Consider the following 53,426-nt stretch of genomic DNA (forward strand, 5'->3'; position numbering starts at 1 on the left):
GCTACAGAGCGAGACTCCGTCTCAAAAAAAAAAAAAAAAAAAAAAGGTAGAAAGAATGAATAAGACCTACTATTTGATAACACAACAGGGTGACTACACTCAATAATAATGTAATTGTACATTTAAAAATACCTAAAAGAGTATAATTGGATTATTTGTAACACAAAAGATCATTTGCCTGAGAGGATGGATACCCTATTCTCCATGATGTCATTATTATACATTGCATTCCTGTATCAAAACATCTCATGTACCCTATAAATATATACACCTACTACTATACACTGTTACTGTGTCTATTTAGAAAGAAGTAGACATAAGAGACTGCATTTTGTTTCCAGTTGCATGGGGTATCTTTTTCCATGTCTTCACTTTCAATCTGTGTGTATTTTAGTAGGTGAAGTGGGTTTCTTGTCAGCAGCATATAGTTTTGTTTTATCTTTATTCATTCAGCCACTCTATGCCTTTAACTGGGGAATTGAGTTCATTTACATTCAGTATTATTTTTGATAAGTAAGTACTTACAACAGCCATTTTGTTGCTTGTTTTACTCCTCTCCTCCTTTCTTCTTTCCTGTCTCCCTTTGTGATTAAGTGATTTTTCTCTGGTAAGGTGTTTTAATTCATTGCTTTTTATTTTTAGTGACTTTTTCATAGGTTTTTGCATTGTGGTTACTATGAGGCTTACAAAAAACATATTATAGATACAGTAAATTATTTTAAAAAGATGACAACCTATCTTAGATCACAAATAAAAGAATAAAATGAAAAAAATTTTCCACACTTTAACCCCTTCCCCCCATATTTTTACTTTTAGTTCTCCAAATTTGCATGTTTATATTACCACTCTCTTAACAGGTTGCTGTGGCTATTATTGTTTTTGATAGATATGTCTTTTTGGCCTCATGCTAGAGTTATAAGTGAATTACACCCATTTATAGTAGTAGAGTATCCTGGGTTTGTCTGTTTCCTTAATTTTACTGGTAGGTTTCATACCTTCATTGAAAAAAACTTTTTGCACATTAATGTTCTTTCTTTCAGATTGAAAAACTCCTAGGCTGTGTGCAGTGGCTCATACCTGTAATCTTAGCACTTTGGGAGGCCAAGGCAGGCAGATACTTGAGCTCAGGAGTTTAAGACCAACCTGTGCAACATGGCAAAACCCCATCTCTACAAAAAAAATACCAAAATTAGCTGGGCATGGTGGTACACACCTGTAGTCCCAGCTGCTCAAGAATCTGAGGTGGGAGGATTGCTTGAACCTGGAAGGTTGAGGCTGCAGTGACACAAGATCGTACCACTACACTCCAGCCTGGGTGACAAAGTGAGACCCTGTCTCAAAAAACAAAAGAAAGGACAAAAAGAAAAAGAAACCTCCTTTGTGCATTGCTTGTAACATGGGTATGGTGGGTGGTGAATCTCTTAAATGACCAAGCAAAAACGCTGTCTTCATAGCTGAAAGCTGTAACGCTGGATATGGCATTCTGATGGCAATGTTTTTTTTTCTTTTTTTTCAGGGGAGTCTGGCTCTTGCCCCAGGCTGGAGTGCAGTGGCCGGGATCTCAGCTCACTGCAGCTCCGGGCCTCCTGGGTTCACGCCATTCCTGCCTCAGCCTCCCGAGTAGCTGGGACTACAGGGAGCCCGGCCACCTCGCCTCCTGCTAGTTTTGTATTTTTAGTAGAGATGGGGTTTCACTGTGTTAGCTAGATGGTCTCGATCTCCTGACCCTCGTGATCCACCCGCCCTCGGCCTCCCAAAGTGCTGGGATTACAGGTTTGAGTTTCACCGCTACCGATCTGCAATGTTTTCTTTTGGCACTTCTAAAATGTCATTTGACTCCCTTCTGTCCTGTATGGTTTCCATTGATAAGTCTGTTGCCAGATGAATTAGAGCTCCTTTAAATGCTATTTGTTTATTTTCTCTTACTGCTTTCAGGATCCTCTCTTTTTCCTTGACCTTTGAGAGTTTATTATATGACTTGGGGTAGTTACATTTGGGTCAACTCTGTTTGGTGTTCTCTGACCTTCCTATACCTGGATATGTATATCTTTCTCAAGTTTTGGAAAGTTTTCTTTCCAAAGAATGGAAAGTTATTAATATTTTTAAAAATAATCTTTGTATCCCTTTCTCTTGCTTAAATCTTTCTTGAACACCAATGATTTTTTTTTTTTTTTTTTTTTGAGACGGAGTCTCACTCTGTGGCCCAGGCTGGGGTGCAGTGGCCGGATCTCAACTCACTGCAAGCTCCGCCTCCCGGGTTTACGCCATTCTCCTGCCTCAGCCTCCCGAGTAGCTGGGACTACAGGCGCCCGCCACCTCGCCTGGCTAGTTTTTTGTTATTTTTTAGTAGAGATGGGGTTTCACCGTGTTAGCCAGGATGGTCTCGATCTCCTGACCTCGTGATCTGCCCATCTCGGCCTCCCAAAGTGCTGGGATTACAAGCTTGAGCCACCGCACCTGGCCAAACACCAATGATCCTTAAATTTGGTCTTTTGAGGTAATTTTTTACATCTTATAGATGATCTTTGTTCCTTTTCATTCTGTGTTTTTTTTTCCCCCTCTGACTTTCTGTTTTCAAATAGCTTATTTTGGAGCTCATGGATTCTTTCTTCTGTTGCACCCATTCTGCCATTGAGAGCCTATAATGAATTGTTTAGAAAATTCATTTTTTAGTTGCAAGATTTCTGGTTTTTTCTATTTTTTTCAATTTCTTTGTTAAATTTCTTTGATACATTTCTGAATTGCTTTTCAGTCTTATCTTGGAAATCACTAAGTTTCTTTAGAACTGCTATTTTCAATTTTTGTCAGAGAGCTCACATATTGCCATCTTGTTAGGGTGAGTTACTGGTTTCTTGCTTTGTTCTTTTGGTAAGATCATGGTTCCCTCTTTAGGTGTGTTTCTTATAGATGTACACTGATGTCTTTGCATTGAAGTATTATTTATTTATTCCAATGTTCTCTGGCTTGTTACAATTTTTACTGGACATATTTGCTTAGAGGTTCTTTATCATGAGGTTACTGCCTCCTTTTCAGCTCTAGGTGGTGCCTTAAAACCTGGTTTGCCTTAGCTTTAGTAACAGTTGGAGCAATTCACTTCCTTAATGGGGTAGGTCCTAAAGAGGGTATTCTGGCTCGCTAGGGGTTTGTGCCCAAGAGATCTGTGGAGTGAACCTCCTACAGCATGGTGCTGTTGACTAACCACACTGAGTTTAAACAAGATCTACATGTTGGGCTTAGAGGATAAAGCTCTTATATATCTTTTTTATTTATTTATTTTGAGACGAAGTCTCACTCTGTCACCCAGGCTGGAGTACAGTGGCATGATCTTGGCTAACTGCAAGCTCCGCCTCCCTGGTTCATGCCATTCTCCTGCCTCAGCCTCCTGAGTAGCTGGGACTATAGGCGCCGCCACCATGCCTGGCTAATTTTTTGTATTTTTAGTAGAGACTGGGTTTCACCGTGTTAGCCAGATGGTCTCGATCTCCTGACCTCGTGATCCACCCGCCTCGGCCTCCCAAAGTGCTGGGATTACAGGCGAGAGCCACCGCACCTGGCCTAACCACACTGATTTGGCATCTCCTCTGGCCAAGTTACAAACCAGAGTTTCCCATGGGTTAAGACAAGGCCAAGATGGTGGGGAGGCTGGTGGTGTGCCTCAATCTCACTTTTTCCACTACAGAAACCATGCGTTGAGGGGAAATTTTCTACATGTTTGGTGCCAGGCAGAATGGGGGAAGAGGTGTCATGGGTGTGGAAGTCTGATTCTGCTACCACTCCTCAGAGATTTTTCACTTCTCTGTAGCTCCAGAACTGACTGATCTTCATATCTGAGTTCTAGGATATTGTTGGTGATAATCTTGGTGATGCACATTTGTTTTTGGTTTTCTGTTGGTGGGCAGTGAAGCCAGTTTTCTTCTGCTCCGTCATTTGGAATGAGTAGTCTTCAAACACTTAAATTTTAGAGCCAATGACAACCTATTTGCTTTATCACCAACCTCACCACATACTCTTTCATTACTCTCTAAACTCTTTGCCTCCTTCAAGTTGTGTAAAAACATTATTGAAATATATTTCTAATGTACATTATTTTCAATTCATCACTTATCTCCACGGTTTTGGGTTTTTTTCCCCTGGTACAGGAAAACATCTGTTTTCTTGCTTTTTTCAGGTTTGGAGACCAGGTATGACATAACTACATTATTTCCAGAAGAAAAATATTTGAAATACATTAGCTGGAACACTTTACAAAGAGAAGCTGCCCACTGATGCTACTTGGATACCCCCACTGGTATTGTTCACATAGGATAACCAAGATATATTTTTTTCCTTTTAGATACCAGTTTTTAAGATAATAACTTTGCTCCTTATTGTTCTGTGATCACTGATTCTTTAATATTGCTATAAATTTGGGAATTTAAATGTATTTGGTGTGTTTCAAATACAAACTATTTTTATAAATATAAATGTAATTTATATTTATTCAAATGTAAATGTATTTGGCATGTTTCAAATATAAATTATTTTTATATTTAAGCTTGATTTGTCCTATCCTTGGTCATTGGGAGCCTTTCCAAGTTGGCAGTGCTTTGTCATTAATCTACTGATTTTTTAAATTAGCTTTGTTATTATCTGGTATGACAAAATACTGCAGGCTGATTAAAAATTTTCTGCCCATACTTGGAATCAGCCACTTCTCCGAAGAAATCCTGGTTTCTTTTAGCAGGAAATGGTCCATAAATACCATAATGTATGTGCTAGTGATATGTATTACTGCCGGACTGGTCAAAGTGATACTCCCACCAATTAAAATTCAGGAATAGAGAGTATTTACTTACTTTTCCTCTATTTCATGCAATTTAATTAGAATCATTGTTCTTAATAACCTCAATTCAGATTTGTCTGACGTTTCCTCATTTTAGATACAGGTTATACATTTTAAGCAGAAATACCATTACAGCAATGATGTTGTATCCTTCTCAGTGCATCTCATTAGGAGGCACATGGCATTGTTTTATCTATTATTGGCCTAAAGAAAAAAACAAATGAACAAACAAATAACAGGCCAGGAGCGGTGGCTCATGCCTGTAATACCAGTACTTCAGGAGGCCAAGGAGGGCAGATCACGAAGTTGGGAGTTCAAGACCAGCCTGACCTACATGGAGAAACCCCATCTCTACTAAAAATACAAAATTAGCCGGGTGTGGTGGCACATGCCTGTAATCCCATACCCGGGAGGCTGAGGCGGGAGAATTGCTTGAACCCAGGAGGTGGAGGTTGCGGTGAGCCGAGATTGTGCCACTGCACTCCAGCTTGGTGACAGAGCGAGACTCCGTCTCAAAAAGGAAAAAAAGTCCTAACAAAAGGCTGCTCTGTGTAGAAAAAGACCAAGAAAATGGCACCTAAGTGAGACAAAACTTCTAGATAAGAATTGCTCTACTCAGCCAAGCGCAGTGGCTCGAGCCTATAATCCCAGCACTTTGGGAGGCCGAGGCAGGCCGATCACTTGAGGTCAGGAGTTTGAGACCAGCCTGACCAACATGGGAAAACCCTTCTCTACTAAAAATACAAAATTAGCCAGGTGTGGTGGCACGTACCTGTAATTCCAGCTACTCGGGAGGCTGAGGCAGGAGAATTTCTTGAACCTGGGAGGCAGAAGTTGCAGTGGACTGAGATCGCACCATTGCACTCCAGCCTGGGTGAAGAAGTGAGACTCTGTCTCAAAAAAAAAAAAAAAAAAAAGATCTACTCTAACCAAAAAGTACAGGAAAAAAAAAAAAGAAAGAACTCAAAACACCTGACGCCACACATGCACCTAGGAAAGGCTGAGTAGGGAACCTAGACTTCTACTCTCACTAGGCTGTAACAAGATACTCTCACCTCCCTGCCAGGATGGTTTCAGGAAGACTGAAGGGAGCCAGGACTATCACACTACAGATGGAATTACGTAGGGCCCCTGGACTCATGTGGGGAATCTGGATTTCCATCCCCATATGCAGCAGTAAAAAGGTACTTGTTTAACTACCTGCTGGGCCAGTGTCGGAGCAGGCATTGTAAAGTCAGGATCTTCACCACTATCCCGCCTAACAGGGCCAGCCCTGCCTCTGTGGTGTATGTGGAAGGCAAATGGAAACCATTAACGAGGCACCCCTGGCTCTTATTGGGGTATAAGAGAGGTATAAAAAGGTGACTAATAGGGAGCCAGAACTCCTCATTCACACCTAACTGTGAGGAGGAGCACTTCCGCCCAGGTGTCAGTGGAGGGTGAGTGGGAAATCTGGATTCTCACCCCCTATGTGGCACAGCAAAATGGCACACTTGCCAGGGACCATGCCAGGGTGGTATCAGAAAGCCAGCTAAAACAGGTTTAAATAAGATCTACAATCTCAAAATAGATAAAATTGCACATTTCAATGGAAATTCAATAATCGTAACCAGGAAAATCTCAAAAAGATAAGAGCATGAAGATGACAATGATGTCAGAATTATTTGATAAATACACAAAGCAGACATCATAAAAATGCCTGAACAATCACACACTTGAAACAAATGAGATACAATATCTCAACAAAGAATTAGTCCAGACAAGAAATCAGAAGACATGCAAAATAACCAAACAGAGAATATGGAATTGAAAATATAACTAAAATAAGCTCAAATGGAGGGACAAAGAGTGGAAACAGGTGACAGAGGAATCGGTGAACTGCAATACAGAACAATACGAGTTACCCAATCTGAACAACAGAGAGATAGTACACTGAAAAAAATAACATGAAAAGAATGAGGAACTGTGAGAATGTAACACAAGATTAACATTCATGCCCTTGAAATCCTGGAAGGAGAGGAAAAAGAAGACAGAGCTGAAAAAGTACTTAAGGAAGCCTGGATAACATGGTGATACCCTGTCTCTATAAAACATACAGAAGTTAGCCAGGCCTGGTGGTGCGTTCCTGTAGTCCCAGCTACTCAGGAAGCTGAGGTGGGAGGATCGCTTAAACCCAGGAGGTCGAGGCTGCAGTGAGCTGTGATCATGCCACTGCACTCCAGACTGGGTGACAGGGCAAGACAACCCCTCTCCCCTACCACAAAGGACTTAAAGTAGTAATTGCTGGAAACTCACCAAATTTGGCAAAAGACAGATTCAAGAAGCTGAGTGAATTTAAACAAGATAACTCTTCCCATCCCCAAAATGTAACACCACAACACATCATCCCCAACTTGCGAAAATTAAAGACAAGGTCAGGTGCAGTGGCTCACACCCGTAATCTCAGCACTTTGGGAGGTCGAGGCAGGCAGATCACCTGAGGTCAGTAGTTCGAGACCAGCTTGGCCAATAGGGTGAAACCCTGTCTCTACTAAAAATACCAAAATTAGCCAGGTGTAGTGGCATGCACCTGTAATCCCAGCTACCTGGGAGGCTGAGACAGGAGAATCGCTTGAAACTGGGAGGCAGAGGTTGTAGTGAGCAGAGATCACATCATTGCACTCCAGCCTGGGCAACAACAGTGAAACTCCATCTCAAAAATAAAAATAAAAAAATAAATCAAAGAAAATTAAAGACAAAAAAGAAAAATGTTGAAAGTAGCAAGAGAGGCCGGGCGCGGTGGCTCAAGCCTGTAATCCCAGCACTTTGGGAGGCCGAGGCGGGTGGATCACGAGGTCAGGAGATCGAGACTATCCTGGCTAACATGGTGAAACCCCGTCTCTACTAAAAATACAAAAAACTAGCCGGGCGTGGTGGTGGGTGCCTGTAGTCTCAGCTACTTGGGAGGCTGAGGCGGGAGAATGGCGTGAACCCGGGAGGCGGAGCTTGCAGTGAGCCGAGATCACCCCACTGCACTCCAGCCTGGGAGCACAGCGAGACTCCGTCTCAAAAAAAAACAAAAAACAAAAAACAAAAAAACAAGAAAGTAGCAAGAGAGAAATACCATATTTTTAGAGGAAAAAAATTTTAAATAGCAGATTTCTTATGAGAAACTATGAAGACTGGCCGGGCGCAGTGGCTCAAGCCTGTAATCCCAGCACTTTGGGAGGCCGAGATGGGCGGATCGCGAGGTCAGGAGATCGAGACCATCGTGGCTAACACGGTGAAACTCCTCTCTACTAAAAAATACAAAAAAGTAGCCGGGTGAGGTGGCGGGCGCCTGTAGTCCCAGCTACTCGGGAGGCTGAGGCAGGAGAATGGCATAAACCCGGGAGGCGGAGCTTGCAGTGAGCTGAGATCCGGCCACTGCACCCCAGCCTGGGCGACAGAGCAAGACTCCATCTTATAAAAAAAAAAAAAAAGAGAAACTATGAAGACCAAAAATAAGTTATATTTTTCAAGTGCTAAAAGGAAGAACTCTCAATCCCAAATCCTATTTTCAGCAAATATATTCAAGAATGAAAGAAACCTATATTATTAATCATTAGGGAAATGTAAATCAAAATATCAATGAGATACTTGACACCCACAAAAAAGGCTATAATTCAAAAAAATTTTTATTTTTTTAATTTAATTTTATTTTTTTGAAACGGAGTCTGGCTCTGTCACCCGGGCTGGAGTGCAGTGGACGGATCTCAGCTCACTGCAAGCTCCGCCTCCCGGGTTTACGCCATTCTCCTGTCTCAGCCTCCCGAGTAGCTGGGACTACAGGCGCCCGCCACCTCGCCCGGCTAGTTTTTTGTATTTTTTTTAGTAGAGACGGGCTTTCACCGTGTTAGCCAGGATGGTCTCGATCTCCTGACCTCGTGATCTGCCCGCCTCGGCCTCCCAAAGTGCTGGGATTACAGGCTTGAGCCACCGCGCCCGGCCCAAAAAAATTTTTAAAGGAAAATAAGTGATGGGAAGAATATGCAGAAATTTGAACTTTTGGCCGGGCATGGTGGCTCAAGCCTGTAATCCCAGCACTTTGGGAGGCCGAGACGGGCAGATCACGAGGTCAGGAGATCGAGACCATCCTGGCTAACGCGGTGAAACCCCGTCTCTACTAAAAAATACAAAAAAACTAGCTGGGCGAGGTGGCGGGCGCCTGTAGTCCCAGCTACTCGGGAGGCTGAGGCAGGAGAATGACGTAAACCCGGGAGGCGGAGCTTGTAGTGAGCTGAGATCCGACCACTGCACTCCAGCCTGGGCGATAGAGCGGGACTCCGTCTCGGAAAAAAAAAAAAAGAAAAAAGAAAAAGAAAAAAAAAAAGATATTTGAACTTTTTTTGTTTGTTTGGAGATGGAGTCTCACTCTGTCACTCAGACTGGAGTGCAGTGGCACAATCACGGCTCACTGCAACCTCTGCCTCCCAGGTTCAAGCTATTCCCCTTCCTCAGACTCCCAAGTAGCTGGGATTACAGGACCCCAGCACCATGCCCAGCTAATTTTTTTTGTTGAGATGAAGTCTTGCTTTTTCTCCCAGGCTGGAGTGCAGTGGCACGATCTCTGCTCACTGCAATCTCCGCCTGCCTGGTTCAAACAATTGTCCCGCTTCAGCCTCCTGAGTAGCTGGGATTACAGGCACGCACCACTAAGCCTGCTAATTACTGTATTTTTAGTAGATACGGGGTTTCGCCATGTTGGCCAGGCTGGTCTTGAACTTCTGCCCTCAATTGATCGGACCGCCTCAGCCTCCGAAAGCACTGGGATTACAGGCATGAGCCACCACACCTGGCCTGAGAAATCTGAACTTTTTTGCATTGCCATTGTGAATATAAAATGGTGAAGCCACTGTGGAAAACAGAATGATGATTGTTAAAAAAAAATTAAATACAGCAGGGCGCGGTGGCTTACACCTGTAATCTCAGCACTATGGGAGGCCGAGGTGGGTGGATCACCTGAGGTCAGGTGTTCGAGACCAGCCTGACCAACATGGAGAAACCCTGTCTCTACTAAAAATACAAAATTAGCTAGGCATAGTGGTGCATGCCTGTAATCCCAGCTACTCACGAGACTGAGGTGGGAGAATCGCTTGAACCCAGGAGGCAGAGGTTGTGGTGAGCCAAGATCATCCCATTGTACTCCAGCCTGGGCAACAAGAGTGAAACTATCTCAAAAAACAAAAAAACTGAAATACAGACAGTTTCATAAGAAACTATTTAGTCAGTTTTTCATGCAAAGAATGTTAAAACTGAAAGTTATGAGCATGATTATGGAAAGATGCTCAATGATTATTATACAAATACTTTTGTGAATTGTTTATGTATCCTACAATGGAAGTTTTCTTAGATAACAAAACATCTTTAAATAATCTCTGGGTTCATGATTGTATTTTCTTTTTGAGACGGAGTCTCACTCTCTTGCCCAGGCAGGAGTGTAATGGCATCATCTTGGCCCACTGCAACCTCCACCTACTGGGTTCAAGTGATTCTCCTGCCTCAAGCCCCCGAGTAGCTGGGATTACAGGCATGCGCCACACACCTGGCTAACTTTTGTATTTTTAGTAGAGAGGGGGTTTCACCATGTTGGCCAGGCTGGTCTCAAACTCCTGGTCTTAGGTGATCCGCCGACCTCAGCCTCCCAAAGTGCTGGGATTACAGGTGTGAGCCACCATGCCCGGACTCAAAGTTTCGAAGTTTGGCCATTTATAAAACTGCCCATTAATACATCATACTTTCTAGTTCTTCATATCCAAGAGCTATAAAACATGAATATATGTAGTATGTTTGAAAATAAAGTGGACATTGGATACAATGTTCTACTGAAACAGTACATGGCTATTTCATGACAATCAGTAAATCAGGAGACAGGGCAGCACACGTAGTGATACTACAGATACTTTTTATTTTTTGTGGTAGCCACTTAAATGTCTGGAAACGCAAAATCAAAGGGGAGTACAATGTTCCAGAGAATGTGACTCACATGTTCCCCAAATCTTTGGTGGGTTGATGCTAGGACAAACATCCAGTTAGGCCATCTTCTCCACCTAGAAAAACAAGGTAGGCTTGCATCTTTGGTCATGAGTACAATTCTTCCATTAGTCACCACTGTTAGCATATACTACTATATAACTCCCCTATAAATTCACAATGACAACATCCTTTGGTTCTCACAGTTCTGATTATAAGTCCTATAATTACCTGTTTTAGTTACCTTAATAGGTTTATCCCATGTATAGTCTTTAAAAAATCTTTATGCATATATAAATTAAGGCTAAATTTAATGACGTCTGTCTAGTCATTATAGACAAGGCATTTTATATATATACACACATACACACAACGTGTGTTTTCTGTATGCTACTATCAAGTCTAAATTTTTATGCTTTTGTCTCATCACCCTGTTCATTTTTTGCTATGAAATTATCAGAAAAATAAGGATTGACAACAATGGTTCAATTTACTACTGATTGGCAATGGCTGTCCCTTTCTAACAGGCTAGAGGGTCTGTTTAATATATTTAAAGTCAAATATTTGAACCATGAACCATCTTCTTGCTTATGCAGATATGGTTTACAGTTCGAAATCTTTTAAAAAATAATTGTCAGGCTGGGCACAGTGGCTCACGCCTGTAATCCCAACACTTTGGGAGGCCAAGGCAGATGGATCACAAGGTCAGGAGTTCGAGACCAGCCTGGCACACATAGTGAAACCCGGTCTTTACTAAAAATACAAAAATTAGCTGGGTGTGGTGGCACGCACCTGTAGTACCAGCTACTCGGGAGGCTGAGGCAGGAGAATCATCTGAACCCAGGAGGCGGAGGTTGCACTGAGTTGAGACCACGCCATTGCACTCCAGCCTGGGCGATAGAGACTCCGTTTCAAAATAATAAATAAATAAATATCAATTTCTACTGAATTTTATTACAATGACTTCATGAATGTAGTAAATATTGGTTGTAAGTAATCCTTCCCAGGAAGGACCTGCAATAATGCTTTTCAAGTTGCCACTGAGCTTACTCTTCTCGCCAAAAGGATACTGTGGAAGTCACTGTCTTAGCAGATTTCCAATTCTCAAACATAAAAATCTCTAGTCACTTATTTGGGATTTTCAGAGACTTACATTTCCTATGACATAGATTAAGGTATAAAAGGCTTGTGTTGTAGCCAGGCGCGGTGGGTCATCCTGTAATCCCAGCACTTTGGGAGGCCGAGGCAGGAGGATCATGAGGTCAGGAGTTCCAGACCAGCCTGACCAACATGGTGAAACCCCGTCTCTACTAAAAATATAAAAATTAGCTGGGCATAGTGGCATACGCCTGTAATCCCAGCTACTCAGGAGGCTGAGGCAGGAGAAGTGCTTGAACCCAGGAGGCAGAGGTTGCAGTGAGCCAAGATTGCGCCACTGCACTCCAGCCTGGGCAACAGAGCGAGAATCTGTTTCAAAAAAAAAAAAAAAAAAAAAGAAAGAAAAAGAAAAAGAAAAAGAAAGAAAAAGAAAAAGAAAAAAAAAAAAAAAAAGAAAGAAAGAAAGAAAGAAAGACTCTGATACTCTCAAATCCTCCTCACCTATTTCCCTTCTCAATGTCCCTTTCTTTTGTATGAATTCTAATTCCTTGATATTAAATAAGGTGTAATAAGCTATGGCTAAAGTACCCCTAAAATCATGACAACTAGAGGATTTCCCTCCCATATGAATTGCTTGTTTTGCATTTAAGCATTGAGAGACAGCTAAAGGCTGTCTACATTTACTGCATTCACATGTCCATGATCTATTAATAGCCTTTCCACAATTATAAAATCGCAAGGTTTCTTTTTAGTAGAAATTCTCCAGTCTGAATGACCAAAAAAAAAAAAAAAACCTCGTATACACCCTTGGAATGAATAATTCCAGTCCCAGGTATAAATTCAACAGAAATACATACACACAAACACACATGACATAAACAAGAATATTTACAGCAGCAATTTTATTATTACACAAAAGTATAAAAATACAAATATCCATCAATAGGATAAATACGAATATATTCTTAAAATGGAATAGTATGCAAAATGAAAATACACTACTGCCACATGCAATAATGTACAGATCTTAAAAACACTGAGTGAAATAAGCAAGACATAAAAGAATTCATGATGTCTGATAAAATATATATATATATATAAAATTGTAAACATGCAAAAACTACGTTTTGATGTTATAGGGTATGGAAGTGGTAACTCTTAGGTAAGTAACAACTAACTGCTTTTTATTACAGAGTGCAACGAGGAATATAGTTCATAAATATTTTCTCTTATGGAGATTAATGCTTATAATCATTCCGTATCTTGTCTCTGCATGTGTTATATAAGTATTTTTTAAAAATAAACTATTTGAGTCAGTAGGAAGAGCAGTTGCTTCATAGCTGATAGAGTTCAATAATAATGATCACACCCATTTTATATTCTAGTAAACAGTAGACAGTTATTCAGTATGGTACTTTAATAATTATTAGACTTGTGATTTAAAATTACATTAACATGTTTCAGCATGCTTTTCTTTTTAAAACTAAAGGTTTACAATAGCTTGTAAAGAATTCATATAAGAAACCACATCATTTATTGCATTTCAATGTTTTCTCCCTTGTGAGTTCTTTGATGGACAATGAGGTTTCTCTTATAACTGAAAGACTTACCACATTCATTACAAACATAGGGTTTCTCACCTGTGTGAGTTCTCTGATGTACAATAAGATTTGTCTTCTGGCGGAAGCACTTTCCACATTCACTACATTTATATGGTTTCTCTCCCGTATGAGTTCTTTGATGATGAATGAGATATGACTTCCTGCTAAAGGCTTTCCCACACTGAGGACATTCATAGGATTTCTGGCCTGTATGTATTTTCTGATGTACAGTGAGGGTTGCTTTCTGGCGAAAGGACTTCCCACATTCATTACAAATATAGGGTTTCTCTCCCGTATGAATTCTCTGATGTAGATTGAGATTTGTCTTTTGACTGAATGATTTACCACATTCATTACATTCATATGGTTTCTCTCCTGTGTGAGTTCGGTGATGATCAATGAGGTATGACTTCATTCTAAAGGCCTTCCCACAGTGAGGACATTCGTAAGATTTCTCCCCTGTATGTGTTCTCTGATGTGCCACAAGGGTTGTCTTCTGGCGGAAGGACTTTCCACATTCACTACAAATATAGGGTTTCTCCTCATTATGGGTTTTCTCATGAAGAGCAAGGGTTGTCTTCTGGGAGAAGGATTTCCCACATTCATTACAAATGTAGGGCTTTTCCCCTGTATGAGTTCTCTGGTGTACAGTAAGATTTGCCTTCTGGTGAAAGGACTTCCCACATTCTTTACAAATATAGGGTTTCTCACCTGTATGAATTCTCTGATGTAGAGAGAGTGTGGTCTTCTGGCGGAAGGACTTCCCACAGTCATTACACTCATATGGTTTCTCTCCCGTGTGAGTTCTCTGATGACGAATGAGGTGTGACTTCAATCTGAAGGCATTCCTACATTGCAGACATTCATATGATTTCTCCCCTGTGTGTGTTCTCTGATGATCAGTGAGGGCTGTCTTTAGGCGGAAGGACTTACCACATTCATTGCAAACAAAGGGTTTCTCACCTGTGTGAGTCCTCTGATGATCAATGAGATATGATTTCCTTCTAAATGCATTTCCACATTGATGACATTGATAGGGTTTTTCTTCTGAGTGAATTCCCTGATGCAGAATCAATACTGATTTCCTGCAGAAGGATTTACCACATTCACTGCATGTATGTTTTTTTTCAATATTGGTTGCTCTTCTCTTTTTATTATATACAGATGGGTTTTCTCCTCTGTAAGGTCTATTATGTGTCATCAGGCCTCCCCTTTTAAGGAATGATTTTTCACAGTCATTATATCCAAATGACTGTGCTGGAGTTTCTGTTTTCTGATACTGCATAAGAACTTCATTATGACTGAAAGCCCTGTCACTTTGATTATGGGATTTGACTTCAGGATGAGTAGTCTCTTGTTTAGTACTCAGGAGTGATTTCCCATATCCATTATACTCACTAAGTCTCTTTCTTGCAGGATTTAGATTACTGATGATTAATTCTGAAACATTTTTCAAAATCCTTCCATGAGTATCATATTCAGGAGGTAGATTTTTTGAATTAACAGGGCTTTTGCCTAGAGTAAATGTCTTTTCATATATTTTACTTTTCTCCTTCACGAGTTTTTTGTGGTTGATGCTTACAACTGATCTAGAATACTTCTCTTGGTGTTCCTTGAATTTTACTAAAAAGTCTTCAGCTTTCCAGTTTTCTTCTAGAAAAAAATATAATTTGTGAATCTTCACACATTTGCTATGCAAAGGAATTTTACTAGGGTCTAGCATATGGCACAAAAAGAGACCCAGGACAAATGACCACTGGCCTGGCGGGGGTGCGGGGAGGGGAACCTAAACAAAAACTGCTTCAGAGTGGAAAAGGATGAAGATGTAAAGAATAAGCATTAATACCTTCTGCATTTTGCACTAGAACCTAGAGAAAGTGAAACCAACCAAGAAGTCAAAGAATGGTAGAAGGGGGTTGATGGTTAGGTAAGCGTTCAGAAAAAATGAAGTGAACCTATCAAAAGCATTAAAATGTAAGTAGGGTGGACAAGAAAAATTAGTAAAAATCTTTGTTTAGTGATAATACTAGAAGAAAGGTTACTTCTGGAGGACACAGATCACCTATAATTTTTTTTTTTTTTTTGAGACAGAGTCTCACTTTGTCGCCCAGGCTGGAGTGCAGTGGCATGATCTCAGCTCACCGCAACCTCTGCCTCCCGGGTTCAAGTGATTCTCCTGCCTCAGCCTCCTGAGTAGCTGGGATTACAGGCACGTGCCACCACGCCTAGCTAATTTTTTGTATTTTTAGTAGAGACGGGGGTTTCACCAGGCCAGCCAGGCTGGTCTTGAACTCCTGACCTCTTGATCTGCCCGCCTCGGCCTCCCAAAGTGCTGGGATTACAGGTATGAGCCACTGTGCCTGGCCAATCACCAATACTTTTATACACACATCCCTAGATGACTGTGGTAAAACACATACAGCTGTTGAACCCACCTCCTCTATGCAGTTGTCATTGATTAATTTAGTTTTTAAATTATCAATTCATTTTCTAGTATTTAGCAAAACAATCCTATAGTCTATGCTCTATCCTCTACGTAGGTAGGAATTATTTTCTCTTATGAAGGGAAAATTAGTAAAATACTTCCAATAGCAACTTTAAAACAGATCAGAATATATTCAATTGCTGTATTCAGACAGCTGCTAAATCACTTTCAGAATTGTTCAATAACAAAGCTCTCATGATTAGTCCTCTTTTCAGTTACTGACTCACTTTTTCAGGTTTAAGGAAAGACTGGCTTACATCCTTCCCCAATGCAGTAACATTCCTTTATTCCAGCTTTTCAGATGGTAGATTAGAATACTAATTTCATATGGTAGATTAAACAATCTGGTCCTAGATCATACATTAACTTTAACCTTCATTTCTCTTATAAAAGTATAGCTATTTCTAACTTTACTTACCTTGCAATCATCTAACATCTAATGAAGCAATGTTAAAGCTATGCTCAAAAACCTATTTCTTCATTGAGTCCAAAAACTCCAATACTAACATATACAAGGAATTTCTCCTATAAACAAAACTATACTGTCTAGATTCATTTTTTATATTCTCACAAGTTTTCAGGGTTGTCCACATACCTGACAGATGTCACCTGTTTATAACAGGTAGTTTTTGCCTCAGTCAGGCCTGATACTTACTGCTCTATATATACCTTATTTATTCCTAATAACACACTTGTGTACACATTCTTTTTTTATTTTATTTTATTTATTTATTTTTTTGAGACGGAGTCTCGCTCTGTCACCCAGGCTGGAGTGCAGTGACTGGATCTCAGCTCACTGCAAGCTCCGCCTCCCGGGTTGACACCATTCTCCTGCCTCAGCCTCTCGAGTAGCTGGCACTACAGGCGCCCGCCACCATGCCCGGCTAGTTTTTCGTATTTTTTTAGTAGAGATCGGGTTTCACCGTGTTAGCCAGGATGGTCTCGATCTCCTGACCTCGTGATCCACCCGTCTCGGCCTCCCAAAGTGCTGGGATTACAGGCTTGAGCCACCGCGCCCGGCCACATTCTTTTAATTAATTAGCTTGCCTTCCAGGTTTACTTCCATTTATCTTCAGAGAATCTTCAAAGAAATCATATCATTCCACGATCTCATAAACCCTTCATATATTTCCCCCACCATTTTAAACTCTATTTCTTTTTTTTTTGAGACGGAGTCTCGCTCTGTCGACCAGGCTAGAGTGCCGCGCCTGGCCTTAAGCTCTATTTCTTTAAAATTTTCTAGAAAATATAATTATTGTCTAGAAAAATTATGTTAACAACTCTTTTAACAATCTTACACTTTGACATAAATATTTCATGAAAAATGCAGACTTGATAGTGATCCTTTGTCATAGAAATACTTTTTTGGTGATCTTTAAACTCTTTTGGGCTGGGCACAGTGGCTGATGCACTTTGACAGGCCGAGGCTGGCAGATCACCTGAGGTCAGGAGTTCCAGACCAGCCTGGCCAACATGGTGAAACTGTCCCTAATAAAAATACAAAAAAAGCTGACCAGTCATGGTGGCATGCGCCTGTAGTCCCAGCTACTCTGGAGGCTGAGTCAGGAGCATCAATTGAACCTGGGAGGTGGAGTTTACAGTGAGCCGAGATCACACCACTGCACTCCAGCCTGGACGACAGAGCGAGACTCTGTCTTAAAAAAAAAAAAAAATTCTTTTGAGTTTACATGATCACTGCATAATCATAGTTAGGTGATGTCTGGCAGAATGCAACCACTTCAAGCACAATCTATAGGGACACAGCATGAGTAGGTACATCTAAAAAGAACTTGCTAGTATATGCTTTCTGAATGGATGAAAAGATATCTCCCTTACATAGCTCCATAAGCAATTAACGCAGCAACTACTGAACACCTAACATGTTAAATAATACCACAGTAAAGAAGTTTCAAAAGGGATCTTATCTTTTAGGAAAAGAATCCTTAAGAATGCTTGATTCCCTCAAAAAAATGAAGATTCAAAAGGGATCTTATTTTTGAGGGAAAGAATCCTGAAGCATCCTTAAAAATCTTTAAGCATAAACAATTAGGAAAGAAATTATACGACTGTATTCAAGAATTGTGCATGTTTGTGTTATAGTCAGTAGTTAGCACAGGAATTCAGAAAAAAAGTAAGGTACATATGATGTGCAGTAATCAAGGAAGAGTTCACAGAGAAATCTTGAGACTTAGAAGATATATAGTATAGGCTGGGCACGGTGGCTCACACCTGTAATCCCAGCACTTTGGGAGACCAAGGCAGGTGGATCACAAGGTCAGGAGATCAAGACCATCCCGGCTAACACGGTGAAACCCCGTCTCTACTAAAAAATACAAAAAATTAGCCGGGCGTGGTGGCGGGCGCCTGTAGTCCCAGCTACTCCGGAGGCTGAGGCAGGAGAATGGCATGAACCAGGAAGGCAGAGCGTGCAGTGAGCCAAGATCAAGCCACTGCACTCCAGCCTGGGCAACAGAGTGAGACTCTGTCAAAAAAAAAAAAAGATATATAATATAAAGGGAGAACACAACACAATGAAAAGTATCTATGTGATAACAAACCCTACATTCATGAACAACAATTAGGAGACTAGATCATGTGGAAATTATCAAGAATTTTCTCCAAGAGAAAGTTGAAAAGACCAGATGAGGGCTTATTGTGACAGTTCCTGAAAGAAATTTCAATTTCATATAATAAATGATAAAAAATAGGGAAAAACTGATGGGATACTTTGTGAGGAAAGTAACAATAAACATTGAATGAATCCAGACAAAACTTATCACAAAGACAAATGGTAATTCCAGTAATAAATACATGAAATAAGATAGTTGTCATTTTGTATGATGTCAGTGAGAAATGAGAATATGGGAGAATGTCAATATATTTCACAAGCTGATAACCATATCACAAATTGCAAAGAGATGAGAAGAGAAACAGAAAAACCAAGTTGACTTTGTAGTAGAAACAAAATTATTTTGAAGGGGTTGGGCGCCTATAATCCCAGTACTTTGGGAGGCCAAGGCAGGCAGATGATCTGAGGTCAGGAGTTCAAGACCAGCCTGACCAACAGGGAGAAACCCCATCTCTATTAAAAATATAAAATTAGCCGGGCATGGTGGCACATGCCTGTAATCCCAGCTACTAGGGAGGCTGAGGCAAGAGAATTGCTTGAACCTGGGAGCCGGGGGCTCCAGTGAGTGAAGATCACCCCATTGCACTCCAGCCTGGGCAACAAGAGCGAAACTCCATCTCAAATAAATAATAATAATAATAATAAAATAAAAATAATAAAAATAATAATAATGAATTAAATAACGGGAGGACAGGCATGGTGGCTCATGCCTGTAATCTGAATACTTTGAGAGGTCGAGGCGGGTGGATCACCTGAGGTCAGGAGTTCGAGACCAGCCTGGCCAACATGGCGAAACCCCATCTCTACTAAAAATACAAAAATTAGCCGGGCGTGATGGTGGGCACCTGTAATCCCAGCTACTCTGGAGGCGGAGGCAGGAAAATCACTTGAACCCAGGAGGTGGAGTTTGCAGTGAGCCGAGATCGCACCACTGTACTCCAGCCTGGGCGACAGAGCAGGACTCCATCTCAAAAATAATAAATAAATATGGCTGGGCGCGGTGGCTCATGCCTGTAATCCCAGCACTTTGGGAGGTCAAGGCGGGCGGATCACGAGGTCAGGAGATTGAGACCATCCTGGCTAACACAGTGAAACCCCGTCTCTACTAAACATACAAAAAATTAGCTGGGCGTGGTGGCTGGCGCCTGTAGTCCCAGCTACTCGGGAGGCTGAGGCAGGAGAATGGCATGAACCCGGGAGGCGGAGGTTGCAGTGAGCTGAGATTGCACCACTGCACTCCAGCCTGGCCGACAGAGCAAGACTCCGTCTCAAAAAATAATAATAATAATAAATAACAAATAAATAAATAAATAAATGGGAAAAATGTTAAAAGCTGAAAAAGCCAGTGATTTTCATTTCTGACACATTGTCAGAAAATAGGTGAGATGATAAGACTATAGTACGCCTGATGAACTAGAGTGAAGGTAGGAGAAATGTGCTTTGTATATTGACGTCAGTGCCATCTACACATAAAATAAAGAGTGTCAGTCTGAGAATGGATGGAATCATTATAATTGAAAGGTAGATCATGGGAGGGCATATGAGAGAAATGAGACCAAGTGTCCAGTGAAACAATAAACATATATTTTAAAAAATAAAATCTGTTGTGACTATTATGTGCCAAGCATTTTTCAGGTGATATGGCCACAGTGGTGAAGAAAAGAGGCCAAGTTGTAAATAAGCATTCAAGGAATTAGGATAAGAATTAGTGTTATGTCACTTAAATGAAGGATTGATTGCAGGAATGATGAAAAGCCATGTAAAATGAACCAGAAAGGTTTAATGGAAGAAAATGGCAACTTCGACTTTATCAACCTGGGTCGTGTTAAGTGACTTCTAAAATTAACAGCTAAATTTGTAGTGAGAAGGGGAACTTAGCACAGAAAATAAAGCCGAGGTGGTATGAAGGAAAGGAAATGTTAAGTAAGGAGAGGACCACTAACCAATAATTTTCTCTCTTTTTAAAGACAGACTGAAGAAAGCCTGAAAGAAATCTATTATAATGGTGCCAGGTGCAGTGGCTCAAGTCTGTAATCCCAGCACTCTGGGAAGCCGAGCTGGGCAGATCACAAGCTCAGGAGTTTGAGACCAGCCTGGCCAGTATGGTGGAACCCCACCTCTACTAAAAATACAAAAAAGTTAGCTGGGCCTGTTGGTGCACGCCTGTAATCCCAGCTACTTAGGAGGTCAAGGCAGAAGAATTGCTTGAACCCGGGAGGCAGAGGTTGCAGTGAGCTGAGATCACACCACTGCACTCCAGCCTGGGCAACAGAGTAAGATTCCGTCTCAAAAACAAAAACAAAAAACAACCAAAAATAAATAAATACATAAAGCTTTCCTGATGAAATCTATCACAATGGCAAGGTAAGAACTGAGAATGCTGGAAAAAGAGACACAAGTCAATAAAAAAGATCTAAAAGAAAGAAGGCTTATGGTACACTCAGAGTGGCAGTTATTTTTGATAATATGAAGCAAACTAGGAACGAATGTATTTGGGAAAAGTGATATATATATATATGTGTGTGTGTGTGTGTGTGTTTTTGAATTGGAGTCTTGCTGTATTGCCCAGGCTGGAGTGCAGTGGCAGGATCTTGGCTCACTGGAACCTCTGCCTACTGTGTTTAAGCGATTCTCCGATCTCAGCCTCCCAAGTGGCTGGGATTACAGGCATGTGCCACCACACCCAGCTAATTTTTGTATTTTTAGTAGAGACAGAGTTTCACTATGTTGGCCAGGTTGGTTTCAAACTCCCGACCTCAGGTGATCCACCTGCCTCAGCCTCGCGAAGTGCTAGGATTACAGGTGTGAGCCACCATGCCCAGTAGAAAGAGTGATATTTAAAAGTCTAGTTCTGTTTTTGTTTTTGAGACAGGGTCTTGGCTCTGTAGCCCAGGCTAGCATGTAGTGGCGTAATTCTAGCTCACTGTAACCTTGAACCCTTGGGCTCAAGTGATTCTGCTACCTCAACCTTCTAAGTAGCTGGAACCACAGGTGTATGCCACCATTCCTGGCTTTTCTTTTTTTTTTTTTTTTTTTGAGACAGGATCTTGCTCTGTCTCCAGGCTGGAGCAGTATAATCATGGCTGACCACAGACTTGACCTCCTGGGCTCAAGTGATCCTCCCACCTTAGCTTCCTGAGTAGCTGGGACTAAAGGTGCACAACACCATGCCCAGCTAACTTTTTTTTTTTTTTGGTAAAGATGGGGTTTTGCCATGATTCCCAGGCTGGTCGCAAACTCCTGGGCTCAAGGGATCTGCCCATCTTGGCCTCCCAAAGTGCTGGGATGACCGGTATGAGCCACCACACCCAACCTTGGCTAAGTTTTTATTTTTGTCTTTTTGTAGTGATGGGGTCTTGCTATGCTGTCCAGGATGGCTTTGAACTCGTGGCCTGAAACTCTTACCTTGGCCTCCCAAAGTGTAGATTATAGGCGTGAAGGTTTTCAGAGGTCAGGAGCCTTTAAAAAGATACTCCTGAAACATTTCAAAGGTATCACCCACCATTTGACCTCTTTAAATTTACATTCTGCTAGGTCTGCCTAGGAGCCAGAAACTCACCCAAGCAGGTATGACCTGAAAATGATGTCCATGGCTCTTCTCCTCGTTCTAACTTGAGGATCACATCAGGTTTGGTCATGTGACACCCTGATAAGGGAAAAAAAGGCTTACGTTCATTGGGGTATAATACTGTTGGAAAATGAGGAAGGGTGCATGTTCAGTACTGCAAATTAAGATACCCATTTGTGTATCAATCTAGGTAGCACCTTGCACTGGGCAAGTGAAGACACAATCATTCATTCTGTTAACCAAAAGGAATTCATCACCTTTTATTCCTGAAATTCAAGATTATACATACTTTAGGCACTTTGAGAGGAAGTACATGCTACTGAAAATTTCAGAGAATTTTTCTTACCCACAGAGATGAGGTGGCAATAGTTTTCCAACATCACATCCATATATAGAGTCTTCTGAGCATGATCCAGGTGCTGCCACTCCTCCTGAGTGAAGTCCACAGTCACATCATTGAATGACACTGATCCCTAGAATGGAAGGAACTGTAATCAGAACAGGTGGACTTGGCTGGGTACAGTGGCTCACGCCTGTAATCCCAGCACTTTGGGAGGCCGAGGTGTGTGGATCACTTGAGGTCAGGAGTTAAAGACCACCCTGGCCAAGATGATGAAACCCCATGTCTACTAAGAATACAAGGCCGGGTGCAGTGGCTCAAGCCTGTAATCCCAGCACTTTGGGAGGCCGAGACGGGTGGATCACGAGGTCAGGAGATCGAGACCATCCTGGCTAACACAGTGAAACCCCGTCTCTACTAAAAAGTACAAAAAACTAGCCGGGCGAGGTGGCGGGCGCCTGTAGTCCCAGCTACTCGGGAAGCTGAGGCAGGAGAATGGCGTAAGCCCAGGAGGCGGAGCTTGCAGTAAGCTGAGATCCGGCCACTGCACTCCAGCCTGGGCGACAGAGCGAGACTTTGTCTCAAAAAGAAAAAAAAAAAAAGAAAAGAACAGGTGGACTGGATATTGGGAACTACTTTTGACCCTGCTTCCTTGTGGCATTCATATGAATCCTTGTATAGAAAGACTACAATTTTCCCTGTTTTATGATTTATATTGAATGGGAAACAAAAATCAAGGTAAAAATACCCATCAGTTAATTTTTAAACAACACATTCTAAGAATATTTACTGTGAAGTCACTTAATGCCGAAAACTGTATTTATTTATGGAAGTGCCAAGACAAACACCGTTTCTGCTCAGAAGTTACCAGAGGCATTTAACACATACTTGCAAGAAAATGTAAGTCAACACAAACCTGCAAGAAGGTACAACAAAGAAATATGTACAAGATACAGCATGTATCACAAAGGTAGAACAATTTCTCAGGCTTCACTAATGAGGTAAATGCTTCCCCATTTAACATGAGTATGTTATACATGAAGAAAATGGTTTGTATGTGCTTGGTGAGATTTTTCAGCATGCAGCAATAACAGAGTAAAACAGTAAGGGAAACAGTCCCTCAGATAATAATTATAAAATGTGCACATGCCATACAATAAACTAATAGAAGGCATTGGAAAGCAACCAAAGCAGGCAGAAATGGGAAAAGAGCTTATCCTTGAAGGACAGCAACTGCAATGTACAATAACTGCTAATTTTGTGGCTTTTTTTGCATCATGGTACCTGAAACCCCACAGCTCTCAAAGGTGATGGAGGACAGAAACGAGAGCCTGAGGCCGGGCGCGGTGGCTCATCTGAGGTCAGGAGTTTGAGACCAGCCTAGCCAACATGGTGAAACCCTGTCTCTACTAAAAATACAAAACTTAGCTGGCTGTGGTGGTGGGCGCCTGTAATCCTAGCTAATTGGGAGGCTGAGGTAGTAGAATTGCTTGAACCCGGGAGACGGAGGTTGCAGTGAGCCGACGTTGTGACCCCTGCACTCCAGTCTGGGGGACAGAGAGAGACATTGTTACAAAAAAAAAAAAAAAAAGAATAAAAAAGAAACGAGAGCTGGAAATTTAGGCTAATTCTGGAAGCGAGGGAACTGCAGAAAGGATGAAAATGAAAATCTGAGCATAAACTCTGCCACAACTCCTGGTTGATAAAATATGCATGTGTTGGAGAGATCACAGAGGGCTTAGCAAAAAGCAGACAAAACTACAACAGAAAAGAATCTTGAAAAATAAAAGTGCACCTAGTAAGATTCTAAAGCTTCTGCTTCTTGACTGATGGTATTCTACAACCTGCTCACAGCCCAAGAAGAATAAAACTGGAGGCTTACTGGATTAAGGTGTCACAGCTTGCACTGACAAAGCAGCAGGAAGTGTAGAGGATAAAACTTGAAAAAGAGAAATGCAGGATGTAATCCCCCAAATCTAAACACTCACCAATTCCTTGACTGAGAGAAAAGTACATGAACACAAGGGAGAACCTATCTGCTTTCAGGAGGTTAGGGTAAAAGGCAGCAGCTAGAAGCTTGAAGAACCAGGAGGATATATCAGCTGCTTTATACTGAGCAGGGAGACAAAGTTTGATGTTTGATTACAAGCAAGCTAATTATCTACTACTACTACTACTAATAATAATTCTCAGAAGAACATAACAGATGTAACAGAATTTGGATTACAATAATATTTATCATGTCCAGTTTTCTAGCAAAAATTACTAAACATGCAAATAAAACAAAACAAAACAAAAAGGAGTAGGGGAATAAGACCTATAGTCACCAAAAGACAATCACAGAAACTAACTCCTAGTGAGCCCTGATGTCAGATTTTGCAAAAAAACAAAAACAAAAACAAAAAAAACAAAGGCTACAAAGTAGCTGTTCTAAATGTATTCAAAGAAATAACTGAAATAAAAAATTAACTAGATAAGCTCAATAGCAGAGCAGAAATACGGAATCAGTATCCGTGTAAATTAATCAAGAGAAAGTAAGTAATCTGAACAGAAAGAAAAAAGAATCATGAAAAATGAACAGACTCACAAAGATCTGTGGGTCATATTCAAAAATCCAACATGGATATAATTTGAGTCCCAGAATGGGGAGAGAAAAAGAAAGGGCATAAATAAATTTTATGGAAATAATGGCCTAACACATCCAAATTTGGCAAGAACTTTTAACTTACATATTCAAAGAGTTTAACCCTAAAAGGATAAACAACAAAGAAAACCACACTTAGCCAAATCCTAATTAAACTGCTACATAGCCAAGAATTCCACATGCAGCAAACTATATATTCAAAATGAAGGCAACATCAAAATATTTTCAGATGAAACCTAGAGAATTCATCACCAGCAGGACTGCACCATCAAAAATGCTAATAGGCCGGGCATGGTGGCTTACTTCTGTAATCTGGGCACTTTGCGGGGCTGAAGTAGGAAGACTGCTTGAAGCTAGGAGTTTGAGATCACTCTGGGCAACAAAGTAAGACCTCCATCTCTGGGGTGGGGGAAGGCGGGGGAGTGGGGCCTATAGGAAATTCTTCAGGCTTAAGGTAAAAATAACACTAAGGTCTTTAAGAAGGTATGAAGAAAATAAGAAAAATTTTAAGAGTATAAATATTCATTTCCTTTCTTCTTTACAAGATACAACTATTTCAAGCAGCAGTCAGGGAATGTCTCTGCTATTTTAGCACGAAAGCAACCATAGATAATATGTAAATAAATGAGCAAAGATGTATTTCAATAAAACTTAGTTATGGACACTAATGTTTAAATTTCATGAAGTTTTAGTGTGTCAGAAATATTTTTTCTTGTAAATGTTTTCAAACGTTTCAAATGCAAAGACAATTCTTAGCTCACAATCTGTACAAAATAGGTTTGAAATAGGCTGGATTTGGCCTGTGGACTATAGAACCTTGACTTAAAATAAACATTCCAATACCATTTATTACAAACATAAATATCATATACATGGCAAACAAAAAAGTAAAAGACAGGTATTAATAAATGAAACTATAATGTGGCAAGATTGATGTATTTTTACCATAACTAATTTAACATTAACCCTAAGAAAATCCTGATAAGTTGAAGATCCATACTGTAATCCTAGGGCAATCACGCAAAAAATGCAAATGCATAACTAAAAAGGTAACAGAGGAATGAAAATGAATCATTAAAACGTACGTGACTGACAAAAAATACAACAGAATGTAGGAATAGATAAGCAAAAACAGGTTAGGCGGAATTTAAATGCATATTACCAAGTGAATGAAGCCACTCTGAAAAGGCGACATGGTATATAGCCTTCCAGATTCTAACCATATGGCATTTTGGAAAAGGCAACATTTTGGAGAGAGTAAAAAGATCAGTGGTTTCCAGGGGGTAGCAGGGAGGGAGGGATAAACAGGCAGAGAGCAAAGAGGATTTTCAGGGCAGTGAAACCATTTTGTAAGATAATATAATGGTGAATATATGCCATTACATATTTGTCAAAACCCACAATAGCAATATCAACAGTGAACCCTAATGTAAACTATGAATTTTGGGTGACAATAACGTGTTAATGTAGCTCCAGCGTTTGTACAAATGGACTTCTCTGGTGCCAGATACTGACAGTGAGAGATACTGTGTGTGTGCAGGCAATAAGTATATAGGATCTTTCTGTTTTTCTGTTCAGTTTTGACATGAACTTAAAACTGCTCTAAAAAAGAGGCCTGTAATCCCAGCATTTTAGGAGGCCGAGGCTGGCGGATGACCTGAGCCCAGGAGTTTGAGACTAGCCTGACCAACATAGCAAAACCCTGTCTCTACCAAAAATACTAAAATTAGGTGGTGCACACCTATAGTCCCAGCTACTAGGGAGGCTGAGGCAGAAGTTGCAGTGAGCTGAGATGGCACCACTGTATTCCAGCCTGGGGACAGAACAAGATTCTATCTCAAAAAAAAAAAAAAAAAAAAAAAAAAAAAACTGAAATGCAAAACCAAACAGGTTAGGCAATCATAAAACAAATAGCGAAAATGACTGCCCTAAATCCAACTATACCTTTACTTGTATTCAATGTAAATTGACTAAACACTCCAATGAGAAGGCAGAGATTATCAGTGTCTATGAAAGCAAGATTCAAATAGGCTGCGTGTGGTGGCTCACAGCTGTAATCCCGACAGTTTGGAAGGCCAAGGTGGGAGGATCACTTCAGCCCAGGAGTTCATAAGCAGCCTGGGTAACATAGTGAGACCCTGTGTCTACAAAAAATAAAAAAAAAATTACCTAGGCGCTGGGCGTGGTGGCCTACCCCTGTAATCCCAGCACTTTGGGAGGACAAGGCAGTCACATCACTTGAGGTCAGGAGTTCAAGACCAGCCTGGCCAACATGGTGAAACCCCCATGTCTACTAAAAATACAAAAATTAGCTGGAAGTGGAGATGCATGCCCATAGTCCCAGCTACTCCGGAGGCTGAGGCACAAAAATCGCTTCAACTCAGGAGGCAGAGGCTGCAGTGAGCCAGGATTGTGCCACTTCACTCCAGCCTGGGCGAAAGAGGGAGACTCTGACTCCCAAAAAAAAGTAAAAAAAAAAAAAAAATTAGCTAGGTATGGTGGCACATGCCTGTGGTCCTAGCTACTTGGGAGGCTGAGATAGGAGGATTACTTGAGCCTAGGAGGTCAAGGCTGCAGTGAGCATTGACTGCACCACTGCACTCCAGCCTGGGCAACAGAGTAAGACCCTGTCTCAGAAAAAAAAAAAAAAAAAAAAAAAAGACTTGGCTGGGCGTGGTGGCTCATGCCTGTAATCACAGCACTTTGAGAGGCTGAGGCAGGTGGATCACAAGGTCAGGAGATCGAGACCATCCTGGCTAACATGGTGAAACCCCATCTCTACTAAAAATACAAAAAAACAAAAATTAGCCGGGCGTGGTGGCAGGTGCCTGTAGTCCCAGCTGCTTGGGAGGCTGAGGCAGGAGAATGGTGTGAACCCAGGAGGTGGAGCTTGCAGTGAGCTGAGATTGTGCCACTGCACTCCAGCCTGGGCAACAGAGCGAGACTCCATCTCAAAAAAAAAAAAAGACTCAAATATATTCATTCTGTCTACAAGAGACTTATTTTAAAAAAACAAAGATACAAATAGGCTGAAAGCAAAAGGATGAAAAAAGATAGAGAAACACTAACCACTAAAAAGACATACAAATACAAGCTGAAGTGGCTACAGAAATATCAGACAAAACAGATTTCAACTAGAGGAGTGTTACTACTAGCCACAAAGAAGGACATTTCATAGTAATAAAGAACAAATACATCTGGAAGATGTTACAGTCATAAATGTATAGTCACCTAATTAAATAGTTCCAAAATACATTAAGCAAAACTTGACAAAAGTAAAATGAGATTTTTTAAAGTCCAAAATCATAGGTGATGTTAATATTTGTCAGCAACTGAAAGAAACAAACCAAAGGGGGTAAATCTGTAAACAGCCAGAATATGTAAAGAATACTATCAACCATCTAAACCCATTTGACATTTATAGAAAAGCACTTTCAGTAATTTTACAATACATACCCTTCTCAAGAGCAAACAGACTACTCACCAAGGTGGAACCTAAACAAGTCTCAATAGAGTAAAGACAAATTCATATGGAATATGTTCTCTGACAACAGTGAAAGTAAATTAAATCTCAATAAAAATAAGATGTCTAGATAAGCCCCAAATGTTTGGAAACTAAACAATATACTTCTTTTTTTTTTTTTTTTTTTTTTGAGACTGAGTCTGGCTCTGTCGCCCAGGCTGGAGTGCAGTGGCCGGATCTCAGCTCACTGCAAGCTCCACCTCCCGGGTTTACGCCATTCTCCTGCCTCAGCCTCCCGAGTAGCTGGGACCACAGGCGCCCGCCACTTCGCCCGGCTAGTTTTTTGTATTTTTTAGTAGAGATGGGGTTTCACCGTGTTAGCCAGGATGGTCTCGATCTCCTGACCTCGTGATTCGCCCGCCTCGGCCTCCCAAAGTGCTGGGATTACAGGCTTGAGCCACCGCGTCCGGCCAACAATATACTTCTAAGTAACTATTAATAATTCGGGGTCAAAGGATAATCAAAAAGGAAATTTTCAGAAAATATTTCCAACTAAATAAAAACATCAAAATTTGCAGATGCAAGCTGAGACTTACAAATTTAAATTTAATACAAAAAGCGTGAATCATAAAATTTTAAAAACATTGAATTTCATAAAATGAAAAATTTCAGCTCTGAAAAACACCATTAAGAAAATAAAAAAATCAAGTCACAGACTGAAAGAAGATATTCATAGTCCTTTTATATGACAAAAGAATTGTATCCAGAAAATATGTGGAGCTATTAGAACTCTCATGCATTTGATCATGGGAAAATAAAACAACACAACCGCTTTGAGTTCACAGTTTCTGATAAAGTTAAACAAACACTTTCCACATAACCCACAGATTCCACACCTGGGTATTTACTCAAAAGAAATAAAGGTGACTGGATAAACAAATTGTAGTATATTCGCGCAATGGAAAAATACTCAGCAATACAGGGGTGTACTGACATACAGAGTATGAGTGACTTTCAAAAACATTACCTGCGTTAAGTAAGCCAACCTCCCAAAAAGCTATATAGTCTATGATTCCATTTTTATGAAATTCCAGAAGCAAAACTATAGTGACAGAGGCAGATACATGACCACTGAAGCTGGAGCTGGCAGTGGAGCAACTAATTGTATGGCGCATGAGGCAACTTCTGGAGTAATGAAAATTCTGTAATCTTGATTGTTGTGGTGATTATGTAGAGCTATACACTTCCGAGCTTCATTAACTATATGCTTAAAATGAGTATTTATTAAGTTGATTAAAAAATACAAACTCTGCTTTAGAGAATGGCAAAGTAGCTTTTATTTGACTATGTTACTGAAAATGACAATGTTAATCCTGGATAAAATATAAAAATAACTATCTGAAGGCACTGCAAAGTGTCTCAAACAGACAGACTGGAGTGGGGGGGGTCTACACTTGGAAGAACAGAAGAGCAATGGGACAATTAGCAATTTATATTACTTGTGGCCTGGGGGCAGGTCCCTTGTAGACACCATGTGTGGCAAATGCAATTCAGGTGGGAACCCATGGCCTTCCTTACTTGAAGAAGCAAAGGACAGAACTCAGGGCAACAACAACAGCTGGAAAGAAAGTGGAGAAATCCTATGAAACTGAATGTGGGAGTTGGAGAAAAGACACTGAATAAACTTTGTTAACATCTTCGGCTGAGCAGGGCGCGGTGGCTCAAGCCTGTAATCCCAGCACTTTGGGAGGCCGAGACGGGCGGATCACGAGGTCAGGAGATCGAGACCATGCTGGCTAACACGGTGAAACCCCGTCTCTACTAAAAAATACAAAAAACTAGCCGGGTGAGGTGGCGGGCGCCTGTAGTCCCAACTACTCGGGAGGCTGAGGCAGGAGAATGGCGTGAACCCGGGAGGCGAGCTTGCAGTGAGCTGAGATCCGGCCACTGCACTCCAGTCTGGGCGGCAGAGCCAGACCCCGTCTCAAAAAAAAAAAAAAAAAAAAAACATCTTCGGCTGATACCTAACTCAATTAGGCATGCATGGGTCAGAATCCAAGCAGCCTGGTAAAAAAAATAAAAGAAATAAAGTAGGGATTCAAGCTGCCACCAATCGTAAGGAATAGTCTGAAGTTTGAGTTCAGTAAAGTTAACTGCCCAATAAAACAAACAGATATTTCTGACTTCCTTTCATATCAGAAGAATTAACTGCTATGAGAAATTCCCTCCTACCATAAACAACTAAAAAAATTATAAAAATATATTAAACAACAGAAATATATTAAAGCTTGAAGCACTGACCCGTTGACAGCACAGAATGGTGATCTTTGTGAGAGGTAAACAAAGTAAGCCCTATAATTGTCCCAGCTTATTGCCTAAAAGCATTTTCTAGGCCATAGCACAAGGAAGGGGAAGCACAAACAGCCCAGCAGTGTCCCTGAGTCAAACAAACAGGCCAGGGCGGTGCCTCACACCTGTAAACCCAGACCTTTGGGAGAACAGTGTGGGCAGATCACTTGAGTCAAGGGGTTTGAGGTTGCAGTGAGCTATGATCATGCATAGCTTTTTCTTGTTTTTTTTGTTTGTTTGTTTTTAGAGGGAAAAGTTTGAGTCTGTTGCACTCTAGCCTGGGCAACAGACTGAGACTCTTATCTCTAAAAACAAAAACGGGGCCAGGCGCTTTGGGAGGCCGAGACGGGCGGATCACGAGGTCAGGAGATCGAGACCATCCTGGCTAACCCGGTGAAACCCCGTCTCTACTAAAAAATACAAAAAACTAGCCGGGCGCTGTGACGGGCGCCTGTAGTCCCAGCTACTCAGGAGGCTGAGGCAGGAGAATGGCGTGAACCCGGGAGGGGGGGCGTGCAGGGAGCGGGAACACAGCCACCCGCCCCCCAGGGGGGGGGGAAAGGGGGGGACCCCCCAAAAAAAAAAAAAAAAAAAAAAAAGAGTTACACTTCCAGTTTAGTATGGCGGTCTATACAAATATATTTACTTCTACATCCAAACATAAAATTGGAAGAAATGTGAAAACAGAAATAAATCTAGAATTAATATACTAAGCAGGTGTTATTGGAAGGCCACACATTTTTAGAAATTGTTAGCAGCTGTGAGCAAAACTGAAGATAGAGGAGAAACCCAAGATTCTCAGTTCTTTGTACAAGTTGTCAATCATATTTCCATCCTCAAAGCCTCAACACAAGACTTCTTGCTACTTACTGATTCTATATAAATTCTGTCAATTTCACTACTATCTAGACTCCAGTCTGTGGATGCAATAAAGTCGTATATATCTTTTTAATCTACACAAGACGGGTTCATTCAGTAATACATTTTCATTTAATTCAAGGAAATGCATTTTTGTCCCTGCATAGCTTCTGGAAGAAGACTGAGAGAGGAGATGGTGAATGATACGCTATTTTTTTTTTTTTTTTGAGACGGAGTCTCGCTCTGTCCCCCAGGCTGGAGTGCAGTGGCGCGATCTCGATCTCGGCTCACTGCAAACTCCGCCTCCCGTGTTTACGCCATTCTCCTGCCTCAGCCTCCTGAGTAGCTGGGACTACAGGCGCCCGCTACCACGCCTGGCTAATTTTTTGTATTTTTAGTAGAGATGGGGTTTCACCATGGTCTCGATCTCCTGACCTTGTGATCCGCCCGCCTCGACCTCCCAAAGTGCTGGGATTACAGGCGTGAGCCACCGCGCCCGGCCTTTTTTGTTTGTTTTTTGAGGCGGAGTCTCGCTCTGTCAGCCAGGCTGGAGTGCAGTGGCCAGATCTCAGCTCACTGCAAGCTCCGCCTCCCGGGTTTACGCCATTCTCCTGCCTCAGCCTCCCGAGTAGCTGGGACTACAGGCGCCCGCCACCTCACCCGGCTAGTTTTTTGTATTTTTTAGTACAGACGGGGTTTCACGGGGTTAGCCAGGATGGTCTCGATCTTCTGACCTCGTGATCCGTCCGTCTCGGCCTCCCAAAGTGCTGGGATTACAGGCTTGAGCCACCGTGCCCAGCCTTTTTTTTTCTTTTTTAATAAAGAGAGTCTTGTTCTGTCACCCAGGCTGGAGTGCAGTGACATGATCATGGCTCATTGTAGACCTGATCTCTGGGTTAAAGCTATCCTCCCACCTAAGCTTCACAAATAACTGGGACCACAGGCGCATGCCACTGCACCTGCACTGGGGTAATTTTTTTCTTTTTTTGAGACAGTCTCACTCTGACACCTATGCTGGAGTGCAGCAGCGTAATCTTCACTCACTGCAACCTCTGCCTCCCGGATTCAAGCAATTCTCTTGCCTCAGCCTCCTGAGTAGCTGGGATTACAGGCGCCTGCCACCAAGCCCGGCTAATTTTTATATTTTTAGTAGAGACAGCATTTCACTATGTTGGCCAGGCTGGTCTCAAACTTCTGACCTCAGGTGATCCACCCACCTCGGCCTCCCGAAGTGCTAGGATTACAGATATGAGCCACTGCACCTGGCCTATTTTTTTTTTTAAATTTCTGGTGGAGACAAGGATCTCTCTATGTTGCCCAGGCTGGCTGGTCTTGAACTCCTGGGCTCAAGCAATTCTCCTGCCTCAGCCTCCTAAAGTGCTGGGATTACAGGTGTGAGCCACCATACCTGGCTTGATATATTCACTTAACGTGTGAACACTGGTTAAAATTGGGAGCATTTGTGGAAGACAGAGTCATATCTAACCAATATGGGAAGAAGTGAGGACCAGTTTTCTGAAGGGAAAGATAGGCAGGAGGATGTAGGACAAGACAGACATATACCCAAATATCCTTTAAAAAAAAGAAAAAGACTTTCAGAAAGGAGAGAGAAACCATCGCCTTACCTGCGCCATGGTTTTGAGATATGAAAGAGATGACCAGTCCTTCCTTTGGGGTCCTCTTTAGAAAAGAGGCAGTTCCTAAGGAGGCAAAGCCGAGACAAAAAAAAGCCACATGAGACCACATGTGCCTCGCAGCTCTTATAATTCTATTAAAATTGCCTCCATTTCCCTTGTATTGATCCTTGTTCACTCTGAACATGCCACATAGAAGGGAGAACCAGCTAGGCAAATCCCGTTTTATCCCCAAGGCCAGAGATACAGGCTTTTGGGGCAGCAGGATGGATTTTGGGCAAGCTCATCTCCCCTCACGCACTACCTTTTCCCTCCTAGTCAGCCTATTGTTATTAACTACTTCCAAGCTGCTCTCCATTAAGGCTGTACCATTTATAGTACTGCCAGCAGTATATGAGAATACCTGTCATTCCACACCAAGGAATACTGATACAAATTTTTCTATGCTTGTCTAACACATGTAAATTGTGGTTCTAGTTTCTAGTTTTCTTACCATGAACAATAAGCTTTTCATAAGTTTAAAGAACGCTTTTAGCTTCTTATCTGTGGTCTCATCATTTATTTCATTTTCTATTATTTTTATTTTCTGAAATGTTGCTAGACTTCTTTAAAGGAAAGAAATTAATCCTTTATTTTTGTGGAAGGAGTTCCAAATAATTTTTCTTTTTTAGAGACAGGGTCATACTCTGCCATCCAGGCTGGAGTACAGTGGCACTATTCTGGCTTACTGCACCCTCAAACTCCTGAGCTCAAGCAATTCTGTCTCAGCCTCCCAAGTAGCTAGGACGAAAGGCACACAACACCATGACTGGCTACTTTTTTAAATTATTGTTTTCTTTTGAGATGAGGTCTTGCAATGTTGCTTAGGCTGGTCTCAAACTCCTGGCCTCATGTGCTCCTCCTACGTGTGATTACAGGCGTGAGCCACTGTGCACAGCCCCAAATAATTTTTTATAGTTTCTCATTTGTTTTTTTCCATGTAAAAATACAATTTTAAAAATTAGGCTGGGCGCGATGGCTCACTTCTATAATCTCAGCGCTTTGGGAGGCTCAGGCAGGCGGATCACCTGAGGTTGGGAGTTCGAGACCAGCCTGACCAACATGGAGAAACCTCGTCTCTACTAAAAATACAAAATTAGCTGGGCGTGGTGGCACATGCCTGTAATCCCAGCTACTACGGAGGCTGAGGCAGGAGAATTACTTGAACCTGGGAGATGGAGTTTGTGGTTAGCTAAGATCGTGTGCCACTGCACTCCAGCCTGGGCAACAAGAATGAAACTCTGTCTCAAAAAAAATAAATAAATAAAAAATAAAAATAAAAATAAAAATACTTTGCCCATCTAGTTTGGTATCACAAGGTACTCCACAATCTGTATTTCCTTCACTCATCAAAACTGCCATTTTTATCGCATATTTTATTCCCTTTAATATATCTAAGTAGACCTGAGCTTTATACTTATTTCCACTGAACTGTTCATTTAACTGCCAGGATCACCTTACAGTTATCAGTTTTAAAACAGTTTAGTATCTACGAGGGCTACTTCCCTGACAGTTTTTCTCTCTCAGAATTTCTGGTGTTTATTTTCTCTTAACAATGCCAGAAAGTTCAAACATTTTTATTAAAATTTTAATGGAAATCCATGAAATGTTAGGAAGTTTTGACATTTTATCATATTGTGTCTTCCTGTCCTTTTATTCAAGTCTTATTTTTATTTTTGAGACAGGGTCTCACTCTTTGCCTAGGCTAGAATGCAGTGGCATGATCATGGCTCACTGCAGCCTCGACTTCCTCAGCTCAAGCAATTCTCCCTCCTGCATAGCAGGGACCATAGGCATGCACCACCCACATCCAGCTAATTATTTTTTCATTTTAATTTTTTTGTTTTTGAGACAGGGTCTCACTCTGTTGCCCAGGATGGAGTGCAGTGGCACCATCACCACTCACTGCAGTGTCGGCCTCCCTGGGCTCAAGTGATACTCCTATCTCAGCCTCCTGGGTAGCTGGGACTACAAGCGCACACCATCAAGACTGGCTTTTTTTTTTTTTTTAAAGAAATGGGGTCTTACTATGTTGCTTAGGCTAGTCTCCAACTCCTGGGCTCAAGTGATCTTCCTGCCTTGGCCTCCCAAAGTGCTGGGATTATAGGTGTGAACCACCACATCCCGCCTACTCCCAGGGTTGCTGGAAACTTTGAGAAAGGGTAAGCGGCTCACAGGGGCAGGTATGGGATAAGATATTCTGCATGGCTTTGTCCAAAAGTGCCTAGAGTAGGAAATAGAATTCATGCCCAACAAGAGGGAATCAGACACCATAGGCACTTCTCAGTCTTGCAGCAGGCTCTTTTTAAAATTTATTTTTTTATTTTGAAATGATTATAGACCCACAGAAGCTTGCAAAAATTGTGCAGAGAGGTCTCATTTACCCTTCATCCAGCTTCTCCACAATGGTCACATCTTCCATAACCATAGCACACGGTCAAAATCAGAAAACTGGCTGGGCACAGTAGGTAGCTCATGCCTGTAATCCCAGCGCTTTGGGAGGACAAGGCAGGAGGACTGCATGAGCTTAGGAGTTTGAGACCAGCCTGGGCAACATAGTGAGACTCTGTCTCTACAAAATAAAAATACACAAATTAGCCAGCATGATGGCGTGTACGCTTTTAGCTACCCAAGAGGCTGAGGCGGGAGGGTCACTTAAGCCCAGGAGTTTGAGGCTACAATGAGCTATGACTGTGCCACTGTACTTCAATCTGGACAACAGAGCAAGACTCTGTCTCTAAAAAATAAAAATAAAAAATTAGAAAATTGTCATTACACAATGCGCCAACTTCTTTCAGATATCACTAATTTTCCATGTACTCATTATGTGCATGTTTTTACCATTTTATCACACATTTAGATTTGTGTCACCACCACCACAATCAAGAGGCCAAACTATTCCATGTAAAGATACCATTTTAAAGTAACTGTTTAAACCACCCATCAATACCACTCCTGAGTATCTATCCACGACAAACAAAAACATGTATCCACAAAAAGACCCGAATGTGAATGTTCATGGCAGTTTTATTCATAAGCACCTCAGAATTGGAAACAACCTATGTGTGCATCAATGGATAATTGGATAAATAGATAATCAATGGAAACCAACTGTGATCCATCCTGATCCATCCAGACAGTGGAATACTACTTTGTACTAAGAATGAAGCAATGATACATGCAATAATATGAATGAACTGCAACATGCAACTGAACTGAGCTCATGCCTGCAATCCCAGCACTTTGGGAGGACTGAAGGCAGGAGGATCCCGTAAGCTGCATGGAGTTCGCATGTACTTGCAGTCTGGGCAACTATAGCTGACTGATTGCTGTCATCCTTACTAAACTGAAGAAATACACAAATTAGCCAGCATGGTGGCATGTACTCCTTTTATATGAGATGAAATTAGAACAGAGGTTATTTTTGTGCCAGGGTAACTGGATGGGGGCTAGAAGTGTTCTGTTTTTGTTTTCTTTTTAAATTTGGGTGATGGTGGTGACATGAGTTTAAAAAAATGCAAATATATACATTTGCTTATATGAATAATGAAAAGATAAGCTGAAAACTTAGATAAAAGATAGAATATAATATTCCCTATTGCTTTTGTCACTAACAAAGTATCCTGGAGACCAGGCAAGGTGGCTCACGCCTATAATCCCAGCACCTGAGGAGGCCAAGGTGGGCAGATCACTTGAGCCTAGGAGTTCAAGACCAGCCTAGGAAACACAGCAAGACCCCAACTGTACAAAAACATAAAATAAAATTAGCCAGGTATGGTTGTACATGCCTGTAGCCCCACCTACTTGGGAGGCTGAGGTGGGAGGATCACTTGAGCCCAGGGAGGTGGAGGCTGCAGTGAGCCATGATCAAACTACTGCACTCCAGCCTGGGCAACAGAGTGAGACCTTGTCTCAGAAACAAACAAAACAACAAAACAAAAAAATTCGAAGTATCCTGGAGGCCCTTCTCCATAAATCCATGCAATTGATCCCTTTTCATAGCTGCATAATACTTCTCAGTGGCACTGTACTTGGTTAATTCACCCAGTTTCCCTCTCTTGGATAGTTGGAATTCAATTATTTCTTTACACTTTCCAAAATAATTCCCTGTGATGTAGATCCAATGACCCTCACAAAAACCCTGAGTGAGGTAGGTCCCATTATACCTGAAATTGACTAACATGACTAACACAGGAGACACTCATGGCTTGCTCAGTTACACATTGCAGAGGTGGCCTAGCCAAGATTTTTCAAATGACAGCATTGAGATATAATTTACACACCATAAAATTCGCTCATCTAAAGTATACAATTCAATGGTTTTTGGTATATTCACAGACCATCATAATGAACAATCATCCACAATCTAATTTTAGAACATTTCAATCACCAGGAAAGTAATTCCAAAAGCATGCATGCCAAATTTAAGATCATTAAGATGTATGCCTATGTGTTTTTTCCTAAGGGTTTTATAGTTTGTTTTGTTTTGAAACAAGGTCTCAATCTGTTGCCCAGGCTGGAGAGCAGTGGTGTGATCACGGCTCGCTGTAGCCTTGACTTCCCTGGGCTCAGGTGATCTTCCCACCTCAGACTCCTGAGTAGCTAGCCACCCGGCGCATGCCACCATGCCTGGCTAATTTTTGTATTTTTGTAGAGACAGGGTTTCACTGAGTTGCCCAGGCTAGTCTTGAACTCCTGGACTCAAGCAGTGCACACACCTCAGCCTCCCAAAGTGCTGGGATTACAGGTATGAGCCACCGTGCCCCACCCAAAGTCTTATTTTAAGATGTGCTTTTTAATGACGTATCATGTAATTAGTAAAGTCACTTCCTTTGTATCCCTTATTTTTGATGACCACTGTAAATAAAGTCTTTTTTCCCCCATACTTTCCACATACACACCCTATTGATTTGTTAATGTTTTTTCCAACAACCCTGAGTTTTCTAATTGTTATCACTGTTCATTTTTAATAGGATGAAAACTTAGAAGTCTTTCTGCCTCAGCCTCAACTGACATCCCAAAGATGGTGAATGAAACAAAATTCTAAGAGAACTTCATTTCAGAACAGGATCTTACACAGCTGTCGAGTGTAAAATTCTGCTATCATTAAACTCCTCCTTTAGGAGGGTGGAAAGGCTGAGAGAAGAGAGAAGAAAATGTATTTTTAAGAGATTATTATTTTTAGAACAGTGTTTTTCCAGGGGGAAAAACGTGAGTGATTCTCCCTTCTTTACAACACAAAGCGGTCCCTCAGACCCTGAGTCCACCAGGAACCAAAGTGGTGGGAGAATTCTTGGCAAAAATGTACATGTTTCTAGGATTTGGGAGGGCAAAGTGACTGAGGTGGCTAATTCTCACCTTAGCATTAGGTGAAGACCCCATGGGTGGAGGCTGTCTGGGTTGTCTTGGGTCCTATCAAAGAGGACTGACTGGACAAACTCACCCACCAGAGTGGGTGGGCCACTGCATGCCCAGAGGAAGCACTGGGGCAGCAGCTGCAGAAGAGGCTATGTCCATGAGAAGGGAAGCATATCTGGAGGTTCCAAGCAGCAGGTTCTCTTGGAAGGTAAGAGATGACTTACACTAAATTATAGCGGTATCAGTCATGTTAGCCTCTTCTTGTCTCCGACTTCCGTCTTCTCATTCCTTTCCCAGCTCCCAATCCATGAGAGCTGAAGACTATAGGGAGTAAAGAGGAGACAAAATAAAGGTTGGGGAATTAGAGAAGAAACTAATCATGTATCCTTTCACATTGCAGGCTTCCAGCAGAAGAAATTCATCCAGCAAAAAAATAAAAAATACAAATATATATATACACACACACACACACACATATACATCCAAATAGGAATTTTGAGAGTAACAGTTACGAGATACAGTTTTTTTTATCTTTAAAATACTGGTCCCAGTGGTGTTCTATTCATTTAAGCATATCAGTCATCAGTCAATACCAGGTTTTCCCAATAAATGGTCTTTTTTGGAGGGCGAGGGGCAGAGTCTCGCTCTGTCGCCCAGGCTGGAGTGCAGTGGTTGGCTCACTGCAACTTTCACCTCCAAGTTCAAGCGATTCCCCTGCCTCAGCTCCCGAGTAGCGTGGCTACAGGCATGCGCCATCATGTCCAGCTAATTTTTATATTTTTAGTAGAGACGGGGTTTTACCATGTTGGTCAAACTTCTGACCTCAGGTGATCTGTCTGCCCCAGCCTCCCAAAGTGCTGGGATTACAGGCGTGAGCCACCGCGCATGGGTCCAATCTTACCCTCTGAAAATTATTTTGCCTCTTCTTCTCCATTAAAAAAAAAAAAAATCACTACTTTACTTGTCTAATTACCAGACTCAAATTCTATAGGCATATATAAAATGCCCAACACTTGGAAGTCAATCTAAACAATGCATACTTTAGTCAGCACTCGGTTTCTCAAGTACTAAGTCGCACAGTGTGCCACATTCACAGTCATCATAGGTCGTGCACACAAAGTACTTTAAAAATTAGGCATATTCATAGCTGTATCACCCACTACATAGTCATAATCCCATAGGCCCCCACGTCGTGCACAATTTCGCTGAACTGACACTTCTACAAAAAGTAACAACCTTTCACTCACAATGCCCTCACTGTCGCCTCTCCGAAGTCGGACACAGGCTAAAACACAAATCGACTCGCACCTGATTTAAGTTAAAACTTAAGACACGCAGGGACCGCATCACTTTCATAAACAACCGGTTCCACAACGTCACGCAGAACAACACATTCCCCTACCACAACACACAGGACAGGTACGAAAAGCCACACACATACGGAGCGCCTGTTGTATGCCAGGCCGTGCTCCAGGAGCCGAGGGACGAAAATCAGACGAAATTCCTGCCACTGCGGAGCTTACCCCCGCCACGGGCAACCGGTTCCCTTCTTCAGGCACTCCCCGGCCCGCGCTCTGGTTCCTGCTTCCCTCCCAGTCTTCTCCGGGGGCCCGGACTCGCACTTTCCTCCCGTCAACTCCTCGTCCCAGGTTGCTCCTCTTCCCTTCTTGTTTTCCCCAGCCCAGGTTCCCGCCTGCCTCCTCAGTTTTCCCTACCGGTCCCACCACCCGACCAGCCAGCCTCACCTTCGCTCGCCGGCCGGGCGTCTGCGCATGCGTACTCCCGCGCGGAGGGCGACTCCCAGGTGTCTCCGCGGCGCATTCCTGCGGGCCACCGGTTACGCGCGCCTTCTCCACATCCGGGCGTTTCCGGCCTTGGACTACATTTCCCACAGGCTCCCGGGCCGTTTTCGAACTTTGATCTCAGGTTCCGCTTCCAAGTTCTCATAGTGCATAGCTGGGGTGCGGGCGGCGCTCACAGTGAGGAAGCCCCGGGCTCCCGGGACGCAGACAGGGTGTGCAGGGCCGTAGCTCGGACCTGTGTATGCGTGTGTGCGTGTTTGACGCCAGGACAAGGAGGCTGTGTGCGCGGCGAGGAGGCTGCAACAGGTGCGTGATTGTGTTCCTGTCCCTGCTAGCATGCGGGACCTCTGGGTGGCCGTGGTCGGCTGTCATGTGGGGTGTGTGACACTGTAGTGTTTGAGACCTCCCATCGTGACAGTGTGGCCTAGTGTGATGGAAGAACCTTTAAGTCTGTGATGTTGTGTGTGTAACGGGTAAAGCTTCATTTCTGCAGTGCTGTGTTTAACGTTGGGACTGAGGTGTCTGTCGAAGATCTCCCCCATGTGCCTGTGAGGACTACGATCGATGCCTATGTTAAGCAGTCATCTTGCAATGAAGCATGGCCCGTTGTCTTCTCAGGGCACCCCCGTCCCCAGTTCTCAGCCTGGTGTTTAACACGGGATCCTGGTAGAGTCCCCAACTAAGTGGCAGTTTTAGACTCGATTGTTTCTTGGGCTCTGCATCTCTGAGTTCCCAGCTTCCTTTTTTCTCCTGCTTCATAGCTGTATAGACCCCAGCTGCAGTGAAATAGCCGTAAAAAGGGAAGGGATAATCGAGTGGTGGAGTAAAATCTGCAAACAGAAAAAGCACAGACCTGTTTTTGGAACGAGGCTTTTCGAGTTGTAAGTGTCTCTCAGGCAGAGTTCTGGGAAGATGTGATGGGGAGAGCCTAGGAGTAGGATTCCTTCCTCAGAGGCTCTCCCTTGGGAACTCTCAGAGGTCAGGTTCCATGTGAACCACATCATTCCCAGAGATGTCTCCCCGGGAGACTTATGTGAATTTAGAGAAAGTCCCCAGTCCTGGGAATCAGTGACCCTGGCCTTTCCCTTGAATATTAAGAAGGATTATCAGTACTCCCATCTCCCTTTTACTTCTATCTGAGTATGTGTATGGTAGATGATGAGAGCTTGTGTGGTGGGAATAATTTTTTCCAGTTTAGCCAGTCTGGGTTCCAAGAAAGTTCTTGTCTCATGATTTCTTACCCCTTTCCTTTCCCCTTCTCCGTTGCCTCGAGGTTCTCTAAGAGCCCCAAGGAAAGGGAACCATTGCTGAGCATATCTGAAAACCAAGGTCAAGGAAGTTTTGTTGTATTTTCTATTTTTGTTCTCTTTGATTTTGTTTTTCAGAAAGGGAGTATTTTTTTCTCCTCCTGAAATGCTAGTCAGTGGTTTGGTTACTAGTAGGCAGGGCCTTGTGAAATGCTTTGACCAATAGAATGTGGTGGAAGTGATATTGTGAGACTTCAGAGACAAAGCTTCAGGAAGTCGTGCAGCTTTTTCTCTTCCCCTTTTCCTGCCCTGAGACCACCATGACTGAAGGCTAAGAGCAGCTTGCTTGAGAATTAAAGATCTCTTGGAGAGAGGTCCAGTGAGTAACAACGGCCAGATATTTCAGGGAGACCATCTTGGACCATCCAGCCTCCACCAAGCCAACAGCTGACAGTTGTCACATGAATATGATCAGCAGAAGAACCACTCAGGCAAGCCAAGCTCAAATTGCCAACCCCCGAAAATAATTAGCTAATTATTTTTTGTTTTAAGTCATAAACTTTTGAAGTGGTTATATAGCAATAGATAACTGAAACAGGTGTTTAACTTTCCAGACTTTAAAAATTAGCATATTGATATAATTGTATTGTTCAACCTGTTTTGTAAAGTGATTTCTCTGATACAGTATCTTGAAAAGATTCCTTATCCTTAACTATTTTCTACAACTTTGCATTTGTCTTAGTATTATATTACATGGATAGATGGTAATTTATTTGACTACTAACTTCCCTTTGCAATTCCTTTTCCTTGCTGTCTAGCTCCCATGTCTTGACCAACTTTACATTCACCTCCAGGACCTTATGGGCACACGGGTTCCTGTCATTTCACGGGTATGTAGACTCAGGAATGTGGCACTGAATTCTGGGTGGAGTACAGATGACTGACACACATACCCCCAAATCAGAGGAATTTATTCAGGGGTGTGATATAACACCTACATACATTTAACTAGCCAATTGGGTCTCCCCTTTTTTTGTTTTGAGAGCAAGTATCACTCTGTCGCCCAGGCTGGAATGCAGTGGTGCGATCTCGGCCTACTGCAACCTCTGCCTCCCAGGTTCAAGGGATTCTCCTGCCTCAGCCTTCCGAGTAGCTGGGACTACAGGTGCCCACCACCATGCCCGGATAATTTTGGTATTTTTAGTAGACATGGGGTTTCACCAAGTTGGCCAGGCTGGTCTCAAACCCCTGACCTCAGGTGATCTGCCTGCCTTGGTCTCCCAAAGTGTTGGGCGTGAGCCACTGCGGCCAGCCGGGTCTCCCTTTTTACATCTGTTTTCCCCTTTCCAGTTCAAATTCTGTATTCTGGGAACATCTTACTTTCTTCACCCTGATTGATTAGGGAATCTTCAGGGTTCTTAGGTTATTTTCTGAAGGACTGGTTTAAGATTTCTAGAGGTGGAAATGGGCGTCTCTCCTGTGTTATTTATAAAGTGTTATCACCCTAATCCTTCAGAATACTTTCTTTTTTTTTTTTTTTTTTTTTTTTTTTTTTAGACGGAGTCTCGCTCTGTCCCCCAGGCTGGAGTGCAGTGGCCGGATCTCAGCTCACTGCAAGCTCCGCTTCCCGGGTTCACGCCATTCTCCGGCCTCAGCCTCCCAAGTAGCTGGGACTACAGGCGCCCGCCATCTCGCCCGGCTATTTTTTGTATTTCTTAGTAGAGACGGGGTTTCACTGTGTTCGCCAGGATGGTCTCGATCTCCTGACCTCGTGATCCGCCCATCTCGGCCTCCCAAAGTGCTGGGATTACAGGCTTGAGCCACCGCGCCCGGCCCAGAATACTTTCTTAACTTCTTTCTGCTTGATGATTAAGGAACGGTCTCAATTCTCCATAGCCACATCAGACCAAAATTCCATTTCTTTGCCTATGTGAAGGATTTATTATTAATTACCCTATTAATTTATGTCCAGACCAGATGTGATTTCCTTCTTGGAGCAATAGTTCGTGAAGAGGTTAACAGGAGTTCTGTGTCCAGGTAAATGAGAGGCAACTGAGAAGAGGAACTCATTGTGTATAAAATCTTAGGATTCTAGATTTAGGACCTTTGAGACAGTATTTGAATTAGTGCTCCGGAATGTCTATGAAGAAAGTTTGGGTCTCTTCAGCCAGAATTCAGACCATTTCAACATTGCAATCCAGGTATCATACACATATCTCCTTTTATTTTTTTTTTCTGCTCTCAAAGCAGATTTCTCTCATTGTAAAATTAGTAGATTCTTAATTCAGAAGATTGGAGAATATTAAAAAAGGTTAAAGTAAGCACTTTGAACATTTTATTCCAAATAACTTCACCTCATTTATGAATAAGTGCATGGATATAGGCATGTAGGATTTTTCTATTCAGAACAGGGTTATATAACAATTGTTTTGAAATCTACTTGTTTCTTCTAACAAAATATAGTGAACAAATTTTCATGTCACTAAATTATGAACTGTGTCATAATCTTTTAATGGCTGCACTGTTTTGTTTGGATATGTAAGTTCTGTCCAGCTTTTTCCCATTATATGCAATGTTTTACTGCATATGCCTTTCTGTGCACATGTAAATTGTATCTTTTTATAGAGTCTTAGATATTTTGCTGAGAATGAGGCTTTCATAGTTAAAACCTGCTTACACATCTTTATCAATTGCCCTGATTAAGTTTGCACCAATATACAACATACTATGAGAGTGTCTATTCACTACTATATGGTATCATTAGTCTTTTATTTATTTATATTATTTTATATTTTATTATTATTATTTGAGACAGAGTCTCCCTCTGTTGCCAGGCTAGAGTGCAGTGGCATGATCTCGGCTCACTGCAACCTCCGCCTCTCAGGTTCAAGCAATTCCCCCACCTCAGCCTTGCAAGTAGCTAGGACTACAAGGCGCGTGCCACCATGCATGGCTAATTTTTGTTTTTAGTAGAGACGAGGTTTCACCATGTTGGCCAGGATGGTCTTGATCTTCTGACCTCGTGATCTGTCCTCCTCGGCCTCCCAAAGTGCTGGGATTACAGGCGTGAGCCAACGCACCTGGCCATCATTAGTCTTTTAAGTCCACTAATCCAGCGGAAATTGTGTTTATTTAACCCATGCACAGGTTTCATTAAGTGTAATAAAATTTGGGCTTCAGAAGCAAAAACCAGAACTGAAAGAAAAATGTGATTTAAAAATGCAAATATTCCATTTATTTTGAGTGTGTATAGCTCACGCCTGTAATCCCAGCACTTTCAGAGGCTGAGATGGGTGGAACACTTGAGTCCAGGAGTTTGAGACCAGCCTGGGCAATATGGTGAAATCCCCTATCTACTAAAAACAAAAAAAATCAGCTGGGTGTGGTGGCACACCTGTAGTCCTAGCTACTTGGGAGGCTGAAATGGGAGGATCACCTGAGCCCAAGGAGGTTGAGGCTGTAGTGAGCTGTGATTGTGCCAATGCACTCCAACCTGAGCGTTGGAGTGAGACCCTGCCTCAAAAAAACAAAAACAAAAAACTCTTAAAATCGAGGAAAAGACCCAAAAACCTGATAGAAAAAAGTGGCTAAAAGAAATGAACACATGCAATCACACACACGCAGACACAGAGAGAGCGAGGAAGCACAAATTTTAAAATTATAGAGGCCCGGCGCAGTGGCTCAAGCCTGTAATCCCAGCACTTTGGGAGGCCGAGACGGGCGGATCACGAGGTCAGGAGATCGAGACCATCCTGGCTAACCCGGTGAAACCCCGTCTCTACTAAAAAAAATACAAAAAACTAGCCGAGCAAGGTGGCGGGCGCCTGTAGTCCCAGCTACTTGGGAGGCTGAGGCAGGAGAATGGCGTAAACCCGGGAGGCGGAGCTTGCAGTGAGCTGAGATCTGGCCACTGCACTCCAGCCTGGGCGACAGAGCGAGACTCCGTCGCAAAAAAATAAAAATAAAAATAAATAAATAAAATTATAGCTTGCGGGCTTTTTAAAAAAATAAACCCGGCTGGGCGCGGTTGCTCATGCGTGTAATACCAGCACTTTGGGAGGCCGAGGTGGGCAGATCACGAGGTCAGGAAATTGAGACCATCCTAGCTAACACGGTGAAACCCCGTCTCTACTAAAAATACAAAGAATTACCCAGGCGTGGTGGCGGGCACGCCTGTAGTCCCACCTTCTCTGGAGGCTGAGGCAGGAGAATAGCATGAACTCGGGAGGCAGAGCTTGCAGTGAGCCAAGATGGTGCCACTGCACCCCAGCCTGGGTGGCAGAGTGAGACTCCGTCTCAAAAAAACATAATAAAATAATAAAAAAATTAACCCATGCGACCACCATTAAAGACACAGCAACTTTCCAATATCCCAGAAGTCTCCCTTATATCTCTTCCCAATCATTACACCTCAAAGTTAACCATTATTTTGACCTCTATAATAGAATAGTATGGTTTGGTTTTGAACTTTATATAGATAGAATCACATAGTATGTACTGTTGTGTCTGACCTCCTTTGCTCAACATTATTTCTATACATAGATACATATAGATATAACATTATATTCATGTTGCTGTACATAGTAGTAGTTTGTAATTTAACCTTTCTTTTTTATTTTCGAGACAGTGTTTCATTCTGTACTCCAGGCTAGAGTGCAGTGACACTATCATAGCTCACTGCCACCTCAAACTCCTAGACTCAAGTAATCCTCCCACCTCAGCCTCAGCTCCCCAAGTAGCTAGGACTACAGGTGCATACCACCACCACACCCAGATAATTTAAAAAATTTATAGAGATGAGGTCTCACTATATTCCCTGGGCTGTTCTTGAATTCCTGGCCTCAAGTGATCCCCATCTCAGCCTCTGAAAGTGCTGGGACGACAGGTGTGAGCCATAGCACCCACCCTTTATCGTGTAATTATTTTGTTAATTCCCTCTTGTTCACTCTCTCTACACATATCTGGTTGTATGTCTTAAGTCTTTAATTTACTACATAAATTACTAGAAATTAAGAGTTAGGTTGATCAGTATGTACAAAGTTTCAGTTATACGAGAGGAATAAGTTCTGGTGTTCTATTGCACAACACGATGACTATAGTTAATAATATTAAACATATGAACTGGAGGGGGAACAAATTAGTCTATAACAATTCCCAATATATATATTGAAAAAACAAAAAACAAAAAAAAACTTGGCCAGGTGCTGTGGCTCACACCTTGTAATCTCAGCACTTTGGGAGGACAAGGTGGGCCAATCACTTGAGCCCAGGAATTCAAGACCAGCCTGGTCAACCTGGTGAAACCCCACCTCCACAAAAAAATACAAAAAATTAACTGGGTGTGGTTGTGTGTCTGTAGTCCCAGATACTTGGGAGACTGAGGTGGGAGAATCACTTGAGCCCTGGAAGTCAAGGCTGTAGTGAGCCATGATTGCACCACTTCACTCCAGCCTGGGCATCGGCGTGAGACCTTGTCTCAACAAAACAAAACTGCTCTTAATGTCAAGGGAAAGACCCAAAAACCTGACAGAAAAGATGGGTAAAAGAAATGAACAATTCACAAAAAATATGTAAAAGGGGCCCTTAAATGTGTAAAAAGAGAAATGCAAATTAAAATAATATAGAGAAAGGCCAGGTGAGGTGGCGTACACCTATAATCCCAGTGCTTTGGGAGCCTGAGGTGGGAGGTTTGCTTGAGGTCAGGAGGCTGAGGTTACAGTGAGCTATGATTACACCACTGCACTCTAGCCTGGACAACAAAGTGAGACCCTGTCTCTTGGTGGGGGGAGGGTGGAATACTGAGACCATTTTTAACCTATCAGGATGACAAAAATTAAAAAGTATAACAACATATTCTGTTGGTGAGACAGGATATAGTCGGCTGACTGATGACCCTGCAAAAAGATATGTCCATGTCCTAATCTCTGGAAACTGTGAATGTTACTTAATTTGGAAAGGGGGTCTTTGCAGATGAAATTAAGAATTTTGAGATGAGTACTTCATCCTGGATTGTCTGCATGGGTCCTAAATCCAGTGACAAGCATCCTTAAAAGAGACACAAGGAGATTGGCAGACAGAAGAAGAGGAGGCAGCAATGTGACCCTGGAGGTGGATGGGGCCACAGGTCAAGGAATGGCTACAGCCACCAGAGAAAGAGGCAAAGTGAGGATTCTCCCCTAGAATCTCTAGGAGTGGTCCAGCCCTGCTGATGTCTAGATTTTTGGAGTTTTGGCCTCCAGAATGTGACAGAGTAAACTATTGTTTAAAGCCACCAAGTTTGCGGTGACTTGTTAGAGCAGCCACAGGAATGAATGTACGGGGAATCGGGCAGTCTCATATACTGCTGGTGGGAAAACAAACTGGCACAACCCTTATGGTGGGAAATTTGACAACATGTACATAAACTACCTACATGTTTCCCTTGTGACCCAGCCATTCCACTTTTAGGAATCTGCCCTGAAGATACAACTCCACCTATTAAAAAATACAGCCATTAGAATGGATGATGTTTACCATTTGTTGACAAAGAAAAATGTTCACTTGTGTTAAATGAGAAAGATAGGTTTCAGAACAGCAACAATGTTCTAGCTGATTCTGTTTTTAAAACTCGGTGTATGTAGAGAAGGACAGTAAAGGGATTTATCATGAGATGCTCACAGGGGGCAACTGTTATTTTAGATTTCTTTATTAAAATTTTTAATTGACAATTGTATATATTTGTACAGTAATTGTACATATTGTATGTACAATTGTATATTGATGTATATATTTGTACAATAATTGTATATATATATTTATATGGTACAATGTGATATTTCTATGCATGAACACATGATGGAATGATCAAATCAGGCTGGTTAGCATATCCATCACCTCAAATATTTACCATTTCTTTGTGGTGAGAACATATAAAATCCTATCTTTTAGCTATTTTGAAATATACAATACAGTAACTGTAGTCACTGTGTTGGGCAAAAGAACAGCAGAATGTATTCTTCCTATCTAAATGAAACTTTGTATCTGTTAACCAGCATTTCCCCTTTCCCCATCCACCACATCCCCACCCCCCAGCCTTTGGTAACGATCCTCCTAGTCTCTACTTCTAAGAGTTCAACTTTTTAGATTCCACGTGTGAGATCATATAGTATTTGTCTCTCTGTGCCTGGCTTATTTCACTTAACATAATATCTTCTAGGTTTACCTATGTTGTTGCAAACGACAGAATTTCATGTTTAAGGCTGAATAGTATTCTACTGTATATATATCCTCCATTTAAAAAATCCATTCAGCCGGGCATGGCGGCTCACGCCTGTAATCCCAGCACTTTGGGAGGCCAAGGCAGGCGGATCACGAGGTCAGGAGATCGCAACCATCCTGGCTAACACAGTGAAACCCCGTTTCTACTAAAAATACAAAAAAAAATTAGCCGGGCCTGGTGGCGGGTGCCTGCAGTCCCAGCTACTCGGGAGGCTGAGGCAGGAGAATGGCGTGCACCTGGGAGTCGGAGCTTGCAGTAAGCCGAGATCGTGCCACTGCACTCCAGCCTGGGCGACAGAGCGAGACTCGGGCATCTCAAAAAGGTAAAAATAAAAAAATAAATCCATTCATACATTGATGGGCACTTAGCTTGTTTCCTTATCTTAGTTATTGTGAATAATTCTACAGTGAACATGGGAGTGCAGACATCTTTGACATACTGATGTCAATTCTTTGTGGGATTGCTGGATCATATGGTAATTGTATTTTTTGTTTTTTGAGGAAGCTCTACACTTTTTCAAAATGGCTGTAGTAATTTACAGTGCTCTCAACAGTGTGCAAGTGTTCCTTTTTTCTACATCCTCACCAACACTAATCTTTCATCTTTGTTTATAACAGCAGGTGTCTAACAGGTGCATGGTAATATCTCGTGGTTTTTTTGTGGGGAATGCAGTCTCACTCTGTTGCCCTGGCTGGAGTGCAGTGGCGCGATCTCGGCTCACTGCAACCTCCACCTCCTGGGTTCAAGCGATTTTCCTGCCTCAGCCTCCCAAGTAGCCAGGACTACAGGTGCATATCACCATGCCTGGCAAATTTTTTGTATTTTTATTAGAGGTGGGGTTTCACCGTGTTAGCCAGGATGGTCTCGATCTCCTGACTTCGTGATCTGCCCGGCTCGGCCTCCCAAAGTGCTGGGATTACAGTCGTGAGCCACCGCGCCCGGCCCCATTGTGGTTTTAATTTGCATTTCTCTGATGATTACAGATGTTTAGCATTTTTCATATATGTGTTGGCCATTTGTATGTCTTCTTATGAGAAATGTATACAAGTCCTTTTCCCATTTTTAATAGGGTTATTTGTATTCTTGTTAAGAAGTCTGAGTTCCTTTTACATTTTGGATATTAGCCCCTTATCCAATATATGACTTGCAAGGATTTTCTCCCAATCTTTAGGTTGTCTCTTCATCCTATTGTTTCCTTTGCTGTGCAGAATAGGATTCTGTTTTCTGAATTTTAATGCTTAGTATGTATTTCTTTTATAATCAGAAACTCTATAAGGCTAATCCTTCCCTCCTTAAAACTGGAAGAATTACAGAAGGAGCTATGGGCACAGTGACACAGGGGGATGATGGTGAAGTGTCTTTGGGAACTCAGACTGAAAGGACCTCAGTTCTCTCCACTGGCCACTGAGGGAAAAGTTTCTCAAACAATACCTGGAAGTTTTGACTCTCATTTCAGCTGAGCATTTACCTGCAATGGCTTCCCTCTTCTTTGAGCCACCTTAACACATTACTCTCTACACATTCATGGCTATCTCCCTTTCTTCAATGGGGAAATCACATCTGGCTTAGAAATAAAAGGTCCTGTATATAGGAAAAGAAATTGGACTTAGGCCTGTTGTGGTGATGTCAATTCAGGGAGAGAAATAAGACAGAGGAAGATAAAGTCACCTTAGGTGTCAAGAAAATGAAACCTCAATACTAAAAACACAGTCGAGTGTTTCCAGCTATAAAAATGACAGATCAGTTCTTCAAAAGCTCTCAAGAGACTCACAATGAAGGAAAATACTCCCAGCAAGCAGATTATAAATAATAAAGGAAAATATTGCATAAAAATTTTTATGTAGTTTTTTTATTTTTTAAATTGTATTTATTTTATTTATTTTTTGAGATGGAGTCTCACTCTGTCACCCAGGCTGCAGAGCAGTGGTGCAATCTCAGCTCACTGCAAACTCCACCCCCTGGGTTCAAGCTATTCTTCTGCCTCAGCCTCCCGAGTAGCTGGGATTACAGGTGCGCACCACCATGCCTGGCTAACTTTTGTAGTTTTAGTAGAGATGGGGTTTAGACATGTTGGTCAGGCTGGTCTCGAACTCCTCACCTCAGGTGATCCACCTGCTTTGGCCTCCCAAAGTGCTGGGATTAATGGCGTAAACCAACACACCAGGCCTTTTTTTTTTTTTTTTTTTTTTTTTTGATACAGAGTCTCGCACTGTCGCCCAGGCTGGAATGCAGTGGCACAATCTCAGCTCACTGCAATCTCTGCCTCCCAAGTTCAAGCGATTCTCCTCCCAGCCTCCCAAGTAGCTGGGATTACAGGTGCCCGCCACAACACCTGGCTAATTTTTTGTATTTTTAGTAGAGACAGGGTTTCACTATGTTGGCCAGGATGGTCTTGAACCCCTGACCTCGTGATCTGGATCCGCCCACCTTGGCCTCCCAAAGTACTGGGATTACAGATGTGAGCCACCCCACTCAGTCTTTTTTTTTTTTTGAGATGGAGTTTTGCTCTTGTTGCCCAGGCCGGAGTGCAATGGCATGGTCTCGGCTCACCACAACCTCTGCCTCCTGGGTTCATGTGATTCTTCTGCCTCAGCCTCCCAAGTAGCTGGGATTACAGGCATGTACCACTACACCTGGCTAATTTTGAGTTTTTAGTAGAGACGGGTTTTTTCTATGTTGGTCAGGCTAGTCTCGAACTTCCGACCTCAGGTGATCTGCCCACTTCGGCCTCCCAAAGTGCTGGGATTACAGGCATGAGCCACCATACCCAGCCCTATTTTTTATTTTTATAAATAAGAGATGAGGTTTCACCATGTTGCCCAGGCTGGTATCGAGCTCCTGGGCTCAAGCAATCCCCTGATTTTGCCCTTCCAAAGTGCTGGGATTACAAGCATGAGCCACCGTGCCCAGCCAGGAAATTATTCTTAACTAGCAAGATTAGGCTCTGACATCACATTCTTGCAGTTACATCCCTCTAAGCAGGGTTCAGCCACTCCCTCTGCACCTGGAGAACTTTATGGTTATCCCTGGAAGTGACAGTCCTGCAAATGACAAAAAACACTCCAAATCTATTAGGTTGGTGCAAAAGTAATTCCGCTTTTTGCCACTGAAAGTAAGTCTCACATGACCCTGAGAGAAATGGGAGGTTGGGGTATACATAGTAGCTGGGTAGCATATAGAAGAAATTTCTCTGGCTTGGTTCGGCTTTGAGTCTAGCAGGAATATACCTGTTTAAATATTCCAGAACTTCCTCACAACGAACTGTTAAGTGATCAGTTAAAAAAAAAAAAAAAAAAAAAAAGGTTGGCTGGGCACAGTGGCTCATACCTATAATCCCAGCGGTTTGGGAGGTTGAAGCGGGCAGATCACTTGAGGTCAGGAGTTCGAGACCAGCCTGGCCAACATGATAAAACCCCGTCTCAACTAAAAATACAAAAATTTGCCAGGTGTGGTGGCAGGAACCTGTAATCCCAGCTACTCGGCAGACTGAGGCAGAAGAATCGCTTGACCCAGGAGGCAGAGGTTGCAGTGAGCGGAGATGGTGCCAGTGCACTCCTGCCTGGGCAACTGAGTGAGACTCCGTCTCAAAAAAAAAAAAAAAAAAGTTGTAGAATAATAGAAAAATATAGACAAATCCAAAACATGCTAACAGTGGCTAAAGCAGGTAACTATATAATATGTACAGCTATACCATTTATCAAAGTGTACATATGTACATACAGATATATGTACATATACATACAGACAGAATGTCAGACATTAGCAATAGAAAGAAAAATATCTAGAGGTATACTGAGTTTTTTTGTTTGAGACAGTCTTGCTGTGTCACCCAGGCTGGAGTGCAGCAACATGAACATGGCTCACTGCAGCCTTGACCTGCTGGGCTCAACTGATCTTCCTGCCTCAGCCTCCTGTGTAGCTGGGACCACAGGCACACGCCACCACACCTGGCTAATTTTTTATTATTTTTAAAATTTTTATTATTTTTTATTATTTTTTTGAGATGGAGTCTCTCTGTCACCCAGGCTGGAGTGAAGTGGCACAATCTCGGCTCACTGCAACCTCCACCTCCTGGGTTCAAGCAATTCTCCTGCCTCAGCCTCCTGAGTAGCTGGGATTACAGGCACACGCCACCATGACTGGCTAATTTTTGTATTTTTAGTGGAGACGGGGTTTCACAATGTTGGTCAAGCTGGTTTCAAACTCCTGACCTCGTGATCCATCCGCCTCAGCCTCCCAA

The 53,426-nt window shown here is 42.2% G+C and overlaps 1 protein-coding gene and 1 long non-coding RNA gene across 8 annotated transcripts; one reads left to right on the plus strand and one right to left on the minus strand.

The window, feature by feature from the left end:
• Window positions 1-10,725: 10,725 nt before the first annotated feature.
• Window positions 10,726-42,313, minus strand: ZNF567 (zinc finger protein 567). 7 transcript variants are annotated; one of them, XM_031659552.1, is made up of 6 exons: window positions 40,403-40,618; window positions 39,104-39,200; window positions 33,474-33,548; window positions 22,541-22,667; window positions 22,186-22,272; window positions 12,796-15,165 (listed from the first exon to the last, which is right to left on the minus strand). In XM_031659552.1, the coding sequence occupies exons 3-6, from the start codon at window positions 33,480-33,482 to the stop codon at window positions 13,445-13,447; spliced, it is 1,944 nt and encodes a 647-aa protein (XP_031515412.1). In that variant the 5' UTR covers window positions 33,483-33,548; window positions 39,104-39,200; window positions 40,403-40,618; the 3' UTR covers window positions 12,796-13,444. The 7 variants fall into 7 exon arrangements, with proteins under 7 accessions (XP_031515415.1, XP_031515412.1, XP_031515416.1 ...); XM_031659553.1 differs by lacking the exon at window positions 40,403-40,618 and adding an exon at window positions 40,625-41,278 and having other exon boundaries at window positions 12,797-15,165; XM_031659554.1 differs by lacking the exon at window positions 40,403-40,618 and adding an exon at window positions 40,625-41,278 and having other exon boundaries at window positions 12,797-15,165; window positions 38,880-39,200.
• Window positions 42,314-42,744: 431 nt separating this feature from the next.
• On the plus strand, window positions 42,745-48,776 carry LOC116271659. Its single transcript, XR_004180300.1, has 2 exons — window positions 42,745-42,818; window positions 47,799-48,776. It is a non-coding gene; the product is annotated as an uncharacterized LOC116271659 (long non-coding RNA).
• The last annotated feature ends 4,650 nt before the right edge of the window (window positions 48,777-53,426 follow it).

This window comes from Papio anubis, chromosome 20, assembly GCF_008728515.1.
Source record: "Papio anubis isolate 15944 chromosome 20, Panubis1.0, whole genome shotgun sequence".
In the NCBI taxonomy this organism is placed as follows: domain Eukaryota; kingdom Metazoa; phylum Chordata; class Mammalia; order Primates; family Cercopithecidae; genus Papio; species Papio anubis.

What these genes read in the sequence shown, in the direction of transcription:
- ZNF567 (XM_031659551.1), bottom strand. Translation starts at nt 38,903, where the DNA reads ATGGGGTCTTCACCTAATGCTAAG. An exon ending in TTGCCACCTCATCTCTGTGG is followed by an intron (nt 22,273 to 22,540) that starts GTAAGAAAAATT and finishes TTCCCTTATCAG; the next exon opens with GGTGTCACATGACCAAACCT. An exon ending in TTCAGGTCATACCTGCTTGG is followed by an intron (nt 15,166 to 22,185) that starts GTGAGTTTCTGG and finishes ATTTTTTTCTAG; the next exon opens with AAGAAAACTGGAAAGCTGAA.